Genomic DNA, 72,089 nt, shown 5'->3' with positions numbered 1-72,089 from the left:
TGTGTTTGTGTTGTTTCATAGAACTTGTAAATACTGAAGACAAAAGATAATGCATAAAATGTCAAGAATATGAAAATAAATGGTCTGTGATCTCCCAAGTTGAAAAGCAGATATTCACATACCTTTTAACACACACATAAAATAAACTCAAATATCACAGCACAATAATATACAATGCGATGATTATTTTTTTAAGGTAGATTAATAAAACTGAGAAAAAGTAATTGGCTATATTGGAGGTTAAGATAGGTTAAGATACCAAGCTTGTTTTCACTGGATATTTTTCTATTTAGAATTTATGTTTCAGGGCGCCTGGGTGGTTCAGTGGGTTAAAGCCTCTGTCTTTGGCTCAGGTCATGATCCTGGAGTCCTGGGATTGAGCCCCACCTTGGGCTCTCTGCTCAGGGAGGAGCCTGCTTCCTCCTCTTTCTCTGCCTGCCTCTCTGCCTATTTGAGATCTCTGCCTGTCAAATATATAAATAAAAAAATCTTTAAAAAAGAAAGAAAGAAAGAAAGAACTTACGTTTCAAGAACAGCCTGCATTTTTCAATATTTAGTTAAAAAAATCCTAAGAAATTCATAAAATGATCATTTTATAATAAGTTATTATGAACATTAACAAAAAATGAGTTCTAAATAAATGCAATAAAAATATATTCACAAACACTAGTCTAGGTTTTACCCTGTTCATTATATTCTCATAGTGCTATTGTTATCGACACAGAGAGACTGAGTAACCTGCTCAGAGTGCAGAAATTGAACTAATAAAGACTGACAACAGTTTCTTAAAATATGACAATCAACCATTTAAAAATAGCAATTTATTTTGCTCTTCTCTATTTTTTCCAATTATCAAAATTAATAAGTATATCTAACAGTTATCAAGTGCTAGTAATGATCACATTTATGCAAAAGAAAACTATTATTATTCCTAAGAAAACTGAAGTTCAGACAATTTGGGAAAAAAAAAGAAAAAAACAAACCTATTAATATCCAGTCTCCTCACTGAGCCCATATTTAAACATTGATTTCTCTTGCTTTTCAATAGTTATTTATATGCTTCTCAATAGTTATTTTATATGATATTTTATATTTTACATTACTTTAAATTAATTTTTTATATTTTATATTGTAATGGTGTTATTATATACTGCATAGTGTCTAGTATTTTATAATTTTACTTTTAGTCTACTATTATAAACATTTTCTTTATGATTGATCATGGTCCATGTAGTTGATATGCCATGATTTAATTTTTTTTTTTTTTGGTGGACACTGACATAAATAATTAGATAGATATATTAAAAGAAAGTCCTTCTGTATTTTTGTTTTATAAAATATGTTTGTTTATCCCATCTCACTTTTCCAAAGCATCTGAGAAGACTGAGTTACAGGTTTCTACCCTTAGGCATTTTTGTAATTCATTCCCTCCTTCACCATAAGATTTCATCCTTTTTACCAAATCCTGCTTCCACCAGTAATATGTGATTGCCAAATTTCTTTTCCTAGCTCTGGTCTTTCTCCTAAGTATTAAAACCAGATATTTCTACATGCTACCTAGACAGCTTCATTTCATTGTTTCACAGGCACCACACGTCAAGATTTTCAAGCAGATTTTTACTTTCCACATGCATGTTTTATTTTTTATAGGCATTATCTCAGGCATGACATTTTATCCTCCCAGAAACTGCATGATATTTCAGTCATCACTGAGTTCTCCCTTATCTCCTATATAATTATTTACAATAAGCTGTGGCATTTCTTTCTCTTACACATTTCTAGGTTTTATCCCTTTTGCTCCAAACTGATTGCTTTTGCTTTATTCATTCCCTTTCTCTACTTATCAACATTGCGTCCTGACAAGTCCCTGTATCCAATCTGTCTCTCTCCCAAGGCTGCCAATTATATTTCTAAAGGACATACCACATGATACTATATCTTTTCTTAAAACTGTCAAGATGATCTCCATTTCTCATAGATAAAATCCTATATTCTATGGACCTGCAGGACAGGGAGGTGAGGTGGAGGAACTGACAAAGGTGAAAGAAACATTTTTCCTTTAAAAGGCAGGATGACGAAGTAGTTAAAAGCTGAGATCTGGCAAGCTAGAAAACCTGTTGGAATCCTAGGTCTGCCACTTTCTCACTGTGTGCCCTGAGGCAAGCTATTTACTATTATTATTTTATTTTCTGAATCATTTCAGGAAGTTGCAGTTATGCGCATTTCCCCATTTTCAGGGTGTACTACCTAAAAATAATGATATTCTCTTACATAATCAAAGCACAGTGATCAAAATTAAGAAGTTAACATTGCTACAGTACTATTTTCTAATTTATAGACCTGATCTGAAAATGGCCAATTGTCCTGCCCATGTTTTTTTTTTTTAGATTTTATTTATTTATTTATTTATTTATTTATTTATTTATTTGACAGACAGAGATTACAAGTAGGCAGAGAGGCAGGCAGAGAGAGAGGAGGAAGCAGGCCTGATGCGGAGCTCAATCCCAGGACCCTGGGATCACGAGCTGAGCTGAAGGCAGAGGCTTTAACCCACTGAGCCACTCAGGCTCATGATTTTTTAGAGCAAAAGAAAGACATTTTTATTTCCTCTGGTCTGGGATCCAAATTAGAATCAATTTATCATTTAGCTTTAATATTTTTCAATTAGCAATAACCGCGCCTCGGATAAACCTCATTGGCTAGCTTTAATATTTTTAATCTGGAACCACTCCTCAACATTTACTTTTCATGAACTTGACATTTAAAAATGTATGGACCAGTTCGCCAGGACGCGGCGCGCGCCGGGCGGGGGTATCTTCGGGGGCGCGGGCGCGGGCGCGGCCTCCCGTTGGGCCTGGACTCCGCCGGGGCAGCCGGCCTCGGCCGCGGGGCCCGCCTCGCCCGGGCAGGCCCGCACCCCTGGGACCCCCGGCCCGCGCCCCCGCCCCGGGCACCCCCGATGACAGCTGGCGCGCGCAGGCCAGGCGGGTCGTGCCAGAGACGCGTTTTCCAGAGGGCAGCGCTCTGTTGACAAAGCGCCGCGAGTGCCCGAAAGTTGTGCGGCTGGGGCCGGGCGGGGGCCAGGGGCTGTGGGGGGCCGGGCGGGGCCGGCGTGAGCTCCGCGGTCTGCGCCCCGCGCTTCGTCTGCCCCCGCCAGGCGCCCGAGGGCCGAGTGCGCGCGACCGCCCGCGCCTTTCCAGGAAGAGCCGCCGCGGCGGGTCGGGGTCCCGGGAAGCGCGTGTCCGGGAAGCGCGGCCGCCGCGGCTCTGGGCCGAGCCAGGACTTCGTGGGTGAGACGCGAATCGAGGTTGCGCCTTCCCGTCGCCGTTGTCCCTCCGGGCCCGGACTCGGACTCGGTCTCCGTGGGTCTCCTTTCGCCCTTTGCCGTGAGCGGCACCGCCCCGCCCCCATTGCTGGAGGGCGCCGGGCCCCTGCGGCCCCTGCGCTTTCCCCAGTGCGGTGACCCCCCGCGCGCGCCCCCGCTCTGCGCGCGAGTCTGTCCGGCCGGCCTCGGGGCAGCTCCGGCCGCGGGGCAGCTCTGGCCGCGCGTCTTCGCCGAGAAAACGGGAAGTTGTTCCGGAGTTCGCTCTAACGGGATCCCACGCAGCGTTTCTGCGAAGCCGCTTCAGGGCGCGCGCGGCCCCAGGGGTCAGCGCCCGCCGACCTGAGCAGAGTCCCAGGGTCCTCCGCGGGGAGGTTCTCCCGCTGCCGCCCCCGCTCCGGCCCGCTCCCTCTCAGGTCAGTCCATCAAATCTCTTCAAAATCCCGGTTCAGACTTCAGCGAAGTGGGTGCGTCCCAGCAGGGCACCTCGTGCCGCTCCTCCCGCGAACAACGCTCGCTCGTCCGCGCCGTCGTGGCCAAGTTCGGGGCCCAGAGGACCCGGTCGGCGTGGGGGACGCGTGCGAGGAAGAGGAAGCCGCGTTCTGGTTGGCGCCGAGGCAAGACCGCATCTGGAGAGGAAAGTGCTCCCGGGAGCTGCGCTCGGCTCCGGGGGTCCCAGGGACGCGGTGCGGGCACGCACGGTCCAGGCCGCCGCGCTTCTCCGCACGAGACCCGCACGGGTTCCCGCGTGGGCCTGGTGTTTCCGACTTGAAGACGCCGCTGCGCTGGGGGTCCCCGCGCGCGCAGGGGTTGGTGACGGACCCGCTGCCAAGGGAGCGGCCGCAGCCTGGAGCGCGGGCGCCGCGCGGACGGACAGTCGGCTGGATCTGCGGCCACGCGTGCAGCCGGGGCGCGCCGGTCTGTGTGGCGTGTCGGGCTGTGTCCCCGCCGAGGCCACAGAGCGCGCAGAGGGCGGAGGCGCGGCCGGAGCCGCCAAGTGCGGGTCGCCGTCCGCGCGCGCCTCGTCTTCACGTTTTTCCTTGCGGGGCCGCGGCAGTTCTGGCTCGTGGACGCTGGTCCGACGGCCTTCGGCAGCGGTCGCCTCGTGAGGGATGGCAGACGGGGCGTGGGCGCGCCGCTGCAGCCTGCTGCATCCTGCCGAGCCTCGTGCACTGAGCGGCGTCCAGCTGCGGCTTCGCTCCGCTCGTGGCCGCTCGGGCTCGCGGCCGGGGCCTAAGGCGGCTGTTCTCGCCCGCGCGCCGGGCCCGGGGAGCTGGGCTGCGTGGAGCCCCGGGCACCTCCGGCCGTCCTGCAGCCTGTGCGGCGCGGGCGCTCCACGGGGCTCTGATCCACGACTCTCCTCTCGCCCGTGTCTCCCGCGCTCCCTCGCCCCACGTTCCAGCGCTGGGCCTGTCTGCGTCCCGACTTGTCTTGGATCATGGCCCGGATCCCTCCCTGGTGAATCCCGTGGCGATGTGCTTCTGGTGGTCTGAGCTCGGAAAAGCGCTGCTGGGAGGAGACCAAAGCCTCCCCCTCTCGCGCTCTGGTCCGGAGCAGAGTCCTGGGGCGGAGAGTGCTTGACCCAGGGAGGGCTCAGCCGGCTCTGCAGCCGGCCCAGCCAGCGCTTCTGGGGAAGTATGGGCGGTTCCGTCTGAGACCCTGTTCTGGGAAGACCTCTGCTGGGGGGTTCCACCTGGAGGATCTGGGTCCTGAATGGAGGCCCCAGGGAAGACGCCTCAGTGTCCTGGAGAGGCCGGCCCCCTGGCAGAGCCCGAATCCTGTGGGTGCCTCTGGGGCCACTGTGGCCTGTGCTCCTGATCGGCGCCGGCTCCGCGAAGGCCCCTCGGCAGCTGCGCCCCAGCCATTTCCCAGCACCCGCTGCTGATGGTGGCCTGGGGCTGGGGTGCAGCAGGCTGGGGCCTGCTGGCCCTGTAGTGGCTCTTGGCGATGGCTCCCTGCTGTGGAAGGGGCACCTGGCCCTTTGGCGGTGCAGGTGGTGCAGACCAGGCCCTGCACCTGCTCTGTCCTGCTCAGCACCCCCATGGATGCAAACCACAAGGGGCGACTTTTCCTCCAAGGCCACTGCTGACTGACCTCAGTGGATGGCCTCCCCAGGGAGCGGCGTCCAGAGCGCGAGGCCTTCGGGGACAGCTCCAGTGACACTGGCGCTGGCGGAGGCTGCGCTCCACATCCTGTAAGCAGAAGGACACTTGGAAAACTCCAGGAGAAGATGCAGGTCTGTGCTGTGTCAGTGCGTGTCTGTGTCCAGAAGCAGGTCCCAGCGGGGCTGCCCGCAGGTGCTGGCCCAGGCCCTGATGCAAGCTGGTGTGCTCCCCGCGTGCCTGCCCCTTCGGTGGGGTTTATGATCTGCTGCGCTGCTCATTCGCATTCAAAAGATGGAGTTCCTATTCCAAGGCTGAAAATGGTGGACATTTGGGGGCACAGATGAGCCTTCAGATCAGGTTTTTACCCATCTCCAAGGACGCGGCCCGAGTAGTTATGGTCAATTATGGAGAATAACCAGGAAACTCATCCCAAAAGGGATGGTGAATTGGTTTCTGATAAAATAAATTTTAAAATAGAAGAGGAAGATGGTGTTCGCATCCCTAATCACAGTTTGGAAGGAGTGGCGATTAAGAGGGAGCAGGACAGGCCCGGGGCGGAGCGAGGTGGGGAGCAGACAGAGGCGAGGAAGGCGGGTGGGGGCCGCGAGCCCCCTGGGCAGTGCCTCCCCGCCGACCAGGAGGAGGAGGACGGGGCTCTGTTCTCCCAGTACAGCAGCACACTGTAGGACGTGGCCATGGAGGCCGTGACGCAGAGCCTCCTCTTGGAGCCTCCTCTCGGGCTGGGGCGCCGGCTCCAGGAAGAAGTCGCCGGCCTGGAAGCATTTCTTCATCTCCCCTCAGGACAGCACGAAAGCCATCTGCATGTACTGCATGAAGGAGTCCAGCTGAGGGAAGAATGAGAAGGACCTGAGCACCAGCTGCCTCATGCTGCACGTGAGGAGGGCGCACCACACCGTGCTGGGCCAGGAGACCATCGCCGGCGGGCCGGCCCTGCCCTCCCTGTCGCCCCCGCCTCTGCGGCTGCCGCCACCGGCGCCGACGCCAGAGACCTGGGCGCCACGCGCTGACCCCTCAAGCTCGCACCAAAGCTGGCATCCAAATTGCCGTCCCCCGACAACGTGACAGAGGAGCCTGTGGTCCGCTCAGAAGACGTCCCCCAAGACACGTCTGCCCCTGCTAGGTAGGGGCGGGAGGAGTCCCTGGGGGGGGGGGGCCGCCGCACCTGCCCCCGCTGCCGGGGGAGGAGAGCGCGGAGAACCGGCTGGAGAGAAACCCGCCACTCCCCAAGGACACGTCCGGGTCCCGCAGGCGGTCGGCTGTGTGGAAGCACTTCTACCTGTCTCCGCTAGACAACTCCAAGGCCATGTGCGTCCACTGCATGAACGAGTTCAGCTGGGGCAAGAACGGGAAGGACCTGGGCACCAGCTGCCTCATCAGGCACATGTGGCGGGCGCACCGCTCCATCGTGCTGCAGGAGAACGGCGGGGGCTCGGGCATCCCGCCGCTGTACGCTGCGCCCTCCAAGCTGCTGCCCGCCCTGCCGCCTCCTGACAGAGACCCGAGCTCCGTGGCGTCCTCGCCCGGGCAGCCGGCCCCGGCGTCCCCCTCGGCGTCCTCCTCCCCAAACCGGCTGCCCGAGGAGCTGCAGGTGCGTCTGAGCGCCGGAGACCCGCTGGCGGAGGACACTGCGCCGGCCTCGGACGACGTGGGCGCGGCCTCGCTGGCGTCCTCCCCCGAGAAGCTGCAGGCTGGCGGCCTGAGCCCCGGCCCGCTGGACTGTGGCGCTGGGTCCCAGCAGAGCAAGAAGGTGATAAAGAGGCTGAAGTCGGAGTTGTGGCAGCACTTCTCGCTGGCGCCCACGGACAGCCTCAAGGCCCTGTGCCGACACTGCGCCTGCGTCATCAGCCGGGCCGCAGGGGCGAGGTGGGCACCAGCTGTCTGATGCAGCACCTGTACCGCCGGCCCGCGGACGTCGTGGGCGCCCCGAAGGGCGCGCTGGGCGCCAGCCTGGCCAACTCCCCCTACGCCACGCTGGCCTCCGGCGGAAGGCACCGCTTCCAGATTGACTGACCTGCCCTCCCTGGTCCCGAGAAACAGTCCGGTCCTCTTTCCTGTGAGCAGCAAGAAGACCTCCAAGCTGTGGAACCACTTCTCCATCTGCTCCGCGGACCCCACGAAGGTCGTGTGCCTGCACTGCGGCCGCACCATCAGCCGGGGCAAGAAGCCCACCAACCTGGGCACCAGCTGCCTCCTACGCCACCTGCAGGGGTTCCACAGCGGCGTGCTCAAGGCCAAGGCGCCCCGGGCCGCGCGGGCTTCCTCGCCCGGCCCGCGGGGGCCCCTGAGCGTCCAGCTGCCCGGAGCCGCCTCCTTCGAAGACCCCAACGAGAAGTTCTACGATTCTCATCCCGTTGCCAAAAAAATCACGAGTCTCATAGCTGAGATGATTGCACTTGACCTCCAGCCATACTCCTTCATAGACAACGTTGGCTTTAACAGGCTGCTCCAATACTTGAAACCTCAGTACTCTGTGCCCTCCCCATCCTACTTCTTGAGGACGGCCATCCCAGGGATGTACAATAATGTGAAGCAGGTAGTCCTGTCGCACCTGAAGGAGGAGAGCGGCGTGGTCCACTTCACGTCCGGGACCTGGATGAGCACGCAGACCCGCGAGTACCTGACCTGACGCTCACCGCCCAATGGGTCACTTTCGCGTCGTCGGCCCGGCCATACCGCGAGGACCACCATGGCTCGGCCCTGCTGGACGTGTCGCAGGTGGACTGCGACTACAGCAGCAGCAGCATCGGGAAGCAGCTGGAGGGCTGGTGGGGGGCCTGGGTGACGTCCAGCGGCCTGCAAAGTGGGCATCACGGTCACCGACAACCCGAGCATCGGGAAGACGCTGAGCGAGGGGGAGCGGGCCGGCGTGCAGTGCTCCAGCCACACGGTCAGCCTGGTGGTCAGCGAGGCCCTCAAGAGCCAGCGCATGTTCCAGAGCCTGCTGAGCACCGCGCGGAAGCTGTGCAAGCGGGTGCAGCGCTCGCCCTGGGCCAAGGAGAAGCTGGTGGAGCTGCAGAGGGCCTATGGGCTGCCACCGCACCACCTCCTGCAGGATGTCCCGTCCAGGTGGAGCATGTCCTTGCTATCTAGATAATTGGTGTGCGCAACTGGCAGAAAGGGATAGCATTTACTGAGATGGAGAAGAATAAAGCACAGACAGCTTGGAGCATATTATTTTTCCTCCAGCATTAGTGGATAGGCACGCACTTTGGCAGTTGGGAAAATTTTGCAGTCCTTCAGGGTGACTTTCTGTGAATCCTCTACCTCATTGCTGTAAACTTTGTACTTACCCCCCGAAATTTCCTGTGATTCCTGTGACTGCCTGGCACCTTGAGAGGGACTGGCATCTGGAACGCTAACAGTGACTTTTTGTATCCTTATTTATTCATGTTTCCTTATAATTCATATTTTACAAGTATCTGATAACCTATATTAACATATTCCAGTTTTATTATTTTTTATTTTTTTCATATTCTTGTTTTAAATAGCTATAATAATTTCTGTTTTACTCACCATCTCAATTATTTAAAATAGAATTGCACTAAAATATGCCGAAAGGAAATTTGTCAAAAAATTTCAATTATATCTCTTGGAATGGCGGGGGGGGTCAGTAGTAACTCTTGACAATATAATTTTTGCCAAATATTTATTTTCTGAAATTTTTAACTTTATAAGCAGTTACAATTCAATGATCAGAAAAAAGAAATGTACATTTTCTGGAACTTACTCAGATAATTATTATAATAGCAATTGAGCTTATTAACAAATATTGGTACCTGCTGCCTACCAGGCACTGTGGGATATAACAGATATTCTGTAAAACAGAATATTTAGGCTCATTAAGTTCACAAATATGTATCAAGCAGAGATAGAAATAGAAAGATAAGAAGATAGTAGGGAATAAGAGGTAGATGAATTTTAAGCAGAGTTCTAAATAACTGAAATACTGTGTCATGTATTATAGTCAGGCAATAATTGACCAAACCAAAAGTGGCAACTGCAAAGGTCTTGAGGTGAAAATTTGTTTGACTTATTCAAAGAGCATCAAGGAGATGAAGTTAGATGGTTTGTTCTGAAGAAGTGGGCGAAGACCCAGATTTCATTCAAGACTTTGGATGTTATTTTAAATGCGATGAGGAAGCATTGGAGTTTGTGAGTAGTTGTGAGAAGAAACGTGGAGTAACATGATGACTTACATGGCAGCTTTGCAGGAAGCCCAGCTTAAAGATGTTGGAAGCTTGTGAGGTGTCCGGTAAAAACAATGGAAAATTTCGGAGTTCAGAATGTATTTTTGAAACTAGATTCCAAAAGATAACTCCTGGGAAAAATAAGAATAGATGATGCAACTTGATTTGGGCCCTGAATGACAAGTTCAACAACCCAGTGTTGCTATATTATAGCTCTGCTAAGTGTCTACATGTGTCATTTCATTATATTTCTACAGCAACACTATGAGGAACATTCTATGTTACCTAATTTTTTTCCCTTTGGATAAGAAACTGAGATACAGATTAAATTAAAAGAAAGAAAGAAAAAAAAAGGAAAGAAAAGAAAAACCAGTACAAGGTCACAAAACTACTAAGTTGTAGAGAAGGAAGAAAATTCTCCAGGAGAACAAGTTGTTTTAAAATAGTAATAAGGAATGTTATATTCTAAGGATCATGTAAAATATTTTTTCTGCCTTATTTCTTACCACATTGTTTAAAAAATCAAATGATTTATAATATTTTATCCATTAGGGATATTGAAGATGTATTGATAAAATATAATTGATTGAAGAGAAATATCAACTTATTGATTTGTTTCAAGGTTCTCCATAATCAGAGACACCTCTGCAGAGATGCATTAACTGCATCTCTGTCCCACGATGTCTAGATTCCATAATTTAAAATGCAATAGGGAAATTTTATTCAGAGAGATTATTGGTTCAACATCAAAAACAATTGCTTGCAGAAATGTACAGGCTCTAAGACCCAGAAAGACATACATAAGACATACATTTCTATATGTTAACAATAGATACTACTTATTGTGTGCTATTTGCTAGCCACTGTTCTAAGTGCTACCTGTTTATTGATTCACTTAATACTCATGGTAGCCTTAAGAGCTGCATAACTATTATAGGTCATTATAATTATTTCATTTTGTGAATGAGAAAACTAAGTTTCAGAGAGCTTAAACCATTTAGCGAAGGTCAGACAACAAGAAAGTGGAAGAGTTAAATCTGAAGACAGTGCTGGAACTCTAGGGTCCATAAATCCCAAGCACTGTACAAAAGTTCTCTCCTGCTTTCCTGTTGCCTATCAAAGTGAAAAGTAGATTTAGTTATTACAGAATTATAATTTGTCACAGTAACTACAGTAATATTCTAGCAATTATAATATAAATGAATATATCTGATTTTGACTTGGAATTCCTAAAAGCATCCACAGGAACATGTCCTCCAACAGAATAGCTTTTTTTATTTTTTTGTATTCCTCTGGAATTACTGGATACTGAGAAGGAAAGGATCAGTGTGTAAGATACAGGGTACATCAGTCGGGTGCCTTATTTTGTTTAAAAACAAATTATAGTAACAATGCTGTAATTTTATAAATGTGTTATTTTGTGTACTCTCAAAATTTATATTTGAGATTGTTTTACTCTCTTAGTACTTTAGTTTCAGAAGAATCTAGTTGGTTATATGAAGTTGTGAATAAACCTGAAGTTACCCTTGACATCTTGTTTCATTTTTTTTATTCAAGTGTAGAAATTGTGAAAAGCTTATATTGCTTGACTAAGATTATCCAACTCCTAGATTACATTTTCTTGAGTACTCATTGTCATTTTTAAGATGTTGTGTGTTTGTGTTGTTTCATAGAACTTGTAAATACTGAAGACAAAAGATAATGCATAAAATGTCAAGAATATGAAAATAAATGGTCTGTGATCTCCCAAGTTGAAAAGCAGATATTCACATACCTTTTAACACACACATAAAATAAACTCAAATATCACAGCACAATAATATACAATGCGATGATTATTTTTTTTAAGGTAGATTAATAAAACTGAGAAAAAGTAATTGGCTATATTGGAGGTTAAGATAGGTTAACATACCAAGCTTGTTTTCACTGGATATTTTTCTATTTAGAATTTATGTTTCAGGGCGCCTGGGTGGTTCAGTGGGTTAAAGCCTCTGTCTTTGGCTCAGGTCATGATCCTGGAGTCCTGGGATTGAGCCCCACCTCGGGCTCTCTGCTCAGGGAGGAGCCTGCTTCCTCCTCTTTCTCTGCCTGCCTCTCTGCCTATTTGAGATCTCTGCCTGTCAAATATATAAATAAAAAAAATCTTTAAAAAAGAAAGAAAGAAAGAAAGAAAGAAAGAAAGAACATACTTACGTTTCAAGAACAGCCTGCATTTTTCAATATTTAGTTAAAAAAATCCTAAGAAATTCATAAAATGATCATTTTATAATAAGTTATTATGAACATTAACAAAAAATGAGTTCTAAATAAATGCAATAAAAAATATATTCACAAACACTAGTCTAGGTTTTACCCTGTTCATTATATTCTCATAGTGCTATTGTTATCGACACAGAGAGACTGAGTAACCTGCTCAGAGTGCAGAAATTGAACTAATAAAGACTGACAACAGTTTCTTAAAATATGACAATCAACCATTTAAAAATAGCAATTTATTTTGCTCTTCTCTATTTTTTCCAATTATCAAAATTAATAAGTATATCTAACAGTTATCAAGTGCTAGTAATGATCACATTTATGCAAAAGAAAACTATTATTATTCCTAAGAAAACTGAAGTTCAGACAATTTGGGGAAAAAAAAAAGAAAAAAACAAACCTATTAATATCCAGTCTCCTCACTGAGCCCATATTTAAACATTGATTTCTCTTGCTTTTCAATTGTTATTTATATGCTTCCCAATAGATATTTTATATGATATTATATATTTTACATTACTTTAAATAAATTTTTTATATTTTATATTGTAATGGTGTTATTATATACTGCATAGTGTCTAGTATTTTATAATTTTACTTTTAGTCTACTATTATAAACATTTTCTTTATGATTGATCATGGTCCATGTAGTTGATATGCCATGATTTAATTTTTTTTTTTTTTTGGTGGACACTGACATAAATAATTAGATAGATATATTAAAAGAAAGTCCTTCTGTATTTTTGTTTTATAAAATATGTTTGTTTATCCCATCTCACTTTTCCAAAGCATCTGAGAAGACTGAGTTACAGGTTTCTACCCTTAGGCATTTTTGTAATTCATTCCCTCCTTCACCATATGATTTCATCCTTTTTACCAAATCCTGCTTCCACCAGTAATATGTGATTGCCAAATTTCTTTTCCTAGCTCTGGTCTTTCTCCTAAGTATTAAAACCAGATATTTCTACATGCTACCTAGACAGCTTCATTTCATTGTTTCACAGGCACCACACGTCAAGATTTTCAAGCAGATTTTTACTTTCCACATGCATGTTTTATTTTTTATAGGCATTATCTCAGGCATGACATTTTTTCCTCCCAGAAACTGCATGATATTTCAGTCATCACTGAGTTCTCCCTTATCTCCTATATAATTATTTACAATAAACTGTGGCATTTCTTTCTCTTACACATTTCTAGGTTTTATCCCTTTTGCTCCAAACTGATTGCTTTTGCTTTATTCATTCTCTTTCTCTACTTATCAACATTGCCTCCTGACAAGTCCCTGTATCCAATTTGTCTCTCTCCCAAGGCTGCCAATTATATTTCTAAAGGACATACCACATGATACTATATCTTTTCTTAAAAATGTCAAGATGATCTCCATTTCTCATAGATAAAATCCTATATTCTATGGACCTGCAGGACAGGGAGGTGAGGTGGAGGAACTGACAAAGGTGAAAGAAACATTTTTCCTTTAAAAGGCAGGATGACGAAGTAGTTAAAAGCTGAGATCTGGCAAGCTAGAAAACCTGTTGGAATCCTAGGTCTGCCACTTTCTCACTGTGTGCCCTGAGGCAAGCTATTTACTATTATTATTTTATTTTCTGAATCATTTCAGGAAGTTGCTGTTATGCGCATTTCCCCATTTTCAGGGTGTACTACCTAAAAATAATGATATTCTCTTACATAATCAAAGCACAGTGATCAAAATTAAGAAGTTAACATTGCTACAGTACTATTTTCTAATTTATAGACCTGATCTGAAAATGGCCAATTGTCCTGCCCATGTTTTTTTTTTTTTTTTTTTTTTTTAGATTTCATTTATTTATTTATTTATTTGACAGACAGAGATTACAAGTAGGCAGAGAGGCAGGCAGAGAGAGAGGAGGAAGCAGGCCTGATGCGGAGCTCAATCCCAGGACCCTGGGATCACGAGCTGAGCTGAAGGCAGAGGCTTTAACCCACTGAGCCACTCAGGCTCATGATTTTTTAGAGCAAAAGAAAGACATTTTTATTTCCTCTGGTCTGGGATCCAAATTAGAATCAATTTATCATTTAGCTTTAATATTTTTCAATTAGCAATAACCGCGCCTCGGATAAACCTCATTGGCTAGCTTTAATATTTTTAATCTGGAACCACTCCTCAACATTTACTTTTCATGAACTTGACATTTAAAAATGTATGGACCAGTTCGCCAGGACGCGGCGCGCGCCGGGCGGGGGTATCTTCGGGGGCGCGGGCGCGGGCGCGGCCTCCCGTTGGGCCTGGACTCCGCCGGGGCAGCCGGCCTCGGCCGCGGGGCCCGCCTCGCCCGGGCAGGCCCGCACCCCTGGGACCCCCGGCCCGCGCCCCCGCCCCGGGCACCCCCGATGACAGCTGGCGCGCGCAGGCCAGGCGGGTCGTGCCAGAGACGCGTTTTCCAGAGGGCAGCGCTCTGTTGACAAAGCGCCGCGAGTGCCCGAAAGTTGTGCGGCTGGGGCCGGGCGGGGGCCAGGGGCTGTGGGGGGCCGGGCGGGGCCGGCGTGAGCTCCGCGGTCTGCCCCCCGCGCTTCGTCTGCCCCCGCCAGGCGCCCGAGGGCCGAGTGCGCGCGACCGCCCGTCATCAGCCGGGGCCGCAGGGGCGAGGTGGGCACCAGCTGTCTGATGCAGCACCTGTACCGCCGGCCCGCGGACGTCGTGGGCGCCCCGAAGGGCGCGCTGGGCGCCAGCCTGGCCAACTCCCCCTACGCCACGCTGGCCTCTGCGGAAGGCACCGTTTCCAGATTGACTGACCTGCCCTCCCTGGTCCCGAGAAACAGTCCGGTCCTCTTTCCTGTGAGCAGCAAGAAGACCTCCAAGCTGTGGAACCACTTCTCCATCTGCTCCGCGGACCCCACGAAGGTCGTGTGCCTGCACTGCGGCCGCACCATCAGCCGGGGCAAGAAGCCCACCAACCTGGGCACCAGCTGCCTCCTACGCCACCTGCAGGGGTTCCACAGCGGCGTGCTCAAGGCCAAGGCGCCCCGGGCCGCGCGGGCTTCCTCGCCCGGCCCGCGGGGGCCCCTGAGCGCCCAGCTGCCCGGAGCCGCCTCCTTCGAAGACCCCAACGAGAACTTCTACGATTCTCATCCCGTTGCCAAAAAAATCACGAGTCTCATAGCTGAGATGATTGCACTTGACCTCCAGCCATACTCCTTCATAGACAACGTTGGCTTTAACAGGCTGCTCCAATACTTGAAACCTCAGTACTCTGTGCCCTCCCCATCCTACTTCTTGAGGACGGCCATCCCAGGGATGTACAATAATGTGAAGCAGGTAGTCCTGTCGCACCTGAAGGAGGAGAGCGGCGTGGTCCACTTCACGTCCGGGATCTGGATGAGCACGCAGACCCGCGAGTACCTGACCTGACGCTCACCGCCCAATGGGTCACTTTCGCGTCGTCGGCCCGGCCATACCGCGAGGACCACCATGGCTCGGCCCTGCTGGACGTGTCGCAGGTGGACTGCGACTACAGCAGCAGCAGCATCGGGAAGCAGCTGGAGGGCTGGTGGGGGGCCTGGGTGACGTCCAGCGGCCTGCAAGTGGGCATCACGGTCACCGACAACCCGAGCATCGGGAAGACGCTGAGCGAGGGGGAGCGGGCCGGCGTGCAGTGCTCCAGCCACACGGTCAGCCTGGTGGTCAGCGAGGCCCTCAAGAGCCAGCGCATGTTCCAGAGCCTGCTGAGCACCGCGCGGAAGCTGTGCAAGCGGGTGCAGCGCTCGCCCTGGGCCAAGGAGAAGCTGGTGGAGCTGCAGAGGGCCTATGGGCTGCCGCCGCACCACCTCCTGCAGGATGTCCCGTCCAGGTGGAGCACGTCCTTGCTATCTAGATAATTGGTGTACGCAACTGGCAGAAAGGGATAGCATTTACTGAGATGGAGAAGAATAAAGCACAGACAGCTTGGAGCATATTATTTTTCCTCCAGCATTAGTGGATAAGCACGCACTTTGGCAGTTGGGAAAATTTTGCAGTCCTTCAGGGTGACTTTCTGTGAATCCTCTACCTCATTGCTGTAAACTTTGTACTTACCCCCCGAAATTTCCTGTGATTCCTGTGACTGCCTGACACCTTGAGAGGGACTGGCATCTGGATCGCTAACAGTGACTTTTTGTATCCTTATTTATTCATGTTTCCTTATAATTCATATTTTACAAGTATCTGATAACCTATATTAAACATATTCCAGTTTTATTATTTTTTATTTTTTTCATATTCTTGTTTTAAATAGCTATAATAATTTCTGTTTTACTCACCATCTCAATTATTTAAAATAGAAATGCACTAAAATATGCCGAAAGGAAATTTGTCAAAAAATTTCAATTATATCTCTTGGAATGGCGGGGGGGGGCAGTAGTAACTCTTGACAATATAATTTTTGCCAAATATTTATTTTCTGAAATTTTTAACTTTATAAGCAGTTACAATTCAATGATCAGAAAAAAGAAATGTACATTTTCTGGAACTTACTCAGATAATTATTATAATAGCAATTGAGCTTATTAACAAATGTTGGTACCTGCTGCCTACCAGGCACTGTGGGATATAACAGATATTCTGTAAAACAGAATATTTAGGCTCATTAAGTTCACAAATATGTATCAAGCAGAGATAGAAATAGAAAGATAAGAAGATAGTAGGGAATAAGAGGTAGATGAATTTTAAGCAGAGTTCTAAATAACTGAAATACTGTGTCATGTATTATAGTCAGGCAATAATTGACCAAACCAAAAGTGGCAACTGCAAAGGTCTTGAGGTGAAAATTTGTTTGACTTATTCAAAGAGCATCAAGGAGATGAAGGTAGATGGTTTGTTCTGAAGAAGTGGGCGAAGACCCAGATTTCATTCAAGACTTTGGATGTTATTTTAGATGCGATGAGGAAGCATTGGAGTTTGTGAGTAGTTGTGAGAAGAAACGTGGAGTAACATGATGACTTACATGGCAGCTTTGCAGGAAGCCCAGCTTAAAGATGTTGGAAGCTTGTGAGGTGTCCGGCAAAAACAATGGAAAATTTCGGAGTTCAGAATGTATTTTTGAAACTAGATTCCAAAAGATAACTCCTGGGAAAAATAAGAATAGATGATGCAACTTGATTTGGGCCCTGAATGACAAGTTCAACAACCCAGTGTTGCTATATTATAGCTCTGCTAAGTGTCTACATGTGTCATTTCATTATATTTCTACAGCAACACTATGAGGAACATTCTATGTTACCTAATTTTTTTCCCTTTGGATAAGAAACTGAGATACAGATTAAATTAAAAGAAAGAACGAAAAGAAAAGAAAAGAAAAGAAAAACCAGTACAAGGTCACAAAACTACTAAGTTGTAGAGAAGGAAGAAAATTCTCCAGGAGAACAAGTTGTTTTAAAATAGTAATAAGGAATGTTATATTCTATGGATCATGTAAAATATTTTTGCTGCCTTATTTCTTACCACATTGTTTAAAAAATCAAATGATTTATAATATTTTATCCATTAGGGACATTGAAGATGTATTGATAAAATATAATTGATTGAAGAGAAATATCAACTTATTGATTTGTTTCAAGGTTCTCCATAATCAGAGACACCTCTGCAGAGATGCATTAACTGCATCTCTGTCCCACGATGTCTAGATTCCATAATTTAAAATGCAATAGGGAAATTTTATTCAGAGAGATTATTGGTTCAACATCAAAAACAATTGCTTGCAGAAATGTACAGGCTCTAAGACCCATAAAGACATACATTTCTATATGTTAACAATAGATACTACTTATTGTGTGCTATTTGCTAGCCATTGTTCTAAGTGCTACCTGTTTATTGATTCACTTAATACTCATGGTAGCCTTAAGAGCTGCATAACTATTATAGGTCATTATAATTATTTCATTTTGTAAATGAGAAAACTAAGTTTCAGAGAGCTTAAACCATTGGGCGAAGGTCAGACAACAAGAAAGTGGAAGAGTTAAATCTGAAGACAGTGCTGGAACTCTAGGGTCCATAAATCCCAAGCACTGTACAAAAGTTCTCTCCTGCTTTCCTGTTGCCTATCAAAGTGAAAAGTAGATTTAGTTATTACAGAATTATAATTTGTCACAGTAACTACAGTAATATTCTAGCAATTATAATATAAATGAATATATCTGATTTTGACTTGGAATTCCTAAAAGCATCCACAGGAACATGTCCTCCAACAGAATAGCTTTTTTTATTTTTTTGTATTCCTCTGGAATTACTGGATACTGAGAAGGAAAGGATCAGTGTGTAAGATACAGGGTACACCAGTCGGGTGCCTTATTTTGTTTAAAAACAAATTATAGTAACAATGCTGTAATTTTATAAATGTGTTATTTTGTGTACTCTCAAAATTTATATTTGAGATTGTTTTACTCTCTTAGTACTTTAGTTTCAGAAGAATCTAGTTGGTTATATGAAGTTGTGAATAAACCTGAAGTTACCCTTGACATCTTGTTTCATTTTTTTTATTCAAGTGTAGAAATTGTGAAAAGCTTATATTGCTTGACTAAGATTATCCAACTCCTAGATTACATTTTCTTGAGTACTCATTGTCATTTTTAAGATGTTGTGTGTTTGTGTTGTTTCATAGAACTTGTAAATACTGAAGACAAAAGATAATGCATAAAATGTCAAGAATATGAAAATAAATGGTCTGTGATCTCCCAAGTTGAAAAGCAGATATTCACATACCTTTTAACACACACATAAAATAATCTCAAATATCACAGCACAATAATATACAATGCGATGATTATTTTTTTTAAGGTAGATTAATAAAACTGAGAAAAAGTAATTGGCTATATTGGAGGTTAAGATAGGTTAACATACCAAGCTTGTTTTCACTGGATATTTTTCTATTTAGAATTTATGTTTCAGGGCGCCTGGGTGGTTCAGTGGGTTAAAGCCTCTGTCTTTGGCTCAGGTCATGATCCTGGAGTCCTGGGATTGAGCCCCACCTCGGGCTCTCTGCTCAGGGAGGAGCCTGCTTCCTCCTCTTTCTCTGCCTGCCTCTCTGCCTATTTGAGATCTCTGCCTGTCAAATATATAAATAAAAAAATCTTTAAAAAAGAAAGAAAGAAAGAAAGAACTTACGTTTCAAGAACAGCCTGCATTTTTCAATATTTAGTTAAAAAAATCCTAAGAAATTCATAAAATGATCATTTTATAATAAGTTATTATGAACATTAACAAAAAATGAGTTCTAAATAAATGCAAAAAAAATATATTCACAAACACTAGTCTAGGTTTTACCCTGTTCATTATATTCTCATAGTGCTATTGTTATCGACACAGAGAGACTGAGTAACCTGCTCAGAGTGCAGAAATTGAACTAATAAAGACTGACAACAGTTTCTTAAAATATGACAATCAACCATTTAAAAATAGCAATTTATTTTGCTCTTCTCTATTTTTTCCAATTATCAAAATTAATAAGTATATCTAACAGTTATCAAGTGCTAGTAATGATCACATTTATGCAAAAGAAAACTATTATTATTCCTAAGAAAACTGAAGTTCAGACAATTTGGGGAAAAAAAAAAGAAAAAAACAAACCTATTAATATCCAGTCTCCTCACTGAGCCCATATTTAAACATTGATTTCTCTTGCTTTTCAATTGTTATTTATATGCTTCCCAATAGATATTTTATATGATATTATATATTTTACATTACTTTAAATAAATTTTTTATATTTTATATTGTAATGGTGTTATTATATACTGCATAGTGTCTAGTATTTTATAATTTTACTTTTAGTCTACTATTATAAACATTTTCTTTATGATTGATCATGGTCCATGTAGTTGATATGCCATGATTTAATTTTTTTTTTTTTTGGTGGACACTGACATAAATAATTAGATAGATATATTAAAAGAAAGTCCTTCTGTATTTTTGGTTTATAAAATATGTTTGTTTATCCCATCTCACTTTTCCAAAGCATCTGAGAAGACTGAGTTACAGGTTTCTACCCTTAGGCATTTTTGTAATTCATTCTCTCCTTCACCATATGATTTCATCCTTTTTACAAAATCCTGCTTCCACCAGTAATATGGGATTGCCAAATTTCTTTTCCTATCTCTGGTCTTTCTCCTAAGTATTAGAACCAGATATTTCTACATGCTACCTAGAAGGCTTCATTGTTTCACAGGCACCACACATCAAGATTTTCAAGCAGATTTTTACTTTCCACATACATGTTTTATTTTTTATAGGCATTATCTCAGGCATGACATTTTTCCTCTCAGAAACTGCATAATATTTCAGTCATCACTGAGTTCTCCCTTATCTCCTATATAATTATTTACAATAAACTGTGGCATTTCTTTCTCTTACACATTTCTAGGTTTTATCCCTTTTGCTCCAAACTGATTGCTTTTGCTTTATTCATTCTCTTTCTCTACTTATCAACATTGCCTCCTGACAAGTCCCTGTATCCAATCTGTCTCTCTCCAAAGGCTGACAATTATATTTCTAAAGGACATACCACATGATACTATATCTTTTCGTAAAAATGTCAAGATGATCTCCATTTCTTATAGATAAAATCCTATACTTTATGATATGAGAAAGGATAATTACACTTTTCACTAGGAGGAAAAAACCCAATTTTATATAGTGCCTTTGGTTATAAAAGGCAAATCAGATATGAAGGATTTAGACAAACACAGAATGTATTGCACTGATATAATGATTTTGTTAAATAAATTTTGATTATCTCCTTAGAAGCGAGGTTAACAAGGCCTGGAAACCCTGGAACTGGAGAAAAATCCAATAATCAAGAAGGGTAGAGTTGAGTTGGCTGTGACAAGGGTCAGAATAAAAAGTACAATTTTCAGAAGGAAAAGAATAGGAAAAAATATCCATTGATGCGAATGGTCACTTAACTTTGCCTGTGATTTTTTTTAACAACTTCTCTACTGTATATTTTTAGCACTATTAATTTATAAAACCTTTAATGAACATCAGGAATTTTTCTAGGTTCCTATAAGAGTCAACCAAATTGGCAAAACAAAAACAGAAACAAAACAAAACAAAAACAAACAAATGGCAAGATTTCATTTCTTTTGATGGCTGCATAGTATTCCATTGTGTATATATACCACATCTTCTTGATCCATTCATCTGTTGATGGACATCTAGGTTCTTTCCATAGTTTGGCTATTGTGGACATTGCTGCTATGAGGAAGTTGTGATGCAACATGGGGGCTTAAGTGGATACGAGAAGAATAAATGAAACAAGATGGGATTGGGAGGGAGACAAACCATAAGTGACTCTTAATCTCACAAAACAAACTGAGGCTTGCTGGGGGGAGGGGTTTGGGAGAAGGGGGTGGGATTATGGACATTGGGGAGGGTATGTGCTTTGGTGAGTGCTGTGAAGTGTGTAAACCTGGTGATTCACAGACCTGTACCCCTGGGGATAAAAATATATGTTTATAAAAAAGAAATTAAAAAAAATATTAAAAAAAAAACAAAAACAAACAGTACTCTCAGGGAGCTTACATTCAAATAGACTATTTAAAAAAAGGTATACAACTTCTAAGATACATCTTCAAACATCTCACTTTCTATACTTAGTTATAAATAATTAATACCAATAGGAAAGTTAAATTTTTATATTTATTGACAGCTCAAAGAAATGCATATATTCTTTTGATTTTCCAGAACAAGCTGCTAGTCTAGCTGAACATAGCCGTTAGTGTTTATCAACACTCATGTATGATTTCTCACCCACACCCTACATACACACACAACATACACACAAAGACACCTGAAAAGAATATTGTTACCCACATATATACAGATATTTTTCTATTTGTTGAATTTCTGAATCCAAAAATATCTGGGTGATAATAGTTGTTATGGGAGAATAGCTTGGTGAAGGAAGAATATGGATTTTGTAGTAACAAACTTCAGTTCCTGTGTGTCATTGAACAAATTACTTAGCTGTCCTAATTCAACAGTTCTCAAGCTGTTTAGGTTCTTAAGACTCTTTTATACTTTCAAAAATTATCAAGAACTCCAAAGACTTTTTCTTCATGTACAGTATATATGTTGATACTTACATGTCACATTTTTCACACTACCATATTTATTCTTACTCATATAACTGTAATAGTAAGGATAGTTGGGTCTTTTCCCATTGTCTTTTCTAGGACAATCTTGAAAATCTAGAGGATAATTTGGGACTTTGGAAACCAACAATTCAAAGGTTAAGAGATTAGAAAAGGGTAAAGAAACTAGTGTTGATTCACGGGGGTTAAATCTAACAAGCTTGCACTTAAATAATTATTTGTTGAATTCCTGCTGCTGAAAAATGCTTATAACTGGAAAGACAAAATGTGGAATGCATGGTAAGTCAGGACTGCTTTCCATCCACGTTTCAGGTAGAGCCGAGGAGAATAGGGTGAGGGCAGGGTAGATGAGATGTTGAGAATATTGACAGGGAGCAGATGTTCAAATCTGTTGAGAAAGTCATTGCTTTCAACTGTCAGTTCTTTATGATCTGGAGTCTGAGCAAGTGCCTCCAGATTTTCCTGAATGTACTAAAGGAAAATTCGAATACAGATGTTTGTTTTTGTAAAACACTTCACCTTATATATTCCATATTTATCGGCTTGTCCATAGTTCAGAGGGAAAGTTTTATTCAAATGAAAATGGCCCAGATAAAATCTGGATTTGGGGATTTTTACTTATGGTTACATTTCCATATATGTACCTGCTCAATTTAACCCAATAACGGGGAAAAGGAGGACAACTATTTTTTGTCTGCATTGACTTCTGAGATCTGATCTCTTCTGAGATATGGTACTGATTAAGAAAGGTTTTGAACCATTTGGAATGCATTACTAAGCGATGTTATGAAGTATCTTTTCTTAAGAGCTCTAGGAACATGGCAGAAAACTATTTTTCTTTGTATATCAGACGGGAATGAACAGAATCAAAGATCCTAAACCCTTTGTATAAGGAAGTTTGTGGGTAAGGGCTTTAGTGCATTATTCTGAGGAGAGGGTACACAGCTGTCGTCAGATTTTTCAAAAGGGTAAGAAAACCTCACAAAAAACAACAGACACTCGGTGAACACAAAGTCTCTTTAGTGCTATAAGTGCATAACTATGCTTAAATAGATTTACAAAAAATAAGTAAGCTAGTAAATAGGAAGGAATGGTTTGTGTGCATGGGACTTTTCAAAAAAGTAAATATTTATAAATAACACGTTTCCTTAGAGCACCTGACATTGTGGCAGATTTTTATAATTTAAAGAGGAATTTTATTTACTTTATTTACTGCAAAAAAATATAGAAGTATATACTTGCCACTAACAATTTCTTTATTATGTTTTTCAATTCTTACAAAAAGCTGTTCATTTTCATTGATTACTGATGGTGGTCTAACACTGCAATACTCTGACAGAGGGGACAACAACAAAACTGAAGATAGGTCTTGTTTTCCTGTTGTATTCTTTTGAGAAACTATGTGCCATTGTACAGAAATCATTTTTTTTTTCTGAACACAAGGAGTGAAAGCATCAGTTAAATAACTTAATAATCTTTTTTTTATTTTTTAAAGATTTTTATTTATTTATTTGACATAGAGAGAGATCACAAGCAGGCAGAGAGACAGGCAGAGAGAGAGGGGGAATTAGGCTCCCTGCCAAGCTGAGGGTCAGACCTGGGGCCTGATCCCAGGATACTGAGATCATGACCTGAGCTGAAGGAGGAGGCTTAACCCACTGAGCCAACCAGGTGCCCCTTAATAATCTATTCTTAAAGGTGATGTATTTCACACTGTTCACATTGACCCAAAGAGCGGAGTTTTATAAATCTTCAGGAAAAAAGATATTACACAGTGAAGTCTGAATAGTTAAAATCCACACTTAGAGACTTTTGTATATGTCAATCATATTTATAAGACTAGAAGAAAACGCTATTACTCTCCTCTTAAATTTGTCCATGTTTATTAAATGTATTTAACATATTTTCTCATATATAACTCTGATAGCTTGACCTAACCTTGCAATAGAACCTTTCAAATACTGATTTAATATTCTTTCAAGAATATAGTAGTATTTTACATCATTATATCTTAGGGTCTGGGAGGAGGACATAACAGTGGAGGCAACATGTTTTTTTAAAGTTTCCCACATCTTGATTTACCTCATACCTGAAACACAAGCATATCTTTGGAATTCAATAACCCAGTCTCTTTGTACTTCTTCAGATTTGATGTATTGCTTTGGTGGTATTGACTACCCAGAGTTTCCATTAATTAACTTTACAGAATTTGCGATTTGCCGTAGGTTTCCATTTAGATTTGTTAACTCCATTAGAATTGTTTTAGTGTCTAAAGTAAGTAGGATAATGAAGTTTGATAAGATAAAGCCCCATACTCTAGTAAATCTAATGTATCATTGCATACTATTTTATAAGTGTGATTTCTAAAACTTCAACTATACTATAAACAAAAATTCACAAATTCTCTTCACTGAACAATTACTTGCTAAAAAGTTACAAATCATGCCAATTAATCCAACCACATTCATTTCAGGTTAATTTTATCAGGACATTCAACATGTTTAAAAATAATGCCTAATGCCTGATAAAGATGCCAAATTATGCATTTCAAGGGCACAAAAATGAGTGATATGGTCCTCAGCCTCAAGAACATTATCTGCTACAAAATTTAGAACACTTCATAAATAACATGTTGTAGAGACTAGTAAAATCCATGACTGAATTGCAAAGTGGTAGAAGAGCTCAAGATATTAGGCAATACTGTATCAACAAATAATTATAAAATTTCATTTTTATGGTGCTGGAGAATGATTTAAGTCATGTGACATCTGTCCATACTTTTTGACTATACTGAACACATTTTATAAGATGTGGTATTTGCCTGTCTCTTTGAATACATTTTCTATTACTTTTTCCCCATATTATGTTCCAGCAGCATATATCTTCTTTCTGGAACTCAAATAGGCTTCATTCTCATGTCAGAGTCTTTGCTAACTGCTGTAACCTCTCCCTGGAATACATTCCAACTTTACCTCCACCACCAGAGCTACCATGGCTGTTAACCATTCATCATTAATGTCTTTTTTTTTTTTTACAGATTTTATTTATTTATTTGACAGACAGAGATCACAAGTAGGCAGAGAGGCAGGCAGAGAGAGAGAGAGAGGGAAGCAGGCTTCCTGCGGAGCAGGGAGCCCAATGCGGGGCTCGATTCCAGGACCCTGAGATCATGACCCGAGACAAAGGCAGCAGCCCAAACCACTGAGCCCCCCAGGGGCCCCATTCATCATTAATGTCTTAATTCAAATATGATCCCTTTGACAGGAATGTGTTGACCACCCTATTTAAATTACTCTCTTGAACTGTCTTATATTTTAGCTTCTTTTAGTCATATTCCCCTCTTATTATTACGTATTACCCCCTTTCAATTTTTCATATCACTTTTTACTAGTCATTTTATATTTTATTATATTTATTTATTCATTTATTGACTGTATCCTCCTCCATTAGAGTATAAGCCCCATGGTGACACACTCATGTCATTCTTCATTGTTCTAGCTGCAATGCTTAAACCAGTGCTCAGTATGTAGTAGACATTTAACACTATTGACGAATTTTATATAAAATATGGTTGAGGAATTCACTGCATAGAAGAGAGTTTTGTTTGACATTTTTTATATTAAAACTAAACACAGATCTAGTGTTTTTCTTATTTAAATCTCCATAATTTTTTAAACGAAGAACCTTAAATCCATTTCCCTATATGTACCCCAATGAGATTTTTACAAACAGCACTTAACAATACATACAGGTCTTGAAGATGTATTTTTTTTTAAAGATTTACTTATTCATTTTTAGAGAGACAGAGACAGAGAGGGCATCTGTGTGAGCAGGATGTAGGTAGGTATCGAGGGAGAAAGAATCTCCAGCAGCTTGGAGCCCTACTAGGGGATCAGTCTCAGAACTCTGAGATCATGACCTGAGTCAAAACCAAGAGTTGGATGCTCAAACAACTGAGCCACCCAGGCGCCCGACATCTTGAAAATATTTAAAGGATTTGAAAGGCTGGAGAATTTAAGAAAAGCAGAGGAAGAAAACTCTATCTAGTGGGCATAACTTATGGAAAAGGGAGAGAACAAAGTAAGAAACAGCAAGTAGCTGAAGTAGGCAGGATCATAGGGTGTGTACAGTAAAATAATGACAGGACTAAAGAGAAGACAGAAGATAGGTGGATTAAATTATTTTAGGCTAGTGGGGCACCTTGGTGGCTCAGTGTGTTAAACCTCTACCTTAGGCTCAAGTCATGATCTCAAAGTCCTGGGAAAGAGCCCGGCATCGGGCTCTCTGCCAGCAGGTAGCCTGCTTCCCCTCTCTCTCTCTGCCTAGCTCTCTGCCTACTTGTGATCTCTCTCTCTGTCAAATATGTAAATAAAATCTTTTAAAAAATTATTTTAGGCTAGCATGCTAAATTTTACAGAGGTGCTATTTGAATTTAGGAATAAAAAATGGATAGAACTTAAGAAAAGGTTATTTTATGTATAAGAAGTTTGTGAGCCTAGAACAGAAGTAGAAAAACATCCTGCCATTAACTCATTCTGAGCTCAAATATTGAAGGAATGTACCTTTCATGCCCAGCATGACAGCTGTATTCATTCTTATCAAACTCTACCGAGAAACCCTGTTCTAATTCCCTTTACTATATGAATTTCTCTCTACATCTCCCTTGATACTTATTTTTGTTTTTATAGGATTCTTATTTTATAGCACAATTTATAGTATTTGTTTAATTTTTGAAAAGCTTTTCCTGTTTAGAATCAAAATATCTATGTAGATACAAAATGTCCTTCCTGTTTAGGATCAAAATATCTATGTAGATACAGAATTCTCCTTTTTAGTATCATATCTCTGACAGTGACTAAAATCAATCATCGTATCTTAGACAAAGGGCTCATCCTCACCATCTCTTTCCTTCCTCCCTGCCCCCCTTCATACACATACTTTCTACTATGCTCTGTTCTGATCTTGACATGGTCCTTTGTCTATGATTATATGAATATTATCCTTTACATTATTTCTCTGGGAAAAGCATTTTTGCTTGATGAGTTTTTAAAGTTTATGCCACAATCCCTATTATAAATTTTCTCTCCTTCCACATGCTAATTACATTAAACCTAATGTTTTCATGAACATATTTCTCTTCAAGAAATTTCATCTCTTTGGGAATTTTTTTTTTTTAACGAAAACACTGGGGAACCATCCCAAGATTCCCACTAGAGCAATGTGACCCTCATGGTTGCCTCATCTTCACGGGGATATTTTCCTAGAATTACTTTACTGACCTTGATTCAAATACCTATTTGTGGTGTTCCATATTAGTATTTCCTAGTTTATAGCCAGTTGTGTTAGAATGACATTGGTATATTAATATTCTTAATTTTTTATCTTGACCACATCAGAAATTATATATTCTTTAAATAAAACCAGTAGAATAGGTTCATTTTAATGGCATAAAACATTAAGGAAGACTGTAACTAACACACACACAGGCACACACACAAACACACACACACTAAACTAGTAGACAACTTAAAAGCTGATTAAAATTAATGGATTTGGCTTAACACCGGTATGGAATATACAATGCAACCAATTTTTAAATGGTGATGTAACAGCTTATACAATATGTATCATTTTCATAATTTTAAATTTAAAGTATTTATTTGAACAACATAAATATGTAACTTGCCCTAATTTATGGACCATGATATACATGTGCTTTAAAAACAAGACAAAATTTAAGCTCCCTTTACTGTCTTGAGCATCAAAAAATATTAGAAAAAAAGAAAGAATGAAAAATTAGGAGAAAATTAAGAAATAGATTTTGGAGATTCACTTCTGGCATGATAGAGTAAGGAAATCAAAAAAATTTTCCCCCCAAAGCAACTATGAAGTTGGACAAACAGATCAACCCTGCTGATGCTCTGGAAATAGACCAATGACATTGAGCAAGCTGAGAAGTGTTTATTCAGGAAAACTACTGAACTTCATTCAGGTAAGAATAGCCTGAACTGTGTGGAGTTCCTGTTTGGAGCTGCTGCCGTCCCCCCATCTCTGCTGGTATACGAGTTCAAAGTAGGCAAGGAAGGCTGTGAAAATCAGCAGCCTGCCAGCCACTGCTGAAATGGTCTCACTTTACTTACCAGCAATTCCACTTTTAGGAATATATCCACTGTAAATGAAAAGGTGCACAAAGAGACTTGTATGTGAATGCTCCTAATGGCATTATTAATAATTGTTGAAAAAAAACTCAGTAAATTCAAATAGTAAGTATTTGTTTATGAAAACATAAACAAATGTGACATATCCATATAATGGAGTACTAGTCACCAATGAAAATGAACAAAGTATGGACATATGCTGCAACATGGACATGGCTCAAAACATCATGCTGAGAGAAATAAACCAGATACAAAAGTCTGTCCATAGTATTATTCAATGTATATGAAATCCCAGGAAAAAAACACATTTATTGAGACAGAGAGCAGTGTACAGTGTTTAACTGGTAGTTAGGCATGGATAGGAGTTACCTGCCAGTAGGATTGAGGGAAATTATTTTGGTGATGAAAAGCTCTAAAACTGGATTATGGTGATGGTGACACAATTTTATAAATGAATAAAAATCACCTAATTATATACTTGCAATTAATGAAATTTTATGGTATGTAAATTGTATCTTAATAAGGCTCTGCAAAAATAACCATTGTATTAAAAACAACCACTATGCCAATTTAGAAAGTAGGACCACATTTTAAAGCAATAGAGGTGATTTTAAAAAATCTTCAAATTTTTCTTTAGTAATAAAACACATGGTAATATTGAAAATATGTTCAGTAAAGAAAAATAAATGGATTACATTCCATACTCTGTTAGATGCTCATAAAGAATATATTCTGTTTTAACAGGAAGCTTAGACTGAAAGAAGCCTTTAGTACTATAACAGATATACTGGAAAAACAGAAATTAATTATAATGGAGCTTAACACTACATGTGCATTCATACCAAACAGTGTATTATTAAGTGGTTTGTTAATTTTGGTTTTGTTTTTGATTCATAAAAAAACTACTTAGAATTAGTCACTCCTAAAATGAACTCAAAATACATGAATATCATAACATATTGATGCATATTTTTCAAATCTGATAATAATCCTAAAAATATGCATGATATTTCCAATATGTTTTGAAGAAATTTTTAAAACCACTAATGGCAAAAATTAAATTTTGGTAATAATCCTGAAGAAAGACTAACTTTTCTTTCATAGAAAAACAAATTGTAATATAGTTTTCATATGAGGCAAACACTATAGAACATATAGACAAAAATGATGACCAAAAATATATTAGAAATATGGCAGGATAGTTTAAAAAATGTTATTTTATTATTCTGAATAATTATCATCATATTTGTCAGTTATTTAGAAATTTATAACACTAGGATTTGTTTTTTATTAAATAAACATGTATAGTACTGTATTCATAGTTTTCTATTTTTCTTTAAACATTTCCCTCTTGTAATTTGTATAAGCTTCATGACCTACAAAATCTCCATCTGTCTCTTTACCCTTAATGACATTCCAAAGTCTGTGATGCTATTTGTACCAGTATCAGAAAATAATTGATGATTAATAATAATTAATGATTTTCTGAGTCTTGGTCTCTACCACTAGAGTCAAACCCTGAGGTTACTATTATTTCTCTTCCTAAGATCTGAGCTCCTCTCTATTTCTCATGGTATAGAACCCTCAGCTAGTATGAGGCAGTCCTATTTGGCACAACCCAACTGTTTGCCTCCCAGATCATAGTTTTAGAAGAACAAAACTCTCTTAACTCTCTACTTGGTGCAAAGTAACCCTACGTTTTCTCATGTAAAGCTAAACCTTTCCTTCTTGCAAGAAATAAAGGGAAATTGACCTCTTCTTCCTTCTATTGTGTTACACACTGCTAAGGAAAATTAGGCTATGTTAAAACTTATTGAGAAATTCTACAACACACGGTATTGAATTAACCAAATATAATAATGGCCTAGTTTGAACATTAGAAAGTTTCCCCTAACCACATTCCCATCTCTATATCCCATTCCCTATCATCTTAGTAACCCTTGATTGGAATCCTTGGGTACAGGAAATATTCATTTTGGTGGTAATAATAATAATACTCTTTTATTTTAAACCTATGTCGTTTCGAATTAGTTATCTCAAATCTCAAATTTATTTTTTTCCTGCCTCTGTAAGAAACTTAAAAAAAAAAAAAAAAGAATCTTGCCCTGACAGCAGTTAAATTAACTGACGTCCTTGGTGTTCATCTACATCTATCTATTCGATTCGCCTCTAGGCTTTTGCCAGCTGTTACAAGTTCTGCCTCATGGCTCACGCTTGACATTGCTGTTGGCATGTAGCTCTTCTTTCATTGTCACAGAGGTATTGCTCCTCCTGTCACTGCCAATCTTCCACTGCAGTCCTCATGTCATTGCTGGGACAGCTCTCACAGAAGTGACTGAGGCACTCTTCTACTTAAGAGACTCTACTGCTCTCTTACTGACTTCTGTCTTCCTAAGTCAAGAAACTCATCTTATCCCCTGGTCAGGAGATATTTGAGTGTCATCAGACATCATGTGCTAGAAGATATTCTTCTTTTGTGTCCTTAGTGAGCAAGCATCTCTATTCTCATTTCAGGTAAGTTTCCTCATTCATCTACAAGCACTATCTAATAGGGTGGAGTGGTCCTGTCCATTCCTGACACTTATTAAAGAGATTTTACCTCAAATCTTAACCCTACATCTTTCCATGTATTTTTTTTTCCCCTTATGGGAAGTCTATCTGGTATACATGGACTACCTAGAAATCATGATGGCCCATGCATGCCTCCCCGTGGAAATGCAGAACAGTTTCTTTCCTGGGGCCAGAAAAAGAAAATGTGCACTTTATTTCAAGGGTGGCATCTGTGCTTTAAAAATTTTTATATCTCCACAGAAAGCATTATTTTGTCTCACTTACAGTATTTATGTATATACCAAACATATATATATATAATATGAATCAACCTTATTTATAAATCAATTATATTTGTATAAGTATATATGAGATACCTAAGTAGAAAATCTCACAAAACTCTCTCAATAATGTTTCTCACCTTATTTAAGCCTTTCACTAATCCACAATTAAAATTTTATCACCTCCTATATAAGAAAATATTATTGATGTTTGGACACATTCCACAGTTGGTTTCTCTAAGTCACTGTGAAATGCATTGCATGATACTTACTAAAATTACATGATACATATTAAAATATCAGAAATAAATCATTGTTATAAAAATAAAAATAAAATCCTAGAGATCGGTTTTAAAAACTGAGATCAATTTTATAAGCCTATTTATCGATTTTAGAGAGTGCAAGAGCACGTGTGAGTGGAGTGAAGGGAGAGACAGGGGCAGAGACTCTCAAGCAGAGTCCTTGCAAAGCAAAGAGCCCAACACGGGGCTCTGTCCCATGATCCATGAGATCACAACCTGAGCTGAAATCAAGAGTCGGTGCTCAACCGACTGAGCCACCCACACACTGCTAATTAGTTTTAAAATTTTAATAATAGTGGTTTTTTTTTAGATTTTTACAGACGAAAGATATTAATTAAAGACACTTACGGACATATGAAAAAGTACAAAGAACACATTATCAATATCTAAAATTCCATTTCATAGATATAACCATTGCTAATTTCCTCTTCCAGGTAGATTCATACCTGTACCCACAAATATTCCCAACAACTAGAATCTTACTGAAACTACTTATTTACATACTTAGTGCAACCATTTTTTTTCTATTTAAGTATTGTGAGCTTTTTCTTCATTTATTTAAATTCTTCCAAGTCACAGCTTTAAAGAACAAATGCTATGGATTTTTTAATTCATAAAGTAATAAGTTATCATTTAGAAATATGTGAGGAATAAGAAAGGACCAAAGCTAGAACTAATTTAAATTAACAGAGATTAAATTAAAAAGCAAAAACTTTAACTCTATAGATGAATCTCCTATTCCCAAATTGTAACTACCTTTCTAAGTGCAGGCAATCTTCATAATCCAAATAATGTTGGGTGGTGCATTGAAAGACTGCATCAGAATTTTGAAAATGGAACAATTTTCACAGCCATTTGCCTTCAGATTATTTTTTCTAAAAAACAACATAATGGAAACTTAGCTAAAATGTCTAAGTCTTCCACCTTGAGGGAGAATTATATTAGGGTTCTCCAGAGAAACAGAACCGATAATGCAAATTTATGGAGAGATACAAAAATTGGCTCACATGGTTATGGAGGCTGAGGAGTCCCATAATGTGTGATGTGTGTTCTGGAAATCCAGGAAAGTTGGTAGCATACTTCAGTTGCAACTGAAGTTCTGAGAAACAGGGGAACTAGTGTTGGAGTCCAAAGACTAGGCCAGGGGCTCCGTTGTCAGAAGAAGATGGATGCCCCAGCTCAGGCAAAGAGAGAGAGAAAACTTGCCCTTCCTTTGTCTTTTTATTTCATTCAAGCTCTCAGTGGGTTGGATAATGCCATCCACATTGGTGAGACTGGTTCTCTTAACTCAGTCCACCAAATCAACTGCTAATCTCTTCCAGAAACACCTTCAGAGACACACTCAGAAAAGCATTTCATGGGCTATTTGGGTATCCTTTAGCCCAGTCAAGTTGACATATAGAATTAACCATCCCCAGGATTAAGCTTAATACTTGAAAAAGCTTAGATGATACCTGTACCTACCCACTCACTTCATTCAGGGCAGATACCTTCTGTTCCCCTCTAGGGTCAACTACAGTGCTTTGGGGAGCTCTGCTGTGGAAATTTAAAAAGTAACCTTAATCAATATTGATGAAGCCCTTTTCTGTATATAATATTCCTTAATCTAAGCCAACTTTTTGACTATGAGAAAATAACAATTAAGGAAAATTAATTTTCAGAAAAAGGAGTGTAATCTATCAAGGAAATTGGTTCTCACTGAAGCAGAAATAAGTCTGGAAATAAGCTAGTACTTTGAAAATACTGTAAGTATATAGTTATATTATGTATTCATATATTTATATTATATAGTATAAATATATGCTTAAATATATAATACATATTATATACCTAGTTATATAAATATATATAATGTATATAATATATAAGAAATATTTAATTAGTATCTTAAGTGAGAACACAAAGTATTTGTAAGACAGGAGTATTCAGCTACAAAGACAGAAAAATTGCATTTTTAAATTAACCAATGTCTTTGACATTTATGGAGAAAACTGCTAGTAGGGTTTGTCTACGAGGCATATGTTAATTTAGATTTCAAGGAATGAGGTAGGGAAGGGCATCTGAAATGAAAACAGAAATAGAACTGGGAAATAGCACAAAAAACGACCAGTGAAAGAACAGTCAAGGAAAAGAGGCTGAAAATGAAAAGTTATTGGCCTGCCTGAAAACCCATTAAAAAAAAAAAAAAAGGCCACTTTGGTGGGTGAGAGCAATATTGGTAGAGGAAATCAAAGAGGAAGCCTGGGGTTAGACTCTAGGAACTTGCAGGTCCCGTAAGAATTTGAATCTTCTTACGACTAATGGTACATCACTGAAGGAAAAAGGAAAGGATCTGATTTGTGGAAAACAGACATGAGGAAGGGCAACAGTGGAGTCTATTTAGGAAGCTAGTTTTTTTTTTTTTTTAAAGGAAGCTAGTTTTTAGCCAGTTTAAAAGGAGATAGTGGTTTAGACTAGAAGGGGCAGTGGAGATCAAGGTGAATGCCAGCTATATGTAGAAACAGAATTGGTAGGAATTTTCGGTGACTTGGTTATAGAGAAGGTATCAACAAATCAGAATAGGAAATTCAGGAAGATAATCTGTTATTTAGAGAAATTTGGTAAATTATAAAGATGATAATTCAGATCCAAGATGCAGAAATTAACCTCAGTGGATTGGAACAATTGACTCATGATTTGGAAAAATAAATTATACACCCATCTGACATTACTTATATATCTCAGATGTATGAAATATTAAAGGTTTAAATTTTATAGCTACAGGAGAATATAAAAGATAATTTTTATAAAATTTGGTAAATAAAACCTTTCTAATTGTGACATAAACCCAGAAGCCACATGGGAAAACCTGGGCAGAACTGTATATGTACAGACTAAAAACATCTGTACAGCAATAAACACCCCAAAGTTGAAAGAATGGAAATACCTCAACATATATGGCACCCAAAGGATCTCTTTTTATAACATATGAGCTGAATGTAATCAAGTACATGAAAATAAAAATGATAGGAAAAAGCATAATCAATTGTATGCCTGTGATATGTGTGCTAAACATGTCATGTACATTATTTATTCTGTTCTTTACAAAACATCTATCTATGACATAGGAACTATTTGAATCTTCACTCTACAGGTGAGGAAACTGAAGCTCAGTATGGTTAAGTGATCTCCTCAGGATTACACAACCATGGTATTCTATATTTCATGCTTATACAGCAGTTGTGAAATTAAATTTAATGCTCCGCTTTATATTCTGCTCTGGCATATTATACTATACTGTTAAATCCCATCTTATCCTTTCCTATCTCATCTTATTCTATACCATATTCAACTCTACTGTGCTGTACTAAAGACGCTATAGTATACTATTCCAGCTTCAACATGGTTGAAAGCAAAAATACTTCTTTTTATAACATATACATATGATATCTCTCCTACCCATTGGGAAAAAGTGTATTTCCTATTTCTAATATATCCTCTGTGTCTATGTCACACACACACACACACACACACACACACACAGAAACATTGCCTAATATTTGCTAGCAGCACTATAGAGATTATTTAATGAGTAATAGCTTTTTATTAAATTGTGCTGAGCACTGTTTATTATGATTGTATATTTTGAACATGAATTCACTTTTATATATCATAACAATAAATGATATGCACAGATAGTCTGAAGGCAGGCAGTCCAAGAAAATAATTATTCTATCTTAAGATGTTTTATTGACTTGATGAACTAAAAAAAATTAATATACTCCTCAATAATAAATGCATTGCTCTCCTGAAGTGACAACATTCCTCACTATAAAATTATTAATTTACTGGCTTCATAATGATTTTGAAATCATCATTTATATACTACAGTGCTGCATAAGCATTTAAACATTACTAATTATTTTATGATCAGATTAAAGAGCACAGTTTTTATTACTTGAATGAATGTACTTCTACAATTTATCACCGAACTCTTAAAATATTTATCCTACACTCAACAGAAATACTTTATTACATGTAAATATTCTCTAGAGGAAATAGACAGACTAATTATAGTTCAGCTTCAACAAAAATAGAAATGAAAATGGAACTTAATAGTTTTGTCCTTGTATTTCCTTTACATAAAAGGGAGAAGCTAGCTGGGTGACTTGGCTGTCATGTGCTGTGAGACTGATCACCTTATCAGGTAATTTATTAGGTCCTCATCAGCAGAATCTATTGTTGCTCCAGCCAAAACATTTGATTTGGCAGAAGCAATAGATGCAAAGCCTCGCATTTATGAGTTTACTAGAGATGTACTTTTTTAATTTAAAAGAAATATGCTTTGATTGATAGCTCAAGTTTGGTCTATAAAAAGATTTGGGAGATAACTGTTCATAAGCATTTCTTAGGCTTATATATTTGGATTTAAATAACCTTCCCTAAAGATCCTGTTTATAACTGTTGCCAAGTATTTAAAATTTATAATAAAAACACAGTATTCTTTTGAAGTAGAATCCCTCCTGTTTTATGGCATCAATTTCTGGCATGAGGCCAACAAATTGCTGTTTGAATATAAATAGATTTCTTCCAATAGCTAAAATTGTCAAAAGTATTTTCATTTTTGGTGGTCTAGCAAATATTATTATATGACAATACTCATAATGTGCCTGATGCTGTAAGATAGTGTAATATTATTCTAACCTATGGAATGAGAGATGAGTTAAACAAGTCTGTAAAATACCATTTGATGTCCTCCAGTGGCCACATGAATTACAACAACATAAGAGATATAATTCTTTTGGCAGAGCATCCTATTTAGTTTCTTTATGGCATGTTATTTTTCCCGGGCCTGATGCAGTTGAGGACAGAACTGAGAACAAGGAAAAGCTAAAGTCTTCACGATACGTATCTGATTGGTTGCTTGAAGAACTCAAACACTGTACATGTGTTGTTACAATCCAGGGCATGGCACAGAGCTGAGTGTACCGCTAATGATCAGAGGATATTAAGGTTGTCTTCTTAATCACAAATGAGAATAATCCATGTAGCTATATTGAAAGCTAAAACATCAATGTGCGATTTAATTTGGGAAATCTTTCTCTTTGTAGATGAGGGACTATATAATTTAATGTGTGCTAACATAAGCCAGAACAAAGTTTCTGGAGGGCTAAGAATATATATATTTTTCTTTTTTCTAACTCACATGTTATTATAAGCAAAGGACCTAATTTTCTCTACTCTGATTCTACATCAAAAAAGTTTTTTTTTAAGTTATATATTTGGATTGCCTTCTATAATCAGTTTGTCTGGCTTTCTTCTTTCCCTCTCATTTCTAGTCCCTCTAGAGAAAAAATAAAGAACACTAAATACAGCCCTCAAGCCTTTATTTAGCTTATAGGTAGGTACTTATTGACTATACACTGTTTGTAAAGCATTGTTTTAGTAGTCGTACTTTTTTTAAGATTTTATTTATTTATTTGACAGATAGAGATCACAAGTAGGCAGAGAGGCAGGCAGAGAGAGAGAGAGAGAGGAGGAAGCAGGCTCCCTGCTGAGCAGAATGCCCAATGCAAGACTCAATCCCAGGACCCTGGAATCATGAACGGAGTCGAAGGCAGAGGCTTTAACCCACTGAGCCACCTAGGTACCCCAGTAGTTGTACTTTTAATCACAGCCCTGCACGTTTAGATCTTAGTATAAACTGGAACAATTCTTCCCAATTATTGAAGAAGTCATTTTTTTCTTCTTATAAAAGGAAGTGTGTTAGGAACAACTTGAGCCAAAGAAGAAATATATATATATATGTAAGGACCTATTTAGAAACTGTCCCTGCTCCCCTTCCCCTAGGGGATTTACTTGGAGACTAGTCCCAGAAACCAGCTTCAGGTAACAAAGCCCAGATACAAAGGTGGGTCAGGTGGAGACATCGATCAGTGGGGGGTGGGGGGATACATATTGTCTCCCTGGTTACCAAGGAGTAGGGGCCCTGCCCTTTGGGAGCCTTTTTGGCGCTAGTCTCAATCAAGGTGTAATAGGCTGGTTCAAATGTCTACTAGGGTAAATTGTAACTCAGTTGGTCACCTAGCATCATTGTGGAGTTTCCTGTGTGTGTTACAATCTCATTGGCCACCTGTGCGTGGCCAAGCCTGACCGCATGGCCTTTGCCCTTAAAAGCTAGTCTGTGAAACAGAGAAGTGTTGCCCTCTTGTAAGAGGTGCGTCCCGAATGTTCAGTTAGCTTTTTGATGCTTGGCGCGAAATAAAGCTTTGCTTGATCTTCGCTTTGTATCAGTTTCGCTCCTTTAATCATGGACCCATTATTAGGGCATAACTATATATATATATATATGTATATATATATATATATATATATATAATCAAAAGAATGATCACTGTCTTAAATTTTGAATTCAGGAAAAAATACTTATAAGAATACAATACAGGGACGCCTGGGTGGCTCAGTTGGTTAAGCAGGTGCCTTCAGCTCAGGTCATGATCCTGGCATCCTGGGATCGAGTCCCACATCGGGCTCCTTGCTCCGTAGGGAACCTGCTTCTCCCTCTGCCTCTGCCTGCCACTGTCTGCCTGTGCTTGCTCTCGCTCTCTCTCTCTGACAAATAAATAAATAAAATCGTTAAAAAAAAAAAGAATACAATACAAAGGATGTAACATCTTAACAGTAAGAAAAGGAGTTATGGAATGATTTGATTGAATTTTGTTAAAGAATTTCAGACTAGTATTTCTCATATATATGTCATATTTATCTCCTTTGAATACAAAGTAGAATCCAACCTTAGCAAAAAATTCAGTGTCTGTATGTCTGTCACTACTGCCTTAGAGAAGGTTTATTTTTCTAAAACATGGCTTCCTACTACTTACAACATAAAATCCAAATCTTTGCAAAATATCTAAGGCCAATTAATATCTATTTTACATCTATACACTTTCCCAGGCCATATACATAATTTTGTAAGCCCTATCTGTTATTTCCTGGTGATGGTCCAGATTTTGCTGCACTATTTCTTAACCAATATTCTCTCATTTAAGAGGAATGTTCCTTCTCTAACCTCACTCACCAAAATCTAGTAAATTCTTCAGCATTTGGATCAAATATGACCTGTACAATTCCTTTTCATTTCTTCCTATTAGAAATAATCTTTTCTTTTCAAAATTCAATTGTACTTGTTAAAATATATATATTTTCTTAATTATACTAGTAACACCAGGTTTTGACTTACATAAAGAAGGCAAGACTGAGGCTTGCTGGGGGGAGGGGGTTTGGGAGAAGGGGGTGGGATTATGGACATTGCGGAGGGTATGTGCTTTGGTGAGTGCTGTGAAGTGTGTAAACCTGGTGATTCACAGACCTGTACCCCTGGGGATAAAAATATATGTTTATAAAAAAAAAAAAAAAAAAAGAAAGGACCAATACCCAACTTTTGTAGCAACACGGACGGGACTGGAAGAGATTATTATGCTGAGTGAAATAAGTCAAGCAGAGAGAGTCAATTATCATATGGTTTCACTTATTTGTGGAGCATAACAAATAGCATGGAGGACATGGGGAGTTAGAGAGGAGAAGGGAGTTGGGGGAAATTGGAAGGGGAGGTGAACCATGAGAGACTATGGACTCTGAAAAACAATCTGAGGGTTTTGAAGGGGTGGGGGGTGGGAGGTTGGGGTACTAGGTGGTGGGTATTATAAAGGGCACGAATTGCATGGAGCACTGGGTGTGGTGAAAAATAATGAATACTGTTATGCTGAAAATAAAAAATAAATTAAAAAAAAAAAGAAAAAAAAAAAAAAAAAAGAAGGCAAGACTAGATAGGATGGCAACGCTGACCATACCACCTAGTTAGGAACAGTCCATTTGGAGAATTCTCAAGTTAGTAGGGACCCTGGTTGCAGCTTCTCAGTATACAGTGCAATTATTAAAAAAAAAAAAAAAAAAAAAAAAAAGCTTTAGACTATTGCTGTTTGTTTGTTTGTTTGTTTGTTTTAGCTCAATGGCAATACATACATATTATTTGCCTCCGAATTCTTTAGTCACCTACCAGAATCCTTGAACATATGGATATTTTATACATGTGCATATATGGTTTTTTAGTTCAGGCATCACAAATGATTCCCATGACTCTTTCACGTTACGGAATCCTCAGAAAGTAGAAAGGTGAGCACTGTAGATACTCGGGTAACTCATGGAAAATGAAAAAAAAGACAACAACAAACCACAAACAGAATTTCCTTTGGTCCAATCACTGATAGAGCTGCAGGCTTTTAATTAAAAAAAAAGAAAGAAAGAAAGAAAAAAAAATCAGCCAGCAAACTCCTTAAATAATTGTGAAGTTCAGTTCTGAGCACTGTAGAAAAAGCACACTTTTATGTGGCTGAAAATCACTGAAACAAAAGAAAGGGAAAACCAACCAAACAAACCTAAACTTCATAATCATATAGATATCAATATTTTATTTTGATCTGCTAATTAAAAATCTAATCAACATTTGGTCTATTATATTTCTTATGTTAAATTAAAGCATTTCACCCTCTTAAATTGCAAATGTTGATTCTTACTCCCTTTGCTTTGCTTGAAAAGATTCTGAATAAAGAGTACAGTGGAATAAATATATATTATCTGCATGTTATTAAAGCTTATGTTTGAAGTACATGACTTCAGTCCAAAAAATTCCCTCTTGTGCCATTTGCAGAATTAGTGTAAGGCAGTAAGTAAAACAACAAGGACAGTTAGTTCTATGTTTACAAAGCGAGCACCTCATTTGGCAAAGAATAAAGATGAAACTCTGGGCAGGAACTGAAGACATAATGAGGTAACTGGAGAATTTCATGGTCTCAAGCATTTAAATAAATTAATTACATTAATGATCATGTAAATGGGTGATCATAAATGAATTCCTGATAATATTAAAACCCCCATAATGTACCTCAGAAAGACTATGCACGCAAGCCTGGGTAGCTCAGTTAGTTAAGCAGCTGCCTTCTGCTCAGGTCATGATTACTGGGTTCCAGAGATCAGCCTAGCCTTGGGCTCCTTGTTGGGTGGGGAGCCTGCTTCTGCTTCTCCCTCTTTGCCTCTTCCTCTCTCCTCCCACCTCCATTCATGTGCTATCTATCTGTCTTAAAAAAAATTGCATCATTATACTTGATAACTTTTATTGTATAGCCTTTAGAATCGGCCTCCAAACAAATTAGATTTTAATTCTTCTAAGGATTGGATTTTACTTCAAAATCATGCAAATTTCATGGAATAGAGGTTGATTGCCTCTATTCCTCAATCTGCAGAAAGAACTAAAAATCTGTTATTTAATTAATGAACCTTATCCTTATGATAGTCAGTTATCCTGCTCATCTAATTCTTGTTTTTAGTTCTGCTAAATATATTTTGTAACTGGCAATTTCAGTTTAATGACTAACATTACACTGTTACATCTGTGTATATGTGTGGTATATATATATACATACACACACACACTATATAAAAATATATATATCATGTATATATATAGCTTATTTAATATAACTCAGTAGGAATTAGAAATTTACTCTTCATTTTCTTCATTTTCTCTTTTCTTTCTCCTTTGTTAGTAAAAGCAATTTGAATAATAATGCTAGTCAATCAACTTGAATAATAATTGAGATATGATCTATATCCCATACCAACAGACTCTTTTTAGAGGAAATAACTCCAGATGACCCTACAAGTGATGATTCAAACTTTCAGACACTGATTGCACCATGAATAAATGAGTAATATATTCATCACCCAAAGATAGTTTATTAATGAATGTAGTTTTGAATATTTTAACAAAACCCCTTATTTATGCTTCTATAACTAGCTGATATGAATGTGTTTATTTTTTAGCCTTAATGTAATGAGATCTGTTTCACATTTCCAATGGTACTAATCAGACCTAAAGAGAGAAAGTAGTCATTTAGACACTGTGGGAGAAATCTTCTATGTATATATAACCATAAAATTGTTATTATGTCAAGATATTAAGAATGTCTGATTCTCTTGGGGCCCCGGGGGGCTCAGCTGGTTAAGCATCTGACTCTTGATCTCAGCTCAGGTCTTAATCTCAGGTTCATGAGTTCGAATCCCGCATTGGGCTGCACACTGCATGTGAAGACTACTTTAAAAAAAAAAAATCCAATGCTCTCAAAGAAGGTAGATAAAAGAATTGAGTTCCAAAGGAAAAGAGGATGGACAAGAGATTTTTAAGAATACCTGAAACTTCACAGTAACTACAATTCATATGAAAGGGCATTTTTCAACTCATTTATTTTTTTTTCCTATTTTGTGTTGGGCTTATCGTGAAAAAGAGTCTGAGCCAAGTTTCATTCAAATATAAAAAAGTAGAGTTTTAAAGGCTAGCAACAATAAAGGAAAACACAAAAAAAGATAGATAAGCTATTTATACTGTGCCTTAAAAGATCCTTATAAAATTCAAACTTTTAGGGGCACCTCGGTGGCTCAGTCATTAGATATCTGCCTTTGGCTTGGGTCATGATCTCAGGGTCCTGGGATCCAGCCCTGCATCTGGCTCCCTGCTCGGCAGGAAGCCTGCTTCTCTCTCTCCCTCCCTCTCCCCCTGTTTGTATTCCCTCTCTCTGTGTCTCTCCCTGTCAAATAAAATCTTAAAAAAAATCAAACTTTTAGATGGAATGTAATCTTAAACTTAATATCTGCACTGCTTCATTGCAAATTTATTCCTCTGCCTACTGCAGTCTCCACTGCCTCTACTACTACATTGAACCTGCCCCTTCTGGGGTTACCAACTGCTCCTTGTTGATAAATTTAAGAGCATTCTTCAGTATGTACATACCTGACTTTCATTTAGCTTCCCATATCCCTCAGCAGTAAACATCCCTTTGATTTTCAAAATATCCTGTTTTCTTGCTGGTATTTCCTTGTCCTTTCATATCAGTATACTGCATTTGTGAAGGACAGCATTTTTTTTTTCTGCTCTAGAAACTAAGCACATGATTTTTTCACAAAGGGCATGGAAGGGGAATACTAATACAGCACTATAAGTATGCTGCCTGGCTTGTTAGATAATTTAGGAGCTATATATGAAGCAAGCAGAAGTTCATACTTACTGCCAAATTACATTGTGTGTGTACCCATATCTGCAGAGAAACTGGCTGAAAAGTTCAAGTATGGTAGTCAGGTTTAACTCAGAGACAGCAGAAGAAAGAACTAACCACTGAAAAGTATGTTAGGTCATTCACAGTTGCAGGGTATGTCTGTGCTTGGGGCCAGGCAGGGGAAATTTTAAGTTTCCTATTTCAACGAAATAGCTTGAGAAACAAGCATACAGTGTGAGGTGGGTAGCCACATCAATGAAGTTATGCTCAGTAGATCCCAGTGTAGTTGGCAGTGTTCAATGTTTCAATGTTTACAATGTAATATGATAATGGCACAAATCCTCAATCAGAGGAAAGACCACTTTGAAGACTTATTCTCACTGTTTTATTTAAAAGGCTCCCGTCTGACTTGGAATGCGATGCTCATACATTGGGTCTGGCTAGGTCTCCAAGAGAGTTAACAGGCCTTTACATTTTCAAGGTATAGGTGACCTTTACACTTGGGAAAGAGAGGAGATTTTCTACAGGGAAAGAATGATTTTAACGTTTGAGCCCTTTCTTAGGGTTTGAGGGGCTAAAAAGCAAAATGACTGGATGCATGGTGGGGGTGAGCCCTAAGATTGTAAAGAGCTAACTTTGACCTCTGAATCTGCTCATCCAGATGATTATGAATATTAATACCGGGGTGGGGTAAAACTGAGGAATCTCAGAGGCTAATGACTGTGTGAATAACTGCTTTAAATGTAATCAAGTGAAAGAATTTATCAGAGTGCATAAAACAAGACCCAAATATATATGTTGTTTATGAGAAATCCACCCAAATATAAATACAGGTTGAGAGAAGGAGAGACATACACCATGCTAATCTAATCAGAAGAAAACAAAAATAACTATATTAATTTCAGATAAAGCCAAACTTCAGAACAAGGGAAACTATTAGGGCTAAAGACAGTTATGTTCTTGTGGTTCATCTGGGTTACACATCAACAGTCATAAATCATGTCATAAATGTATTCATTTGGTTACTGTGTTAGTCAGGGATTGCTCACATACTACTTATGATTCAGTTATTAAGAGTAACTGATACTAAGCTCAAGATTTTTATATGACGATTGTGGCCAGATCTCTTAAAATCAATAGGGAACAAGAGAAACCTGGCTCCCTTTTGAACATGCAGCATTTAAGAAATTCTAAGGAAGAAATTTTTTTTTTAAGATTTAATTTATTTATTTGAGAGGAGAGTGAGTGAGTGAGAGAGGAACAGGAGAACAAGAGATGGGGAGATGCAGAGGGAGAGGGAAAAGCAGACTCCCTGCTGAGCAGGGCTGATCTCAGGATCTCTGGGTCATGACCTGAGCAAAAGGTAGCCCCTTGACAAACTGACCCACTCAGGCACCCCTAAGGAAGACATTTTCTGACAGCAAAGAAGGTTAAATTGTTGTTAGAAGTTGTGAAATCTTCTCTTCTGCAGGTGTTTATAAATACAATTATTTTAGATGTAATCTCATCAGAAGACAGAATGATGAATGAGGTTACTTCTTAGATTTGCCTCTTCTGATAAATTTAATATTACAGTAGCAAGTTGCCATCCTGAAGAAAATAACTGAACATTGGAAATGAAGAATAATAGGAAGGAATGACATAGATGGAATGGAGGCTTACTCTGTACTTGAGACTATTAACATGATGAAAGGCCTGCATTTTAGTACCAGACAGATATTTGTGCCCATTTCATTAAGGTCAGAAACCCACCCATTCATTCAATGATGCGTTACACACCAAATATTAAGTGGCTATAATTAATACACTTTGATAGTTGTTAGGTGCTAACAATTTTTTAAAATGCTTTTTCATAGGAGAAAATTGGGAATTAAAAAAAAAACAGTAACTAGAGTTTCTGTTGTGTTTTTTTTTTTCCAAAAACCAATATTCCCAGTTCTAATTTATTCAAAGAACTTTGTCTTGGTCAGTTAAAGCATAAGACAAAGGAAAGACAAATCTATATTTTGGATGCTTTATTTACAAATTGATACTTTCTCAGTTTCAACTGATTCTGTATCATAGCTAAATAACACTTTTTTTTTTTTAAATCACGGAGTCATGTATCTTTCCTTTTTAAAATTTTTTAAAGATTTTATTCATTTATTTGCTAGAGAGAGAGCACAAGCAAAGGGATCAGCAGGGAGAGGCAGAGGGAGAAGCAGGCTCTCTGCAGAGCAAGGAGCCAAATGCAGGACTCAATCACAAGACCCTGGGATCACGACCCTAGCCGAAGGCACCCACTTACCCAACTGAGCCACACAGGCATCCTTCTGTTTTTTAGATTATTTTCTCCCCTGCTTAATATTTTTTTTCTCGTAGTCTCTCTCACTTTTTATAAAATGTAAGCCCTTTCCTCAAGACTGTCGTCAAGACCAAGCCTCCTACTCCTACCAGTTAAATAGGATTTCCACTGAAATCTTAGAAATTGAAGCAACTAGGTATGAACCACTTATCTCCCTGGTCATAACTCTCACGCATACATACTTATGATCTAAAACAGTTTCTATCCTATAGTTTCATGGGCTGAAACCTCTTTCCATTTAGTCAATAAGGAATTAAAATGTGTTTGCTCTGTGACAAGCCTTATGAGGAGCAGTGTTTGAGGAGCAGTGTTTGAAGCCATGCTATCATGATATACTCATTGTATTTTTTGTATTTTATTTATTAACATATAATGTATTGTTTGTTTCAAGGGTACAGGTCTGTGAATCATCAGTCTTACACAATTCACAATATTCACCATAGCACATACCCTCCCCAATGTCCATCACTGCCTTCTTCCCATAATCGTCTTCAGCATTATTTTTCTCAGTTTTAGTTAATTTATTCATATCAGCCTGTGAGTAAGACTATTTTCTTTGATCTAAAATTTAAAAAAAAGTGAATTTTAATTGTTATCCCTAAACTATAAGAATCTTTGTTTCCCTTATCAATTTTCATAAAGTCAAAATCATTGTCTACTCTATTCTTACTACTTTTCAAAGTAGTTTCCATTACAACACACACACAACACAGAAAGGCACTGCTTTTGAGGAATACCAATAATTATCTTATTGCCAAAATAGACAAGCATGATATTTAAGGTTTCCTACTGAACATCTAAACCACTTTTGTAACTGTAACAGGCATTGCCTTGTGAAATGTCTCTACCCCCATAAGACAGATATATTATTATACTCTCATAATTCTCTGTTCTAGCTAGCTCTCCCTTTCACTCTAAGATTACTGGGTTCTATTCCCCCTGTGTGTGCTTCACTGTATTTTTTTGAGATTACTGAGGACTTCAAAATCATAACCTCTCTTCTGAGCTTCACATTTTAGACACTTCCTTATGGCAGTGGAGGGGAAATGATTAATAATATGAAAAAGTTTACCTACAGAATATTTTTATTCTCCCTTTAAAACCCCTAATTCATTTCTATATTTAAGACCCTTATTATCTGTATCTTGAGATATGTAATTTTATACTTGTTCACCTTGCTTTTAATATTGTCCCCTTTCAATTTATTCTTTACCTGGCTTTATCTAACTAGATAATTCCATTTGAAAGCAATTTGGCCCATTCTAAATTTTTATGAAATATTTCAATGATTCAGCTTTGCTTTTCAAAAAACGTATATATATATATATGATCTTTATGACAGAATTCAAGGACTTCCAAAGTCTAGTCTCTATGTATTTCTTTATACTCATATCCTGAAATAGATTTAAATATATTATGCCAAACCATGGTTTTTCATGTAAGTACTCTTTTGGCTGTATTGTTTTTTTCTACTTTATCTGGTGACCTTTGCTTATATTTTAAGACTCAATTCAGGCATTGTATCCTATAAGAAATTTCTCTAAATTTCTTGTTTTAGTGGTGGAGGCTGCCTTTGAGTTCTCCTTGGCAAGGATTTATATCTATATCTTCTAATTTATGCCATTTAGAAATAATCTGTCTTGGTTTGTTCCTTCACTAGTGGGAGATAATTTCTTTAAAGTCTAAACTTTCCTTGCCTGGCATCGTACAGGGCACAGTGCAGGGTAATATTAAATTACAAACTGTGACAGTGGCTTCCAGGAAGATGGAATAGATGTATCTTCCTTATTCATCTTACTATGTACAAGTAAAAGATAAGAACACCATATATGAAACAACTATAAAAAGACTCTGAAAGGTGGAGGGAAGGCTGATGGGATAATGATACAAGGATTGCTACAGTGGTGAGCATCTTTTTTGGGGGTGCTTACTTTACCTTATATATCTCAGACTTGGGGTGGAGTAAACTGGCAACCCCAAAACACCAATCAAAAGTATCCTAAACAGATAAAAAATAAAAGCACCCTAAAAAACCTTTTGTGTTCTCTAAATCCGTTTCATCTAGTCAAAGGACCAGGAAAGGAGATTAACAAAACAGAAACCTTTTAGACAATAACTGCTCTATTCCAGCCAGACACCACAGAAAAACTGCCCTCCCCCTAATTTTGTCAGCAAAAACCAAGTAGAGATCCTAGTTATCCACCCTTGCCATGAGGTGACCCAATTCCCCACTCTACACACAGAGATATCAGAGAGGAAGCCCGGGCAGGGGACTTTTACCCTACTGAGCAGTAATATCCCCTTCCCAACCTCAAGTAGTACAAGTAGACACCATAAGAGACTGGGCTTTCATTCCCACCAATTCCTATCAATAATCCCAGGAACATCTTTTGTAGTTATAAAGAAATAAAATACAAATATAATATGAAATCACTATATACCTATTAGAACAGCTAAAAAATTTTGTTACTGCGACAGTATCAATTGCTGGAAATAATTTGGCAATGTATTAAGAAAACAAACACAGCCAAATAAATATTTACTCTATGACCCAGAGGTTGTACTTCTGGACATTATTCCAGAGAAATAAACACTTTTATCTACACATAAACATGTATATGAATGTTCATAGCAGCAAATAACCAAAACCTGGAAAACTAAAATATCCCTTCATAGGTGAATGGTTGAACAAACAATAATATCTCCATATCATGAAATACTACTCAGTAATAAAAGGGAATAAACGACTGATAAACACCATTTGGATAGGTCTCCAGCGCATTATGCTGAGAAAAACAAAAACAACAAAACCGAAACTACTGTGTACTTTGTTTCAAGACGCATAGCATTTTTTGAAATGAGAAAATTCTAGAAATGGAAAACAGCTTAGCGATTGCCATGGGTTAAGGACTGGGGCGGGAGGGCAGTGCAGGAACTAGAAAGTGTAGCAGGAAGGAGATCTGTACCGTGTCCACACGGCTCTGGATCCTGACTTGAACTGGTGGTTACACACATTTACTCCAGTCAAATGGCACAGAACCACACACTTTGTTCCAACGCCAACTTCCTGCTTCAGATGTCGTACTATAATTCTGTAAGACGCGATCTTAGAGGAAAGCGCGAAGGGTACGTGGGTCCCCTTGGTATGACCTTCCTAACATCTTGGGACTCTGTGACGTGCAGGCACCTGGACAGCGGGCCTGTCGGGCTGTACGGCGGCGACTCACATTCAGCTTTTCAGAGACAACTATCTGGAATAAACACCTTGCCAGCCACTGGACGGCCCCACCTCTGAAGTTCCTTTTGTTCAGGGATCTCTGGTTCGACGGCTTGTTTTTCCCTCCCCTTCCGCTTCCGGAGCATGAATTCCCGCGCTTCGACTTTCCCGCCCCTGTTTGAAGGTCACCAATAAACTGCAAGCCCGGGAAACGGACACCGCAGGCGCCCATCCCCCACCCCCACAGAAGCGGAACCGAGACACGCGCTCTTCGGCCCTACCTGCGACCTCGCGGAGTGCCGAGAATCCTTCCGAACCTGTGAGTAATAAACCTTGTTTTTTCTGAAAGTGTCCTGACCCTTGCCGCTGAGCTGGGTCTTGCAGTCATAATAAGAAACACAATAGCGTGGGGCGTCTGGGTGGATCAGTCGGTGAAGGGTTTGCCTTCGGCTGAGGTCGTGATCTCAGCATCCTGGGATTGAGCCCCTCCTCAAGGTCCCTGCTCAGCTGAGAGCCGGCTTCTCCCATCTCTCTGGCTGCCCACTCTTTGTTAAATAAACAAAATATTAAAAAAAAAATAGAAAAAAGAAAGAAAGAAAGAAAGTAAAAAGAAACACAAGAGTGGTCTGGCCACAGGCCTGACTCCCAGACGGGAAATGCTTGTGTGGGCTTTACCTCAGCCCCTGTGAGTGCCCTCAGGCATTCCTTGAGGATTATTGATTATTCAGAGGCAGGGAGTGGCACAAAATTCTAGGACTATTTCATTATAAAAATCTAAAACATACAAATTAAAAACAATATTTTCAGACAGAAAAACAAATCTTGTTTAATAAATACTGTTTGATCTCACATGTATGTGGAATCTGAAGAAAACTCAGAAACAGAAGATTGGTGGGTGGTGTTTGGGGTGAAGTGGGGGGAGGGGAAGGGATGGAAAAAAAGAAGTGAAGGTGGCCCAAGGGTACAAATTTAATCACTATGAGTAAGTTTCCAGGCTCTAATATACAGGGTGCTGGCCATAGTTAACACTGAATTGTATACTTGACAGTTGTTGAGTTAATCTAAAAAGTTCTCATCGTATGGTGATATTGGTAACATAAGTATTAAATATATATGTATGATATATAAGATATATGTATGATATATAAGATATATATATAAGATATAAGTTGATAATGTTTATGCTGATGATACTTCAGTGGCATTGCTGAAAAAAATCTTGGTGAATCCTGTGAAGGTAGGTTGTGGGTGAATGAAGTCATTAATGAAGTGAGTAATGTAAACAGAAATGCCTCAAAGCCGTTTTCATGTAGATCTTCCTTGTTTGAAGATATGCAGATCCTTAAGCTGAATTTGGTTGAAATGTGATTATTTATACATATATGGGGAGACTCACCAATAAGATGGGAAGATCAAAGGCAAAGCTATACATTGAGGCGTCCCACAGAAGCTGCATTACAGAGAGGGAACATCTTGGAGGTGTGTGTATAAGGTCACAACACTGAGCTGTCTACTTATTGCCTGCGGCTGTTGAAAGTAGTCCTTCATGAAGGAGTAGGCCATCTGGGCAGATGCCTGCACCAGTCTACCAGAATGCTAAGTCATCACTGGAATATGTTTAAAATGCTAAGCCAGTTAATAGAGTTTCTTATAGGCACATATTAACATAACTGGCAGAAAGTAAGCTCTTTCTGCTGTAATTGAAGTAGCAATTTAAAACTTGGTAATATATCTCAAAGAATTTTAGGGATCAGTATCTTCATGTTGCATGTTATAATTAAAGGGCCACATTACAGACTCAGAAATAAGCTTGATTGTAGTATGATCTTGGCATAATAAGATTTCAGCCAACTGAAATTCTAGAATGTAAAATGCATGGCATAATATTACTTGTGGTGAATGGGTGACTTATTTTATAAAATCTAAATTTTATACAAATTAATATTCCTCTAAAAATATTGCCAAGTTGAGAAAGCTAAATTCGAAAACAAGAAGGAACAACCCGAGTACAAAATATTTTGTGAAATTGGAAATCTGAAAAATATGTTTAAACATCTTTAATCCCAATATAAACCAGAGTCCAAATATTTATGCCTCTGAATCTTTTCATTTTTGCAAACAAAAAGAAGTTGAATACTAATTGAATATACTACATTTTTACTTGTTTTTCTCACAGGGCATCAAATAGCAAAGAATGTAATTCATAAATAACAACACTCTAAAATTTTTCAAGGGGTACTCTTTTTTTTTTTTTAAGATTTTATTTATTTATTTGACAGATAGAGATCAAAAGTAGGCAGAGAGGCAGGCAGAGAGAGAGAGAGGGAAGCAGGCTCCCCGCTGAGCAGAGAGCCCGTTGCAGGACTCTATCTCAGGACCCTGAGATCATGACCTGAGCCGAAGGCAGCAGCTTAATCCCCTGAGCAATCCCCTGAGCTACCCAGGTGCCTCTCAAGGGGTACTCTTAATGATTAATAAATGTTAAAGAAATTCATTTTTATTCTTTCATACTTTTACCAAATTCTCATTGTTTACACATATGTATACTAATATGTACACACATCGATTTCAATTTTTTTCATACAAATATAATCATACTTTATAAACAAATCTACAACTTTATTAACAATGCATCAACAAAAACTTAATATATAATGGATCTGCCTACAGTTAATTGATAGAAATTTAATTCTATCTTCTCTTATACTTACTTTTGTCATGAGTATATTCACAAATTTTGTATTGAGTATGAGACTATGGGTATAAACACACACATGCCCATACATGTGTAATAATCCTATTACTAGATCTTGGGAAGCTATAGTACTTTCTAGACAGAAAATCCTTTTTTCTCTTTTTCTGCTAACGACATCCTCACCAATTATTTTGACACAAGTATTTCCTATCAGAATATCAGGCAGAACATTTTTTACATCACGTGTGTTAGTTAAACAAGTGATGGGGTAAAGAGGTACAACATCTTAAATACTTTAACCTATTTGACTCTTTGAAGCACCCTTGTATTTTGTCGTTATGTTGTCATAAAGCCGCTTTTCTGAGCAATCTCTATTTTTAAGTGTAATTAAAGTGAAAGATAACAGTGGACTCCCCAAAGTTTCAAAATTAGTGAAAAATAATGTAATATTGGTGCTTAATATTCTTGAAATTGAATAAACACACAGAAGAGAAAATACTGACTGCAGTTAGTTGAATAAATCCAACAAACCCCAGCATTAAGTGTGGGATTAGATTTCGGGGATGGGGGCAGATAACACGGTGCACATATCCTATCCATTGGTAAAAGGAAAGAGGAGAATTAGGACATTAAAATCCCAGGTTTCCTGGAGGTTTTTTAAATTTGTTTTTTGTTTTTGTTTTTTTTTTAGAAATGAAGGAAGGTATAAATCAACTTGCAGAGAAAATAACTGGCATTTTGTTTCTCTACAAATTAGAGACATAAATACATAAATGTGAGAAACAGAGAGAAGATAACATTAGTAACAGAACGGAAATGTGGAGTTGGATACGGCCCAGGGTATAGGATATAGGGTAGAAGATATAGGATAGGAAGGACATATTACTTTATAACTTGAATCTCAAGCTTCTTAGGAAGAAAGTATGATTCCTCAGTCTACCCACTCCAATATACCAAAACAAAACAAAAGACTGTCTTTATCTGCTAACATGTAAGTCTGTGAAGTCAGTCTGTGTGTGTGTGTGTACTTAGGAACCACAGTGCTTAGAACATGTTATTGTCTAATGGTATCCAAATAAATTTCTTTAAATCAACAAAGTGTTTTTTTTTCTTTTAGTTTATTTAATTTACTGTGTTTTAGTTGTTCACTTCTCTTAAAGCTGACCCCCGGTAGATTTGATTGTATCTTTCTGTTCTGTAAAGTATCTTAAGTACATCTTTCATAAGTCTTTGTTTTGCTGCACAGAATCAATACTGTATTTCCTAGGTTCCCTCAGCACTGTATCTGACCATGTACTAAATTATCACTAGTAAGATGGAAGGGCAACCCAAGAAATTCTCTCTCAATAATTTGAAATCACTGGCCCAGAGCCAGTAGCCTCTATAATTCATTTATGTGACATAGAAACTCTGTCTTGAGACATTTTTAAATTTCATTTTCTGAGATTTTCAAATGAATCTTACAAACCTAATCCTAAGAAATGTACCATCCCTTCTCTAGATTCTGTATCTTAGTCTGCAAGATAAATGCTGCCCAAGTATGAACAACAGACATATGAAGCTGAAGTTCCAAAAAGTTAAAATATTATGTCATGTTTATTTTTTGTAATATACCAGGTCTTTTAAATATCAGCATGTTTACCATTTATATTAATGGGTAAATATTTTGTTCCCATTCCTACTCAATGCATGTGAATAAGAGTGCAAGCATATTGTTTAGAAACTGCCAAGGGATAGTTTCACCATGTGCTTATATGTTTTTGTTTGACATGTACATTTTTATTTTAAAGTAAGGAGGTATTTGGCAGCAAATTATCCCCATGATATCACTTTAAAGTAAGTGCATTTTGAGCAAGAGGGATGTGAAACATTCCAGGATGTATTTCTTCTGCTCAGAGTAGATGTACAGTACATAAATATTCACACAAAGGCACTGTAGGGCAATGAAAACCCTGAATCAGTCCCTAAGAATCCATCCCTCTCCCCTTCCCCTACTTAGTACTTCTATATCAAGAAAACAGAAATGAAATCTACATTAGAGACAAATCAGCAACAATCGCAGGAGTTTAGATTTCATGGACTATCAAGACTGACAAAGATAAAAACAGATCCTTGATGCAGATCAAAGGCCAGACCTTCTATTACCAATTAACTGAAAGCTATCTATAATCTTTGTTGGTCCTTGTTACATCCTGTATTTGGTATACTGTGAATCTCGTATACCAGAAGATGAGAGTTGGGGTCATGAGAAAAATGAAGTACATTTTGTGTATTGACCATATTTAAGACTCCTGTGTTCCACTTATACAACTGTTGATTTATAGGAAAATACTGCCGTGACATGGACCTGAAAGGTCTAGATTAAACAGCATGGAATTTTCCTTACCTAGATTTATAAACGTCTAGTCAGCAATTGGGATTTTGTTTTCACTTGCAAGGCAATATTTTTTTTTAATTTTTTATTTAATTTTTTTATTTTTTATAAACATATATTTTTATCCCCAGGGGTACAGGTCTGTGAATCACCAGGTTTACACACTTCACAGCACTCACCAAAGCACATACCCTCCCCAATGTCCATAATCTCACCCCCTTCTCCCAACCCCCCTCCCCCCAGCAACCCTCAGTTTGTTTTGTGAAATTAAGAGTCACTTATGGTTTGTCTCCCTCCCAATTCCATCTTGTTTCATTGATTCTTCTTCTACCCACTTAAGCCCCCATGTTGCATCACCACTTCCTCATATCAGGGAGATCATATGATAGTTGTCTTTCTCTGCTTGACTTATCTCACTAAGCATGATATGCTCTAGTTCCATCCATATTGTTGCAAATGGAAAGATTTCATTTCTTTTGATCTTTTACTTTGCAAATTCTTTATGACTGACAGCCACATTAAAAACAAACAAAAAAACTGCTTGGTCTTCGAAGATTCCCAAATGTTGGCACTGGGGAAATTAGGGTAGGTAAAGATGTGGTGCCCACTGATGTAGTTTAGAGATAGCCACAATCAAATATCACAAAATTACTAATATATTTTTATGTCATAATTATTGTAACCCATAGTTGTTAATGTGCAGAAAAAAAAAATCTTAATATGTTATGGACCAAGTAATGTAGAATACTTTGGCAGCATTTAGTTTGTACCAAAGTACCTTAAGGCAGGTTGTTCTGAATCAATTACCAAAACATTTTCCATGGAATTCAGCCTCTCTATATGTCATGAACTTCTTATAAAGTATGTTACTTTATAATTATTTCATTATTGAATCATAACTTAAGACTGGTGATAAAAATGGGGTAAAAATTTAATCATATTATTCTGGGTCACAAATGTCGATATTGGAATTATCTCCATCTATTAGTAAGAAAGATAAGTTGTAGATAATAAACACAATGTTAACTTTTTACTACAGTGAGAATGAACTTCCTACTTCTATAAGAGATTCTGAAAAGACTAGTCATATGTTTAAATAGATAACAGATGTTAATAAGAATTGTTGTGGTGATCGTCATTTTGCAATATTTACAAATATCAGATCATTATGTAATATACCTGAAACTAATATAATGTTGTAAATGAAATATACTTCAATGAAATAAAAGAGAAAAAGACATTTTAATTAGGTTTTCTAAGATTTCTGCATATTTAAAATTTTTATCTTAATGTTACCGTAGGTAAATGGAATTCCTAAGAAATTAGTTCATGTAGACACTAGGGTCTGATTAAATATCAAGGCAGTTTCAGTAGCTTGTAATAGGTGTATTCTGTGTGTATGTCCACTGTCTATGTGTATTTCTCATAATACTGCCTAGTTGTTTTTTGAAAAGTGTACTGTTGGATCACTTGGAAGCCTCGGAGAAAATAGTGAGATGAATACAAATCTACTGGCTTTACTAGAAGTATAAAATTGCATACCTTATTTTAGCTTCCTTTTTGTCTTTTGAAGGTTATAGTTAACCATTGTTTATTTTGTTAAATTCTATTATGTAACATAAATAAATGAATGTAATTTTAAAAGCTGACCATATAATTAATGTAAGACACACAAATCTAACAGAAGAGGGTAAACAGGATACTCTGAGCTAAATTTCTATTAATATATCAGGTGGTATGTGCTTTGGGCCCTGTTTTTATGCACATCTTCTGAAAATGGACATCTGAATAAATTAGTTTTACTCTAAGCTTCCACCACAGCAATCAAAATTACAATTGTAGGTATTCTGTGGGAATTATGAAAAATTATGGCAGCAGCATATGCAGTCTATCTCCAAATTACTACCCAACCCCCCGAAAGCGTTGATAGGTTGAACTTTTATGACTGGGACATATAAATAATGCTATTCATGGTGGTTTGGTTTCAGGCCAGTCTTCAAATCCAGTTAACCCAAAATGCAATTTAAAAATTGATTCTAATCTCCATATGTAATTACATTTTTATGGGAAAATAAATCAATATGTCTTTCTCACTGAAGCACTAATGTCATATTGGTTACTATTGTACTTCTTTAGACTTTTAACTTTTGAAAAGGCTTTATAAACACTTTACTGGCATAGTAGATTATTTTCGCAGCAAATATTGCTTAGCCTCCAACACCGCCCCCTCCATGGGAAGATTATACTTCCTTATCTCTTGACTTTGAGCTTGGCCATGTGACTTGCTTTGGTCAGTGGATGCATTTCACACAGAGCCTTTAAATGTGCTTGGCCTATTGCCCTTGCTGTCCTGGGTGTTTGCCATTATCATAGGGACACCATACCTTGAGAAGCCCCTGCCCCAGGGAAAAAAAAAAATTGGAGCAGTTTCCACAGGCAAACCTTAGATGTTGGAATGAAAAATGCATTAGTCATTTCCCACTGGCATTTTGTGGTAGTTTGTATGTGTTAACTGTTGTTTCAGTAATTCTTCATAACAACCACCTACAAGTCTGTGGAGGGTGTTTCAAAAGAAGACTCAAAGTTAAGAAAAAAATGCTACAAGATTTGTATCAAAGTAAGCTAAGATCATAAAATCTTGCTTATGAAGGAGGTGACACTCTAAATTTTATCACTTAAATCAGTTTTTTTGTTTTTTGTTTATTGTTTTGTTTTTGTTTTTAAATACAATACAGAGGTCCTGTGTGGCTCAGTTGGTTGAGAATCCCAACTCTTGGTTTCAGCTCATGTCGTCATCCCAAGGTCATGATCTCAGGGTGGTGAGGTGGAGCCCTGTGTCAGGCTCCATGATCTGTGGGGAGTCTGCTTGAGATTCTTTCCCTCTCCCTCTGCCCCTTCCCTCTCTAAAATAAATAAATATTTAAAAAACAATAAAAAACCCAAAACAGTAATTTCTTTAAAAAGTGAGGCAAGAATGCATTTTTGGAAAATACCTTTTAATCACACTCCATTGTTATAACTGGTTCTACTTCAAATAACCCAGGAAAGAATAATGGTACAAAATTAATGATGGACTTTTAAAAACATGGACCAATGGTAATAAAATCAATAAAGGTTGTAACATTAGCAACATAAAATTGGAAAAATTAAAAAAAGAGGCTCTGAAAACTTTCAAAATATTAAAAATCGTATTTGATAAGAGATAAGATAATTTTTGGTAATATGAAGTCTGGACAGGTGTCAGGCATAAGAGGAATGAGGGAAATATTCTAAAATTACAGGGGGGTATATATTATTAGTATTTGGAAAACAGTATAACTTAGTTTTATGCAGGGAGATCCTGAGAAAGATCTATAGGCCAATGAGTAAGCTTAAGAATGTTTCACCGTGGATTGGTGACTCAGTTGTTAAATATCTGCCTTCAGCTCGAAGTCCTGATTCCAGGGTCTTGGGATGGAGTCCCAAGTTAGGCTCCCTGCTCTGTGGGAGCCTGCTTCTCCCTCTCCCACTGACCCTGCTTCTGTTCTCTCTCTCACTGTCTGTCTCTCTCTGTCAAATAAATAAAATCTAAAACAACAACAACAAAAAAAACAAAAAAAACAAAACCCTTCCACTTTCCCCATAGGTAAATATCCTTAGTCACAAATAAGATTTTTTAATAAGGATAAGAACAGAGAGAAGGTATATTGGGGTATTCTTGATAGCATGTAAGGAATGTCGAGAGTAACAAGGTGCTAGGTTGTTGGCCTGCTTATTTCTGTCCTGATATTTCTGTGAAAATGGTACTTCTCCAAACCACACACTGATAACAGAGATAAAATTGCACTTGGTTTTCATGAGCAAGTTACCCATTTCTTTAATTGCTAATAATCACCAACATTCAGTATGTTTAAAGGTGCACTGATAGAGTAAGCATGCTTATTTTAAGGTTTATGTGGATATTTATTCAGATGTTAAACAACTGAAAGCCAAAGAGCATAAAACAGAACATCCCTAAGGAAATTGTGGGAAAAGGTGACTGCCTATAGTTAGGCAAATAACCCCAGGTAACTTGCCTAAATCTTTGTTTTTGCCTAGAGATGATATTACATGGATTCTTATTTATCAGTCAGTATTTTCTCAGGAGGAGCCATACTAAAAAACAAATTTCATCTTTTGTTGCTTTTTTACCATTAACTAAAATCTGGTTCAAAATTCAAGCATTTTGGGTGCCTGGGTGGCTCAGTGGGTTAAGCCGCTGCCTTCAGCTCAGGTCATGATCTCGGGGTCCTGGGATCGAGTCCCACATCGGTTTCTCTGCTCAGCAGGGAGCCTGCTTCCTCCTCTCTCTCTGCCTGCTTCTCTGCCTACTTGTGATCTCTCTTTGTCAAATAAATTAATAAAATCTTTAAAAAAAATTCAAGCATTTTTTTCAAATAAAAATTCACACCTCAGGCATTATTTAGCTTTTCCTTAAATTTTTATTTCTAGGTAGGGTTTAGGGAAATAAGAAAAAATCTTAACTTGCATAGATGAATGCACAAAAAGTTGTAGAGTGTGGTTTTACAAGTCCACAATTTAGATTCTACATACAAGTGAGATCATAGAGTATTTTTTTTTCTGACTTAATTCACTTATCGTTAACACCCTCAAGTTTCATCCACGTTTTTGCAAATGGCAAGGTTTCATTCTATTTTTTATTAATGAATAATATTCTATTTGTGTGTGTGTGTGTGTGTGTGTGTGTGTGTGTGTGTATCACATTGTCTTTACCTCTTCAACTGTCAGTGGACACTTAAGATTGCTTCTATATCTCAGCTATTATAAATAATACCACAATGAACATTAGGTTGCAGATATCTTTTTGAGTTAGTTTTTTCGTTTTCTTGAGGTACATATCCAGAAATGGAATTGCTCAATCACATGGTAGCTCTATTTTTATTTTTTTGAGGAATCTCCATACTGTTCCAATATATAATAATGGCTGTGCCAGTTTACATTCCTACCAACAGTGCATAAAGGGTTCCCTTTTCTCCATATTTTCTTCAGAATTTGTTATCTCTTGACTTTTTGGTAATAGCCATTGTAACAGGTATGAGATAATATCCCATTTTGGTTTTGATTTGCATTTTTCTGATGATTCATTTTTCTGATGATTTCATGTACCGGTTAGCCATCCATATCTTTGGATAAATGTTCACTCAAATCCTCTGTTTATTTTTTAATTAAATTTAAACAAATTTTTAAATTTGCTATTGTGTTGTATGTGTTCTTACATATTTTGGCTATCAACCCGTTATTAGACATGATATTTGTAAATATTTTCTCTGCTTCTGTAGGTTGTCTTTTCATTTTGCAGATGATTTAAAAAAATTAAAAAAATTTTTTTTTTTTTGCTCTGCAGAATTTTTAGTTCAATGTAGTTCCATTTGTTAATTTTTGCTTTTGTTAGGTGTCAAGAAGAATGTCAAGAAGATTTTGCCCATGCTTTCTTTTAGTATTTCTATGGTTTCAGGTCTTATATTCAAGTCCTTAATCCATTTTGACTAAGTTTTTTTGTGTGGTATAAGATAGTGGTCAAGTTTCATTCTTAAGCATGTGACTGGTTTAACCAAAACCATTTATAAGAGACTGACTATAGCTTTGTAATATAGGTTGTTTTTTTGTTTTGTTTTGTTTTGTTTTTTGTAATATAGTTTTAAATCAGGTAGTATGACGCTCTCTGGGTGGTGAGAGTGAGCGTGTTTGTCTTGTTCCTTTTCTTAGAGGAAATGCTTTTAGCTTTTCACTAAAAGGAAGATGAGGAAGATGTTAGCTGTTGGCTGTACTATAGTTTTTCATTTTCGGTGCAAATGTGCAAAGTGGATACTATTTCTTCCTGTTCTACAGGTAATGGAACTGATGCTCATTATGACTAAAAACTTTGAAAAGTTTATTACTTATTTTTTGTAGTTCTGTAAAATGTGCTGCTCAAATAGCAGCATAAGGTAAGGTTATCTGCCTCAAAGGTTATTTCTTCTCTTTCTTTTTAATGGTCATGTTACCATTTCTATTAGCTATTACTGATTCTAGGTGCCTTTTTATTTTAAAGATTTATTTATTTATTTATTTGACAGACAGAGATCACAAGCAGGCAGAGAGAGAGGGAAGAGGCTCCCTGCCAAGCAGAGAGCCTGATATGGGGCCGATCCCAGACCCTGGGATCATGACCTGAGCTGAAGGCAGAGGCTTTAACCTCTGAGCCACCCAAGCGCCCCTCTAGGTGCTTTTTATTTGAGTTTTTAAACATTTGCTGAATCATAAGGTGACATTTGTATCTTTTTAAACTTTAATGAGGTATAACTGACATATGACATTCTTAATTTACAGTGTCAACAGTTTGATTTGATATATATATATACATATAAATTTTTCAGTAATGAAGATTAAAGTGAGGATTATAAAGATACTGTATGGTCACACATTCTAAAAAATCTTAAGTTTTTTTTTTTTCTAAATTAAGGGATGATTTAATTTCTCTCTTGGGAATATCGATAGGTTCTCTTCTCTTGGGAATATCGATAGGTTCCCAAGTTAGACTGTAGAATCACTTGAAAAATATCAATTAGGCAATTAAATAATACCTAGACACATTTCAGAAATAAGCACTGGAGCGGATAGAATGCTATATATACCATTTATTTTGAAAAATATGAATCTAAGCCTCTAACTTAAGACTTTCAGAGCATGGTAAAGGAAATTATATAAAACAGGGGCGCCTGGGTAGCTCAGGTGTTAGGAGACTGCCTGCAGCTCAGGACATGATCCCGGGGTCCTGGGGTCGAGCCCCAAATCATGTTGCCTGCTGGGCGGGAGGCCTGCTTCTCCTTCTCCTACTTCCCTGCTTGTGTTCCCTCTCTTACTATGTCAAATAAATAAATAAAAATCTTAAAAAAAAGGAAATTATATAAAACAGTGACTTTCAAACATTAAAATGCATCAGTATTACCATTGAAAATACTGATTTCTGGGCTCAACTCTCAGAGCTTCTGATTCAGAGGGTCTGGTGTAGGGCTGAATTTTTGCTTTTCTAATAAGTACCCAGTTAATACTGATGCTGCTGGTCTGTGGACCACACATTGTGAATGGCTGTAATACAGGAAACACTGGGGGTGGGGTGCGAGAGAGATAGGGGAAGCACTGGGTTCTGACTTCAGGTAGGAGGCAGGGGAAGCCAGTATTTGGCAACTGAGGAGGCCACAGGGGCAGAGGAGTTGAGATTCCAAGATTAATTTTTGACCCAGAGTTTTTATTTCTGAAATGTTTAAAAGAATGAATGAGTGAACTAATAACATTGCCACTCATAAAAATATATTATTTGAGATACAGTGAAGGAACCATAATGTACTTGACTACAAAATGTGTAACAAAATACTTCCTGGCAAATATTAGATTTAATCAATTTACAACACATTTCAAAGAATTACATAATCATTCACATCTGTCTTTATATTTGGAATGCTCTAAAGAACCCTATCAAAATTTAATTTGAATTCAGTGTTTGAGCAAATCTGGTTTAAATAATTTTTCTGTGGATAAGGGACAGTTTCCTTTCCACTTTTGTATGTGTCATTATTTAAAAACCCTACCTCTGTCCCTGAAAACGTAGAATGGAAAGTGCATGAAATTGGAGTATAAATGCATGACCTCTATTTTCTCGCAGGGATTTTTTTTGTAGGTTAACAAGATTTTCACTTATTGCATGTTTGATATCTTTTGATGAGAGAAGCTATATAAATATCAAATATTATTCTAGGCAAAGGGTTCATCAGTGCTCTATTTTCCATTAATTTTGCCAAAACCAAATTGGCACTGAATGGAATTCTACAGCATGTTTGGCAACTACTTGTTTTCTGTCAAAATCATGTCAATATACAGATGGATTCCATTTTCACAGGAACTTAAATAAAGTGATATTCAAGATTAAAATTTGGGATGAAATAACTATTAATGTGTGAAATGCCTTAAGGAATTTATGCAGTAATGCAGAATGTGATGAAATGCAATAAAAGCTAACTACATTATGAAACTACTCAGAAAAATAGATGGAGTTGGATATGTTATGATGATGACCATAGGCAGTCTCCTGTAATCACACGATACCAATAGCAAAGGAAATATTTTTTTTAAAGATTTTATTTATTTTATTTGACAGAGAGAGAGATCACAAGTAGGCAGAGAGGCAGGCAGAGACAGAGGGGGAAGCAGGCTCCCTGCTGAGCAGAGAGCCTGATGCGGAGCTTGATCCCAGGACACTGAGATCATGACCGGAGCCGAAGGCAGCGGCTTAATCCACTGAGCCACCCAGGCGCCCCCAAAGGAAATATTTTTAAATTTAAAATTACACAGTTAGTAAATCTGGCCAGAAATAGCTCCTAATGTTAATATAAAGAAATTACCTCTCTCTTGGGAAAAGTGCTGTTTGTCACTGTCTGAACACATCATAAAACTCTAATGCTACGTTGTGAAAAATTGTGTGTGTGTGAGTGAATGTGCACAAGGGTGAAACTATTGTGAGTCATGAAAGCGATCCTGTGAAAGTAGACAATCTAGGCCAAATAGCACATAAACAGCTTGATATTTCACAGGGATGAGTGTTAGTTACTCTTTTATGCTTTAGAATTACCTGAGAGTGATGACTTAATCCTATCTAAGGAGAGGAGCTTAACTAGGGAGTCTTTAGAAAGAGACACAAACTGTCCTTACTTCAGTCTTTATGACTTTATTGATAGCAACCATGTAGAAGGCACAGTCTTAAGCTGGAGAGTTATAGAGACAAAGAAACAATAAATATGTTCCCATGGAACTTAGTGGAACTTAGTTTGTGTTCTGTTAGGGAAGGCACATAATTTGAAAATGCATATATAACATGTGAAATACATGTTAAATATATAATATAAATATAGAATGTATTGACAGGGTCATTGATTTATAGAAAAGTTGGAGTTGTTCAGGTAATAGAGCTTGAGATGATGCCATTTTAAGAGAAATATCAAAGCAAGTGTCTCAGAGGGAGTGATATTTGAGCAGAGATCTGAAAACAGGTGATAACCTATGGGAAGAGACTTTCAATTTGAGAAAATAAGGGTACATGAGGGTAAACATACTTGTTATTTTTAAGGAACATCAGTAAAGCTAGAGAAGTACATGGAGGGAAACTATGGCCTGGGACACATCATGAAGACATGGAGCAGATCATGTTGGCCATATAAAATTTTATATTTTAATCTAAATTGAATATAAATCCATAAGAACATTTTGAGGAGGAAAGTGACATGATCTGACTCATTTGTAAGTAAGGAATAAATTCTATCTTAATGTGGAAGTTTGCAGATTTAAGTAACGTTGTAATATAGGTCCATGCTTTTGAGCCTACTAAAGTGCTACTGTTATCCTCATGAAATATTAACTCAAAATAATATTTAAATGCATTTAATTTCAAAATGACTTACTATATGTTAGGAATACTCTTTAAGTGTTTTATTCTTCTTATGAAACACATTACATCTATGAACAGTTTTGAAAGTAGTGATAAAATGAACACATGTAGTCTCTGTCAAGTTTATGTTAAAGTCTTAACGACCTCTTTTAGAGGCCTTTTATATTGATTAAATACATTTCTAAGAATTTAGTGTCTTATGTTGCTGTAAGTGAAATTAAAAAAAAATACCCAATATTGAAATGCTGGCATATGAAAATGGTTTATAAGTTATCTTATTATCCAGAGATCTTGCTAAATTATTTCATTAGTTCTATCATTTTTGTAGTTTCTTTAGGATTATCTATATGAAGAATCTTGTCATCTGAAAATAAAATTTAATTTATCACCTTCTAATCTTCATGAAATTTATTCTTTTTCATATGTTCTTGCAGTAGGTATTACCTTCAGAAATGTTGTAGTGGTAAGAGCAGACATTCTTTCTTGTTGTCCTGATCCTAGGAGTAATTGGCCCATGTTTACCGCTAAGTAGGTTAGGAGTGTGACCCTATAGAAGTTCTTTATCAGGTGGAAAAAGGTTGTTTCTATTATGTTTCTAAGAGTTTGCATCATGAATATAAATTTAATCTAACACATGTGTTTCTTCATTACATGAAGGTGATATTAATGTAGGTAACCTTTCATTGTCTTTTTAAATGTCAGTCAGATTTTCCTGGTTTTTGTAATATTGAATTGAATGCTGTATACTATGAATGCTGTTAGGAAGAATTTGTGTACAATATATGGGGTTCCCCACTAGTGTTTCTCTTTTTTTTTTTTTAAGGATTCAAACCTCATTTTCTGGCCGATACAGATGCCTTACATTCTGCTTCTGATTCTTCATGACATGAAGACTGTGGGTTTTCTGTTAGTGTTTTATGCCCTACCCAAGGCACTGACTTCCGTCACCCCTCAGGCTGAAAGCTGGAAAAATTTGTAAATATATCTGTGCCACTTCCTACTTTCGAATATTGACTTATCTTCAGAATCTGCTTGCCTTCAGATGGTTGTGTATTTGTGTGTGCACTTTTCTTTACTTTTTTTTTTTTTTAGTTTGTATTTGCTATCTGTGACATCATTGAGTTCTGCAAGAACTACTTAGCTATAAAATAAGTAAAAGGCTTTATCTTCTTACTTTCAACCTATCTGATTTGCAATAATAAGAAAATTTTGTATAGACAGCTCTTCATCTTTGAAGATCAGAAACTATTCATTTTCTTCAAAATCTTGCTTGATAAACTTAACAAGTTATTACATCTATGTAGGTAATTATATTTCTTCTGCTATTATTTGAAAATATTAGTAAAATTTCAACTGGCCTATCTCGATTTGCAGATGACATGATTCTATACACTGAAAATCCCAAAGTGATACCTGGGTGGCTCAATTGGCTAAGCATATGAGTCTTGATCTCAGCTCAGGTCTTGACCCCAGGGTCATGAATTCAAGCCCAACATGGAGCCTACTTGGAAAGGAGGAAAAAAAAATCACAAAGAACCTACGGACCGACAAAACCTAAAGCAAAATTATGAGAAATAATAAATTCAGCAAATCATTAGGATAGAAGTTCAATATAAAAATTGTTTTTATATACCAGCAATGATTATTAAAAAAATAAACTAAGAGAGCAAATCTATTTATAATAGTATTCAAAATAATCAAATGCCCTCAAATGAATTTAATGAAGAGATAAACTTAATGCAAAAAAAATTATATACTGAAAACTGTAAAACAGTGCTGAAAGAAATTAAAGACTTAGATGAAATGGAAAGAAATTCTGTGTTCATGGATTATTACTGAGAAGTCAAAACTAACCAGTTATCTATAGATTTCATACAATTTATACTAATATTCCCAGTGGCCAATTGTGTGAATGTAGAAAAGTAGATCCTGAAATTCATACGGAATTGTGAGGAGCCCAGCTTTATCAAAATGACCATGAAAAAGAAGAACAAAGTTGGAACTCTCACAATTCCTGATTTCAAAATTTGCTACAAAGATACTGTAACAAATATAGTATAATATTGATATAATGACAGACATTGAAGTCAATGGAATAGAACTGGGAATCTTGAAATAAACTCCATCTATAATCCTGTGATGCTGGACAAGTTGCCAAGGCCATATAATGAGCAAAGACTAATCTCCTCAGTAACAGATAATGGGATGACTGGATATCTACAAGCAATAAAGTGAGGTTGTACATTTATTTTACAACATATACAAAAATCAGCTCCAAATAGATCAATGGCCTACATAGAAGAGCTATGGAGAGGAAATGAAGGGTGACCACTGAATGAAGGTTGCCTGGTACAGAGTTTTCCTTTGGGGTGATGAAATATCTTGAAATTAGATGGAGGTGGTCATTGTACAATGCAAATGAATTAAATTGTACACTTTACAAAGGTTGATTTTATGTTAGGTGAACTCACCTAAAAAATCACACTGTTACTCTTTTTTACAGATGGACAAACCCCCTAGATTTAGAACATGTTCTGTTGGAAAGGCTTGTGGGGAAAACAGGTGCTGTCACACTCTGCTAATGGGAATGCAAAATAGCACAAACCCCATTGAGGGGAATTTGGCAATCCCGAGCAAAATTGCATGTGTACTAGCCTACTTCTAAGAATAGCTTCCATAGATGCAGTGGCTAAAAGACCAAATGATGTATGTGCAAGTCCATTCAGTGGAATTCTTTGTAATAGCGAAAAAGTAGAAACAGGGTAAATGTCTATTAGTAGGGACTGGGGGAATAAGCCAGGTTTCATTCACACAATGGAGGACTCTGTGTCTGTAACAAGGACTGAGGAAGATCAATTCACTGCTGTGAAGAGATTGCTGGGGTGGGTTTTTCCATGAAAAAAACAAAGTGAATGTCCAGAATAGACAAACCTACAGAGACAGATCTAAAGAGATTAGTGTCTGCCTATGGCTGGGAGGAAAAGGCATGGGAGAGAGAAAGATTAGGAATTTCTTATTCAGCAATAAAATTAAGTGGGGATGAGTGTACAAGTCTGAAAAGACTAAAAACCATTGAATTGTATTTTTAAATGGGTAAACTTTATAATATGTGAATTATATCTCAATAAAGTTGTTCTAGAAAAAGAGAGGTGATAGGTTTGGCACATGGTTGCAGAAATCTGTCAGATTGCATATTTTCCATCATTGGGCTATAGTAAATTAATAGTCTGAAGGCAATGGTCCGGGTTAATGGGGATTTTTATAAAATACTGTTATTTAGAGAGACCTCCAAAATGGGGGCAGAGGTGAGAAAGAAGTGATTTCCAATCTAGGTTAAATTAATACAAAGTTCTAGGAAATAATTTTTGAGATAAAACAGAGTGCTTCCTCATTTAGAAGGCCAAGAACCAAACTATGAAAGCAAATTGAATTGGGCCTAGAGAGTTATTTTGGAGCTCCTTCTTACCCGAAGGAAAAAAAATATTTCAAACTGGCTCAAGAAGTGACAAAAAAGCAAATGGACAAATGGCAGCTAAAAGTATAAATAAGGTGATCTGGTATCTAATCTTGCCAGGACTGGTTATAGATGAATTATAAGAAATATCTAGAAGAATTCCACAGGAGAACATTAAAAATAGGATTAGGGAAGGAGTCTAGGAAAGAAATAGTTTAAGTTGGCCGGCCTCTCTTTGTTTATGCGTATCTGGATCTCTCATGGTAGCGGGAAATTCCTGTAGAATGGGTCATTGTACACTTTTCACAATCAGAATGTTGGAGGAAAATGAAAAAACCGAGGTGCTACTGAGAAAACCAGTAATACAGAAGGTGATGACAGAAGAAGGGAGCAAGCTAAATTTGTGGAGGCTGCAAGATGTCAGGTGACAAGATAAGTAGACAAAAAGTTGTTGATTATAAATTAGCCAACCAGAATAATTTTGCAGTGATTGAAAAGCAATTAAAAGAATCACATCATCACATTAAATTCACTTTAATATTCAACTTATCTGTCACCTGTCAAAACAAGTTTTTTTTTAAGAAAAGCTTTTATGTAAAATATCCTATAGTAAATTTAAGAACATTCAATACTTGATTATACTTGTATAAGTGAAGGAAGGACACATGAATAAAATGAGTCTTACAGATAATTTGATCTTTTTTTGTAGTATACGCTGAAGATTAAATATTTGTGTGGTTATTGGTATTATTAAAATTTATTTCTGCACCTTGATATTCCAGAGATTGGGTAATCAGTATACAGAGAAATGGCTCACCTTTAATCTAGCAAACTCGATTTATTGATTTTAAGGAATTTATGTCATGGACTTCTGAAAATAGTGTTTTTAAAGGATACCTAGTACTGATAGGGAAAGCTGGTTTCGAAAGAATTATCAGATTTCCCACCCTGCCCCCACATTTCCCCTGACCAATATCCAATTCAGTGCATTTAAAAACAAAGGGGGAGCTTATGTGAATGTTAAACATAGATTTTATGATTAATAATCATAGAAAATAGTTTTCTCAGTTCCTCAACTTACTTTCTCCTCAGAATATTTGAGATGCTTCCCAACTGTTAGTTCATATGTTCACTTCCAAAATATAAAAAGATTATTATATTTCCTTGTTGATTTTAAATCTAAAATGTGGATTCAGGATTCAACTCTACTACTAGATTAGTTTCTTTTGACCTTTTATCTTTTCAGATGTTATCCAAATGGAACAAAAATATTCTCTAAGAACGCATAGGATAAAAAAGGGAGAAAAAATATTTTTAAAAGATTTTTATTTATTTATTTGACAGAGAGAGAGAGAGATCACAAGTAGGCAGAGAGGCAGGCAGGCGGTGGGGTGGCCTGGAGGAAGCAGGCTCCCTGCTGAGCAGAGAGCCTATGGGGGGGGGGGGTTGGTCCCAGGACCCTGGGATCATGACCTGAGCTGAAAGCAGATACTTAATTACTGAGCCACCCAGGCGCCCTGAGAAAATATATTTTTGATGGTTTGTTCAATCTTTTAAATTTTGTTCTTGTTTTTACCTATATAGAGATAATCTAAAAGCTGTATTTTAAATCTAAGGAAAGAAATTCCAGATGTCAGGGACCAAGAGATTTACTTATTTAATTTGTGGAGTTTGAAAATTAGAATGTGGAGTTCACAATTATGGGTTTGGAGTTCTGAAGGCAATTACTTTTTATAAACAAAGTATTATTCCATTATTGTTATTTTATGTTGTTATAGCTCAAGGAATTTGTCTCAACAATTTGCATTTTTAAGTAAATATTGTCTTCTTGGTAGGTTTCATTATACCATGAGCTTCCTAATGTTTATATTACACCTGATTTATGATCATTTTGTTAATATTCTTTCTGAAGAGATTTCACAGAATTAATCTAACTTAATATTGATCAGAATCATTTAATTTATATCTGATAATCATTTTTATTTTCTCTTTTCATTAGCAATGTATTTCTCATTAGCTTTAGTCTTCAACATAGATTTTTAAATCTAAACTATGTTAAAACAAAATACATTTCTAGTAGGGCTTCAAATGCTGGTAATTCTTTGGTTCTTCATTTTCTGAATTTTTTTTATGTATCGACTATGTGCAATTACTACTCTAAGAATTGAATATGAATGGTAAGGCACTGAGCTGAATTTTATCTCCATATCCAGGTCTCACTTAAAAGTCATCTTTCCTGTAAGACTTCCCAAGTATTCTAGTCCATATTGATTTTTTTTTATCTAAGTTTATATTAACATTCATCATTGGATTCATCAGTCAATTAAACAGTTTTTTTTGTTGAGTGCTGATAATATGCCAGGAACACAAAACAGATATGATATTTGATTATACTTTAATATTTCTCATTTATTATATATGTATATACATATTGCTAAGAAAACCTTGAGGATTATATCATTTTAATTTTTTTCTCACAGAATTCGGTACAAAATAGGAATGTAATAAATATAAATTGAATTTATAAAATTATATATGTGATAAACTTAACAAGGATAAATGATTTGTCATCTTACAATCAATAACCCTATTAATTGGGTGATGGGCCTTCTTTTTATTTATGTATTTATTCTTATTCTTTTTTTAAGTAACCCCCCCAACCCAGCATGGAGTCCTAAGTGAGGCATGAACTCATGACCCTGAGATCAAGACCTGAGCTGAAATCAAGAGTTGGATGCTTAACTGACTGAACCACCCATGTGCCCCTGGGGGATGGACCTTCTTAATATTAAACACTTTTGGGGAACCTGGGTGGCTCAGATGGTTGAGTCTGCCTTTGGCACAAGTCCTTATGTCCAGCTCCCAGCTCAGGAGTGAGTCCGCTTCTCTCTCTCCCTCTGCTTCCCCCCAACCCCCACTTGTGCACCTTCTGTCTCTGTCTCTCTCAAATGAATAAATAAAATATTTTTAAAAGATATTAAACACTTTCATCATGCCTGACCTAGGAAGGAAGGAAGGGAATGTAAGCTAAAAGAAAGTCACCTTAATCCCCTGCTCCTTCCACCCATGGCCATTATTACAGATTCTGTTATATAATAAATTATAGAAACATAATTTCAAGTGAGGAAACAGAATGCTGTAAACTTTTAAAAGGGAAACTGATCCATCGTGGATGTATGCCATGGATAAATTTTTTGAATATGTAAAGTGTTAGTTAACATCTAAAAGAAGAGTAGGAGTTAATAAAATGAATAGATGAAGGGATCTCACACTTTTAGAAATGTGGGAAGTTCCAAAGGAAAGTGGGAGAAACATGGCTGTAAATAACCGAAAAGAAGTCAGTATTGCCCCCATTTTGAGCAACAGCTTAAAATGACATATTATCTGAGGGTATCCGATAGTGACTTTATCAGTATCTCATTGTTAATCAGATAGAAATATGCAGATTCAAACTCGTCTGTCTAATCCTAAATCTTCTGATGATATAGATAAATCCAAAATTTAATCACAGTATGGAAGAATTGTCGTAATCTGGCCCTAGCTTTCCTCTCAATCTAATTTTCCATTCCACCTCATCATGGAAACTGCATTTCAGACAAATGATATGGTAAAATCTTATTCACAAAACAAATCTTATTTATCTTCCTTTTCCCCTCAGGACCTGGCAAAATATCTTGCTCCAGTAGGAAATCAGTAAATATTTATTGAATTTTCATTAACAGTTCCATTGTCATAAAATGCAGTTTGTATTGTTAAAAAAAAATGGATACTGCTTATCAAATAAAAAAGCAGACAAGTGTTTGGTTTTGTTATTTGAGAATAAAAAACAATTTAGCCAAAATAGCATAATAAATAATCTGTGACAAATGTTGCAAAACAGAGGAGTTAGTTCTGAGTAAAATTTTAATTAATCCCTGAGCAAAAGAAATATCGTATCAAATATGTACAGTTATTTGAAATATTTGAATATTGAAGTTTTTGTTGTCATAAGCAGTTATAATTTATGTCATTTTGCTTGAATAACATAGCTTCAATGTTGTCTTTTTTGGAACCTGGTAGACTATGAATAAATAAAACAATAAGGTTTTCCATTTCAGAAACTCATCTCCTTATTGTCTGAAGTTGTGTCATTTGCTTTGTATAGTCGGTTTATAATGGAGAATTGTCATATGAATTAATAAACTAAATACCTTTTTCAAATATGCACACAAAACTCCGTTATTAAATATAAAATATATATCCTAATTATAAAATACAGTTGAGCTATTATTACTTGAGGTACATTCTCTGGTGAAGTTTCTTTCTTTCTTTTTTTTTTTTTTAAGATTTTATTTATTTATTTGACAGAGAGAGATCACAAGTAGGCAGGGAGGAGGCAGAGAGAGAGAGGAGGAAGCAGGTTCCCAAGCCAAAGGCAGAGGCTTTAACCCACTGAGCCGCCCAGGCGCCCCTGTGGTGAAGTTTCTAATGAAATTCTAAAGACATGTGGTTGGAAGTTCTATCATCATGATATGACTTACATTTTTGGTGTCTTCTGGTTTTATTATTTTCTATGTTGTGGCCCCAAAACATTTATGCCTTCTAACCAATTATCTAACTCTAATTCTAGTCCATTGTCGGAGAAGTCTGTGGCAAAGCTTAAGACAATAAACAACTACTTTTATGTTTCACCATGATGAGGAATGAGTTTTTATTATTCCTGGGCTGGTAGAGGAAGTAAGGTGGGGGCTTCTCAGTGATGGTGTATTAATGCATTAAATGAATTTCTTAATCAAATTCTATAACAATCTTTTGAGGGATGATTTTTTTCTTACTCCTATTTAATATAAAGAAAGTGGCATTCCTTTGGTTACACAGCGGAAAGAAGTACTGGACTCTTTTTCTCCCGTAGTTTTTAGGTCCACGTGGTTGGAATCTTTCGAGTTAAACTTCAAGCTCTATTAACTTTGAAAGGAGGTAAACCCACTGATCGCAATTTTAGTTTGAGAGAGCTGAAAGGAGCCCTGACACATCCATCTTCAATGTAAACTTGGGAAATATACATAATCTTCATGAGTTTCAGTTTCATTCTCTATAAAATGAGAATAATAGCACTTATCTTTTGAGGTTATTGGGATAAATGACATAAAGTGTATAAACCATATTGCCCAGTGCCTGGTATTGAATCCCTTTTGCTCTTTTTATTCCTAATGACAGAAACACTGAAAGTAGTAACCTAATCAGAAATTGAGGCCCTTTCCTAGCAGCCTGTGTTTCGGTGAGTTGTCTCTAACTGAATCATCTGTGTAACTAGAATAAACTTACTATCTCTAAGAATTTTGTAAAGATTAAAATTGATAATGTATGTAGTGCTCCTGGCAGAGTATCTGACACATTGTGAGGTCTTAACGTATATTTATGTCTTAGTCTTCTCTGTGTGAATGACCTTAGCTACAATTTTAATGTATAGGAAGTGGGACCACTGAAAGATGCAGGGACCACCAACCAAGTCTGAAAATCTTTATGAGTTTTCAAATCTCTGTGAAACACTATGTGGATAACGGTGTTTGGATTGGGAGAAATTCTCTAAGGTGCCAAGTTGCAAGTGTGCAATTTATGTGGTTTTTCAGATTAATATGTTATGAAGGAACTTGGCTACTAATTCTGCTTTTAAAAGTTTAACTGCATTACATAGTGAAATCAGAACCTCTGTTTTCAATGTCTAATTTTACAACCTTTTAAAATATAGCTTTTTAAATTAATTTTAGCCAGAGCCAGTACCTTAAAATATATAGACTTATTTAAGTAACTCTTTAAGTATATTAAACAACTCTATTAAGCTAGCCTCAATGAAACTTTAGTTATATTAAACAATTTTATTATTGAATATGACATTTATTATTTTAGGTACTGTCAGTTACAAAGAGAGATCTGTGAGAACACTGCATATGTGTAAACATTAATGTGATCAGCCACAACAAAATCAATTTTGGTGGTCAACTGTAAGGATTTTTTTATAGTTTCTATAAAACTATAGAAAGATTCTTAAATCATTATTTCAACAAAATGGTTTCCCAAACTTTTCTTTTATCATTTGAAAATATTTTCAATTAGTAGAAATTTACATTTTAACATTACTAAGTTTTGTATCATTCCATTGAATCATATCCAGATCTGAAACATTTCTAAGATTTCTAGG

General features: G+C 37.9%; 1 long non-coding RNA gene across 1 annotated transcript; it reads left to right on the top strand.

The window, feature by feature from the left end:
* Nucleotides 1-30,577: 30,577 nt before the first annotated feature.
* On the top strand, nucleotides 30,578-71,151 carry LOC309857108. The gene is made up of 3 exons (XR_014307483.1): nucleotides 30,578-30,667; nucleotides 35,415-35,472; nucleotides 71,108-71,151. It is a non-coding gene; the product is annotated as an uncharacterized lncRNA (long non-coding RNA).
* The last annotated feature ends 938 nt before the right edge of the window (nucleotides 71,152-72,089 follow it).

Source organism: Mustela nivalis (assembly GCF_964662115.1).
Source record: "Mustela nivalis genome assembly, contig: HAP1_SCAFFOLD_392, whole genome shotgun sequence".
NCBI lineage: Eukaryota > Metazoa > Chordata > Mammalia > Carnivora > Mustelidae > Mustela > Mustela nivalis.
The sequence above is the reverse complement of the archived record's forward strand: the minus strand, read 5'-3'. Positions and strand labels throughout refer to the sequence as shown.